Source organism: Accipiter gentilis, chromosome Z (genome assembly GCF_929443795.1).
Source record: "Accipiter gentilis chromosome Z, bAccGen1.1, whole genome shotgun sequence".
In the NCBI taxonomy this organism is placed as follows: Eukaryota; Metazoa; Chordata; class Aves; order Accipitriformes; family Accipitridae; genus Astur; species Astur gentilis.
Genome location: NC_064919.1, coordinates 49131153 through 49203241, shown reverse-complemented (window position 1 = coordinate 49203241; position 72089 = coordinate 49131153).

Sequence of the window (72089 nt, the reverse complement as noted above, 5' to 3'; positions counted from 1 at the left end):
GATTTCTTTTTCCCTTCCAGTCCTTGCTCTTTCCATAGAGAAATCTGTCAAAAAGATGGAGGAGCTTACACATCCCACGATTTTTTCTTGATAGTTTTAATGGCACCCATTAGACTGAGGAAATTTTTCAAAGTGGTGCACAGGGATTGCACTGTGCAACTCCCATTAAAATCACTGGGAACCTGGAGGCTAAACCTCCCCCCAGCATTGAAAATGTATCCTAAACTATGAGTAATTTCCATTTATCTGTCCTTGAATTAGCTGGATGATTCATCACGTTTCATTTCTTAAATACTATGACTACACTTTTAGGTACCAATACAAGTGTGTTTAAATGATATAAGTGCATTGTAAAATCCCAAAGCAAGCTCTTTTTAATTTGTCATGTAATAAGCTAATAAATACACAATATGTACATTTTTCATTAATTATATCAACTAATTATCTTATTACAAAATAAATAACAGAGTAATTGCAGTCATAGAAGGGATCATTGTTCATTTATTTTGCATGAATTGCGAACTTCTAAATGAAATAGTCATCATGAGGTAATGTGAAACCTTGACAAATTAATAAAACTAAAAGATATGGATTGTACTGTATTGTGAGTCATTATTGGTAATTCTGAAAAGTTAGTGCAAATATGGGTGCAAAAATCTCTCTAGAATTAATTGAAAGAAGCATTGTAAGCAATACTAAAATTAAAGAATGAATGTGATAAGCTCAAAATGATAAGCTGTAGAGATGGGCAAGTTGATAGACTGCAACATACCACTTAAATATATTGAGAGTGTGTCAGTCAATGTAGATATAAGTGGTCTTGGAATATGAAGCCTACAAGCACTCCATTTTCTCACTTACAGATGTTTATTTGACTTTTATTACCAGTGTGTGACTGACACTGATGGGTTACTTGAGCACACTGTGAGAAACGATCTTTTCATACGCGTCTGCATTCTGTAAATATATTACTCTCATAAACACAAGCCTAAAAGGTGCTTTGTGAAATCCTTGCATGACTCTGAAATGTAAAGTACAAGAGTATAGTAAATGAGCAGGATTAGATTATATGAATTTCCTTATATGTCCCCTTTTGCTGACTTAGTCTTGAAAGATTCCTTAGTGTATCTTAAAATAAGGTTTTGCTTAGCATTACAGTATATTCAGGAGGAAGATGGATGTCAAAAAGTTAAGTTAAACTGATTTGTCAACTTTAGACCCAAGGATGATTTAAAACCAAAGCCAGAATTTTAACATCCCTATAGTTACAGAAGTCTTGAATCCTAATCTGAGTCCAAAATGTGTGAGCTGGGTTGGTTTGTTTGTTTGTTTTGCTTTCTAAATGCAAGGTTTGCATGGGATAAAGACTACACCCCACTACCTGTCTCCTACTTCCCAAGGACTTGTATGTACAAAATAAAAATATTACTATCAATGCAACTTCAAAGGAATAGATTTACAAATAAGGAAAGTTATTTCTCCAGTAATGCAGGGGTTGATTCTGGATATAATAATCCTTGAAAAGTCTAAAATCCATCAATATGCTGAAAAACTTCAGCAGAATCATAAGAAAGGGAAGCCAGCAGAAAAAAAGAAGCAGCATCCTAATTTGTCACAGCTAGAGGCAAAAATGAAGCTGACAAAAAAAAAGGGCCCAAGGAATCTACTAGAGTTAAATGCCAGAAAGAATAATTTTCAGATTTCATTGACTGAGTTTCTGTGATTAACAACAAAAAGAAAGTGGAAAAATATAGTGGGTGTCAAAACCCATGCTAAATGCCCTAGTGCAGCCATGTTTTAAAAGACCACAGAAACTAAGGGAACAAATCAACATCACATACCTAGGGGAAACATAGCCTTGTTTAACTTAAACAGTAGCACAAAAATTCAGCTGCAAATAGTCATGCAAGTCATGGAAATGATCTGAAGATGAAACTTGTACTCACAGTAGTGAAATTCATTGCTAGCCTAAGACTAAGTCACTTATATTCCCCCTCCTTCAACTTCCTGCTCTCCTCCTACTGCTGCCTCCCCATAGTGCATGCTAAGTACAGTCATTAAAAAGGGAATATAGCCATAGCTCCAGTGTCATTTTGATACCTAATGCATCACTTCATCTATCATTCCCTCCACTAAGTGACAGTTCCTAGTTCATCTTCCTCTACTTCTCATACCTGATCCCAAACATGGAACTTGCACCTTCCCTTTTCTCTGGTGAGCAAGAGCTATTGAAAAATATTTATCCCAAGAGTTTTATTTTAACCTCTCTTTAAATCCTTAAAGAGGTGCTGTTGTTTCCATTCACCTGAAAGAACCCAAGAGAGTGGTAATCAGATTGGGGAACCCAGAACTCTGAAGTCAGAAGCAAGTAACATGGTTACTGGATCTTTCTTCTTTGCAAATATGCTATAGTTCTTACAGGCACAGAAAGGAGGAAGTCATGCCAGCAGAAATCCTTAGAAATGTGCTTTTACAACATTGCTACAACATATCATAAAGCATGAGCTACTAACACTGTCATGTAAATTAAGATCTTCCTTGCTCAATTTTAACAGTAACTTGATATGTGCTCCAGGAATATCAAAAGGTGCTAGTTACTATTCATTTGCAGAGAAGGTGACCTTCTTGAAGGTGTAAAGAACTGATTTAAATAGAAGCTGGGTACCTTTAAAAACCTGTCTTTTCCTCCCCTGTCCTCATCAGCCTACAAAGTCAAAAATAGCAGAGTGCAGTGCAGTGCCGGCTGCAGCCCAGGTGTCCAGATTTGCAGTAGCTGTTACCATAATATGGGTCTCTCAGCAGCCTTAATAGACACCATAACATAGCTACTGTCTGAAGTTAAGGAAAGTTCTTTAAGTGTACTGTAAATAGTAGAGACATCTCTTACACAGATGAGTACTAGAATCATCTGTCAGACCATTTATTTCATGACCCTTGTGTCTTCTTTTAGCCATTGCTCTCACATAGATACTACTTAGGTAAGAGTCCATTACTCAAGTGAAATAATTCTGCTCTGTGTGTTCACTGTACTGCTGATGCAAGTTTATTTTACTCAGGCAAGATGAATCCTGCTCATGTGTAACACTGGTTAGTGTGCCTTATCCTCTGTAATGCATCTCCTATGACATGCAGTTTGCATGCCAAGATGGCAATTGAGCAATGAGGACGATGCAAAAACTCAATTTGCTTCTGTGGATTTCAAGTTTGAGCCTGTAAAGACAGAAAAGCTTGAAATACGCAAGGAGCCAGCTGGTCTTTTAAATTACTTTCCCCAATTTTTCCCTTGGATGCCACTAAAAAAGGAGTATGTTGAGTTAAACCTAGCTGAACACCCTTTTTCTCCAAGACACTTTTTCTTTCTACAAGTCTTTATGTCCCTTCTCCCAAGTTTTACTTACCTGATGATGAAAGGACAAAAACCATTTGTTGGTAGGTAGCAGGTGCCTTACTGTTATCCGAAATGATCATTTTCACACTATGAGATACAAAACTATAACTAAGGTGATTTAGCATATCTACAGCTCAGGTCCAATCACTCTGGAGACAAAAATAAGTAACAATTAATTGTTACTTTTTCTCTTGTCTTTTTCTGCTTTCTACTACATTTCATTTTTCTCCTCCCTTCTGTTCACCAGCATGTCATGCTCCCTATTCTGGTTCTTTGTCACATTTTCCTTTTGTTGGATAGCCAGTCCTAGACTGTGTTGCCAAAATCGTCCTTCCCTTTATATCACGCTTTTTCCATTTCTAGTTCTTCTGACCTCTCTCTTCTATAGACCAAGTGTCTTGTCATTCTCAAAGCATTGCTTGTACCTTCATATCCTCCTATATTCTCAACATTTTTTCTCTGCCAGTTTCTTCCCTTCTGAACAAAGTCCTCGTTGATTGTATCATATGGTCTTCTTCTTGTACTTTCCTTCTGAAAATCTACTTATCTAATAGAACAGTGATGACAGTCAATTATAGAATGAGAATACATTAGGTATCAGAAGTTTGGAAATACTGGTTTTGTCCACAGTTGAACAAGTGGGTGTGTTTGTAACTGAACAATCTGGAAGTCTTAATATATGTTTGAATCTTGTCCATTTATAGTTGCCTATGTTATTCCAAAGGAACACTCCAAATCCCCATCAGGAATTCATGTCACCACTGAGGAAAGGATGGGATGCTGCATAGCTAAAACTGTGCGAGCAGCTGTTCTTCTGACATTAAAGAAAGAAAATCAAACCCAAACACACCACGCCCCACACCCAAACAAAACCAAATCAACAAAAACCAAACTGGCTAAATCTCAAGTTATTTCAATTTATGGCTAGATGTTCCATGTCAACCTGTTAATGTTGAAATTAGAAAAATCTGATCAACACAGGAATAACACAAGGCACACTTCTGGCAGATCTAGAAAAAGAGTTCCAAGTGCTATAAAGCTTCTTAGGAAGTAATGTTGGGTAGTAACACTTTCTCTACTCCACCTTTTTACAACATGGACAACAGCTGTCTTTGCCCCATATGAGACATCCAGACATACTTTGGGTGATAAACGGAAATGTCAAATTTTGTAACAAATTTATTTTTCCAAAGAAGAGGCAAGACAAGAAATATCCAGGGTATTTTGAGGTCCCTATACAGCTAAAATATAAACAAGAAAGAGTGTGGGTTTTAAAATTCGGACCTACACCTGTTGTCAGACATTTTTTATGAGCCTTTAGGCACGACTTGGGAGAGCTGTAATCTCTCAGGCAAGTCATCCATTAAGGCAATGTTATATCCTCATTTTCAGCTGATAAGCAGCATCACAATTTATAGAAGGTTTAACACTTTTGACATATCCGTTATGAACTGTTGTATTTACCTCTTGACTATATTTTAACTTAGATGCTTTAATTCTATATAATACAAAAAAGCAGTATGTAAACCTACTTTTTTCTTACTGACTTCACACTCTGTATTTTCAGAGAGTCTTATCATGTTGGCTTGAAGCTGCAGCTCAGCTGTGATTCTTAGGGAGGTTTCCTCAGAAGAAGGAGTATGTTTATTATTGTGACAAACATTATTGTCAAATGTAGCAAGTGCCCAGACACTTACGCCCCCTTAAATTATTTGATGAAATTTGTTTGTGTCAAAACATGGAGAGGATGGAACAGCTCACCCAGGCCTAGGAACAATGGCCCCATAATGTCAGAACGGCACCCTCAGTTCTTTCCTTGCTTTTATCAGTCAGCTTCTATTACCGAAACTCTATTAAAATAAACCTCTCCTTCCCTATTTTTTTTGCACCAAATAGAATAGTAGTTCTCATACAGAAGTGGATGAATCATTCCCAGACCTTGAGCCATATTTGTGTCTCAGACTGTGCCTTTTGTACACAAAAATTGTGACTGAAAAGACCTGAGAATAGATTTCTGAAATAGGGGATGTTTGTAGCTTATGTACCTTCTTTTGCTATAATTCATTCACATCCCTTTATACATGGCTTCCTTCAAGGAATCATAAGGTATGCAATAGAAAACTTAGCTCTTTCCACAACAGGACATATCTCATTTGCCAAAATTATATGATACTATTGCATTAGTAACATGAAAGGCTTTTATCTTGCTCAGAGACACACATTCTATAGTCACTTCAATAGATGAAATGTCAAACTGCTTGGGAGTATCAGTTGTGACATATAGACAAGTAATTGCCTTGGGAAGCTCTAAGGTAGTGAGTCTGATACAGGAGGATGCAGAGCTGACTAATGCAGATATTGCATTTTACACCTATTAGAGGGGAGAAAATAAGAGGGGGAAAAAAAAGCCATAGTAGTTTCTGTAAGAAATAAAGTAAAACTGTTGCTATTTAAAAACTAAAATCCCTTCACATTTAATCAGGGACCTCCCTCACACTCATCCTCGTGAGATTGCTCCCACTTGTAAATATTTTATCAGTTACTATGGATACATCAGTCCTCATTCTTGCATAGTCCTTTGACTGACCAAGAGAACACAGTTGTGTTACATATGACACGGACTAGCCTATTATGCTTTCATAAAATGGGGTAAAAATAACATACATTTAAAATTCAAATTATCCTAAAATATTACATAAAAAAATAGTTTTGCTGAAATAAAATTTTAAACATGAATACTTAAAATGTAAAAGCTTAGCTGGAAATATAAATATATCAAAGACATTTTCCATAAAGTGTGAAATATGCGAAATCTTTACATTAAAATTTGGACTGATGCACAGCATTAAAAAAAAAAAAAAAGTACTCATTTACCTCCTATAGGTATAGACATAGATGATATCAATACTGATACTTGTGATGCAGCCTTTTGCTCCAAAGTTTGTTATATTTAAGATCTTTCTGTGTAGATTCTGTGCCCTTAGATTGCCTTAATTTCTCCAACTTGGAGGCCTCATGCTAGACAACATGGTAGAAATCAATACAGTTTTTGTAAACTGCCTGATTGATTAACTGTCATTGACCTATGATAGAAATGTTAGGCTTTTTTTTTTTCTTTTCCTTCTTCCCTTATAATCAACAGTCCTTAATAAATGAGCATAAAAACTGCTAGGATGCAAATACAAAAGATCATTTGTTTCAAGATTCTCAGATCAAAAAAGCACTGAACTGGTTTAAATTCTATGAAAAAAAAGGTTAATGACCTTTTTGTAACCTCTGACATGGTGGTAAAAAAAATAAAAAACAAAGCATATGATTTTGGTTTAGCATTTAATTAAATAGGAGTTTTAGCTGTGACTATTAGGCATTGATTCATCCTTTTGTTGATATTTTGTTTGGAGTTGACTTCTCCTTGAGAAACCTACTTAGATAAAATATAATAGTTACACTGATAAGCCTGTAAAATTCAGAACTTCATAATATAAAAGCTCCACATTCAACTTATTTCTACCACTTATGTTATGTAGAACTTTTTAATGCTTATAAAACAGTCCTAGTCATGATCACAGCTAAGTTATAATAATTTTATTACATTCTTCAGCTGACTGCAATGACAACTGTTGAAAATCAACTCTAAAGAGTGCATTCTGAATATTAATCAACATAAATAATACAAGTTTATTATTGAAAGGATTCAAAACAAACAGATCCCTGCAGGGATTTTTTTTTTTAAATTAATCCTTTTAAAATATTCAGACTAGAAGTAGCCAACATCATAAGATAAATTAACTTTATCTACCTTCCCTTTGGAGAAGCTTTGACATCTGCAAAATGTGATTGTATTACATCTTATTATTTAAGTCTGCAACACTTATTAAAGCTGAATGGCACTAGTATGACCATCTTTTTTCATTATCATTAATTGCTATTCAAGAGTTTAAAGAATTTTTGCAAACAAGAGATCTGAATCTTCCTGCACTTTTATTAGTTTAACCACACTGAAATCTAAATCCCATTTATAGACAGCTTGGTAAAATCAGTAGAGTAAATCAAGATTTAGAAATATTTCAAACAATATTCTAAATTCAACTGCTGCAAATCAAATCAACCAGGTCAGCTAAATCAATAATCAACTTTTCTGTCCTTGATAACATTGCCAAATTAATTTCCAGCCAATCACACTAAAGTTATCACAAGTCTACTTCAAGCTGCAATCAAGAGTTGAAGTTTCCTGAGCTGCTAGACTGTATGACCAAGATTTTCTCAACTTACTACTTGAGGGAAAAAACTAATCTTCAAACATGCTCATTTAGAACCCAAATTATCTGTCTGTATGAAGTCATGTGAGGTTACTTTGTTTTCACTGAACAAACAGTAGGTCATTTACATCATACTTCTGTTAACAACATCATTATTCTCCCATTAGTTCGGAGCTAAAACTGGCCCCATACAACTAGACCTAATCCAAAATATTTTACTGAAATAGAGTCCAGCCTCGCAAGTCCTGCTCAAAATATTTTCTATCAGTTTATGCACATCTTGTCGATCAACATTGTAATCCAACAAATTAATATATCACAAGGTTTTATAGCCTATTTTTTGAGCAGCAAAGTCCAAATATCCTTTCTGGTAAAAGATAATAATTTCTAGTATTTCCTCCTCATAAATTTGCAAGCAGCACTCAGAGTCCAAATATTTATATCACAACTGCCAAAGTCTTATGACAGTAAACAATACCTTCAGAGTAAACATTTAAGTACTCTTCTACATCATGGTTATTAATGTAATCTCAACAAAAGCTCAGAAGTTAAAGAAAATATTTTGGAGGGTTTTATTTGTGTGAGAGTCATTGTTTTATTTGCTTGAGAAATGTTCCCTATGTTTGAAGTAGACATTGCACTAGAAGGTAGGATGACTCACATAGTGGGGTGATTTTTTTCCTCTTTTAACTCTGATGACAATTCCACACAACAGGATGGGGAAATTGTTCAGTTACATGATAAAAACCTTGTCTCCAGGTACCTGCAAAGTAACACAGAGAGGCAATGACAGGTGGAGAAGCCTGAAATATACCCGACCCTTGCTCCTCCCAGGCCTATCATAGGAGCCACCAGCCTTTGGACACCACAGTGACTCAGCAGAACAGCTCCCCAGGTCGCCTTTGGGACTGAGGGGATTCACTGCCTGGAGGTTGGGGACACATTACCGGATACTGGATGCAGGGGAAGAGCCTCCTGGCACTGTACAAGACTTATTACAGGATGTTGTGGGGAACTAACTGTAGGGAAAGGGTGGTCTCTGGGGAGGAACAAGCATGGCAAGATACAGACACAACTGGATAAAAGAGGCTGGTCATGCATGAAGATGTCAGTAAACTTACCTGGCTTGCCCTACACCTGATCAGTGCAGCCTGTCTTGTCTTCTTATTTAATTCCATTTCTAACTCTTTCCCAGGTAAGGGCTTTCTATTCCAAGTGCCTGTGTGTGTATGGGGTCTGAGCACAGCAACTATCATCAGGCAATGCGTTGGAGGCCCCATGTGTCTGGGGCACCAGGAAATGGAGCGAGTGTGGGTATGGAAGTGTGATCACTGGCTAAGATCAAGCTGGACCAGCTGGTGAGTAGGTGAAGTAGCCTGGGAGCAAGGGTTTGAGTGGGTCTCTGTGGCAGTACAGTCCCCCCAGCAGGAAACCAAACTTCTCCAGGCAGGGAGAAGAGGAAAAGAACCCAAACTCTAGAAACCCCAGGCTGAAATTTGTACAGACCAATTGAGACGTGCCAGGTACACAGAGGTGGCCTTCTTGGCCAATAGGGATTAAAATTACCATAGGTCAGATTCAACAAGTTTATAAATGAGGTCTCCTGGGAGGACATGTTGGAAGCAGTCCTTCTCGGAGCAGTGGGTCTGCAGTGGGGAATCTCCCTTGGGTCGGGGCACTGCCCGCGGTAACTCCTCGAGGGAGAGAGTCCTCAGCTTTTAGGTGAGTGATATGCACATTTTGAGTCATCACTTTTAAGGATGCCTAAGTCACCTGTGTAGTACTAATTCCCCTTACATCACTGAGCCTGTGGTTTATAAAATGTTACTGGAGTTCTGACTAACTTTTTACTGAAGAATAAATCTCAGCTTTACCACCTGTTAGATTTGGTTGTGTGTGCATCCATAACAGTCTCTAACAGCAAGTTCATGGAGGATTGGCTACAGGGGGACTAGGGGTGTCCCAGCCAGCTTGTGGGCAGCGTGTGTGTAAGTGTATTGTGTGTGTATGAGAGTGCACGTGCATGTGTGTGTGTGTGCATGCGCATATGCATGTAAGTGACATGGTCTGTACCTGCAACAGGAGCAGGGCTGTGGCCTCAGGGACTGATATGTCCAGGTGTCAGCAACAGGGGATACTGGGATTCAGTGGCAGCTACTGGGTGCACCAAATGTTTCAGCCCCACTGCTGACAGGGTCTGCATTGCACCTATGTATATATACATTTTCACCACAGGACCTCTATCCTGCTTGTCCAGAGAGAGGAACAGGATGATGCTGTTGTTGCTGTTTGTGCTGTGTGAGTGCTCTGCACGCCTACCTAATATGTGTGGCCAGCCCCATATGTATGTATACCTCTGGTGTAAACCTGTGCCTCAGCCTTACTGCTGGTTGGACCTGGGGTCATGGAGCTGTGGCATCCTTGCCCCTGTCGGGCTACGAGGCTTGGCAATCTCTAACAAATACAAGGTAGTATTAAAAAATATAAAAAAATGTGGGACACCTTCTTACAAAGAAGCGATTTTACCTTTTAATCTACAGAAATGAAGGAAAAAATCAGGAATAAAGCATAACCATCAAGCATGTAATATTGTGTATCTTTTTAGCATTTTACCCATTCTTTCTAACTCCAGGACTGTCACTCTAGACTATCCTTCTTCCTTACTTTTTCTGTATGATTTTTTTTCCCTTCTTTGCCTTAAAGAATATAAACCATATTGCACATAACTTTTTCCGTCACTAATCCTAGGGACAAATTCAGGTGTCTGTAATACTAGATATTAATGTATATTAAGACATATACAATGTCAATATGGCTAAAACCACACTCCAAAGTGCTCTGTAGCTCATGAGAGTAACAAGTATAAACCTGGCTCCCAGTAACTCTCCCTTTCCTAGACGTCAGTCTTTCTGGATGACTGTTTATCTAAATGTAACTCTTTTAAAGAACCATTGTGCATGTATTTCTTCTTCTCCCTTTTGTGATCTCTCTTTATTGAACCTTTCTTCTTATAATACTGCAGCTTCTCAGAATTTGGCCACTGAGCTACTTACTGTGATACTTTGTGCCACATCATGCTAGTGTCTTACCAGTGTCTCACAGGCTTCCAGAGAATTGTACCTAGCAGAAGGTTTCACACCTTAAGTTCAATGACATTCGAAACTCACTTTGCTAAAGAAAAAGCTCATTATCCTAATTTCCAAATAATCTTCAAGGAGGATATTTTGAATGTATTTAGTTGGTGAATATATCTAATCTCCTTCATATTATAAAATAATAATTAAAACATATTTAGTCAATAAGACTAAAACTAGTCCATAGATAGAGATAAAAGCACTTCAGGTTCAATGGAGGTAATACAGAAGGAAAATCCCAAACCAGAATGTTTAACTTAAAAATCTGCTGCATTTTAATGCTTTAGACGAAAGACGCTTATTTGGCAAACTGCAACTGAACCTCAAAAATGTATTTTGGGAGGAAGCTAAAATCTTTCCAAGGTCATATTTCAAGGGAGAAGGGAGATTGTGGAGACTCAAAGCTAAGGAATTTTGTTGATATATCAGATTAACTCACACTCAGATTTCTCCTGATTAAAGAAAGCAAACATTAAGCAGTTAAAGTTTTATATTAGTTCCATAAAATAATAAAAAAAAATTATATATATGTTTTATTATTTAAATAAAGAGAACTTGACATTATCTATGTAAAAACAAAACCAAAACACTGTTAATAAAATGGGCTTTTTATTTCAAAAAGTTTCAAGCAAGATCAAATACATTGTACCACTTTGAGTAGACTTTCCAGTAAAATACAATATCCAATTTTTTGCCAAGTTATATATGCAGCAATTATTACGTTATCTGTAACTTTTTTTCTGTCAATAATATTCTTGGCACTTGAGAAGGAGGAGATTGGACTAGATGATGTCAGGAGGTCTATTCCAATCTAATTATTCGTGATAAATAAGATAAAGTTCCTAGATCTGCAAATAGACATTAGCTGAGATAGTTAATCTATTTTTACTGGAAAACGTTGTCGTGGTTTAACCCCAGCCAGCAACTAAGCACCACGCAGCCGCTCACTCACTCCCCCGCATCCAGTGGGATAGGGGAGAAAATCGGGAAAAAGAAGTAAAACTCGTGGGTTGAGATAAGAATGGTTTAATAGAACAGAAAAGAAGAAACTAATAATGATAGTGATAACACTAATAAAATGACAACAGTAGTAATAAAAGGATTGGAATGTACAAATGATGCGCAGGGCAATTGCTCACCACCCGCTGACCAACACCCAGTCAGTCCTTGAGCAGTGATCCCCTCACCCCCGCTCCCCCCAGTTCCTAAACTAGATGGGACGTCCCATGGTATGGAATACCCCATTGGCCACTTTGGGTCAGGTGCCCTGGCTGTGTCCTGTGCCAACTTCTTGTGCACCTCCAGCTTTCTCGCTGGCTGGGCATGAAAAGCTGAAAAGCAACAACTGAAAACATCAGTGTGTTATCAACATTTGTCTCATACTGAACTCAAATCATAGCACTGTACCAGCTACTAGGAAGACAGTTAACTCTATCCCAGCTGAAACCAGGACAACCATGAAAGCTGCAGTAGAGCAGGAAAAACTTTTTGGTTACAAACTTGTCACTAGAGGCTGTTGTAGGTAAGGGCAAAGAGAGGTTTGTTCTGCAGGGAAAGAATATCATCTCTAGCATGACTGAGTCAGAGCAGCATCTGCATTCTTTTGCAATTTTATTGTCTTCTATGCATCATATAACGAACCTTGTAATAGTTAAGTTGCTATTTATCTTTTCTTCTGTAGTTTTAAAGGTATGGGCAATCATTTGCTAATGTTCATTATACTACAGTAGAGAAAACATGAATAAAAGTATTCCTGATCTGACTAAAAGGGTTCTTTTTTTTATTCTCTATCTCTTCTTCACCTACTTTGGTTCTAGAATTCACTGTTCTTAGAAATTTTCTCTGGGATCTTCACTTAATGCTAAATGCTGGTTTTTATATGTTTTTATTATGGTTAAGATTCCTCTGACTTTAGTTTACACATGTAATAGTTGCCTTTTCTGTCTTGTCTTCCTTTATAGTACTTTGCACCTTCATTTGACAGTTCATCCTACATTAAAATAGGTATTTGCATTAATTACATAGTCAGCCGAGGGGGTCTATAAAGAGAGTTTAACAAACTTAGATTTAGATAAATAACTTTGTTGTGCTTAAATTTAATGTGAATATGATGCCCTCTGTATCACTGTGAAACTTTGAACTCGGCCTGTTGCTGAAAAGATATAATTATTTGTGTTTGCTCAACACTGCAGCAGCTAAAATATCCCAGCTTTTATTAATTATTATTTTTTTCCCCAGAGACCCTTTAATGTCTTTTTTTTTAAATAACAAGACGACAGAGTACCTTTCCCTAACACTTTTCAGGGTGGAAAGGCCTTCAAACAGGTGGTGCCCTGAAATGTTTATGAAAGTAAGAACAGGAAATATTCCCATTTCCCAGCCACTTTTGCCTCCTTTTGCCTTTAGTGAGAAATAAATGTTGGCACTGTCTCGGTGGAACTCCTGATTATAGTCTCACGTATAAAGGATCCAGAAATATGTCAAAGGCCTCCCATTACTTTTAAATGAGTGGGTTCTGTCTTTGTCCTAGAAGGACTGTAAGAGAAAAGTGGATTCGCTTACTTAGTGGCTACATTCTATTATAACACACTATGGATTAGTAGTCAGGGCAAATGCCATTTTTGAGGATGAAACCCTTCACAATGCAGTTGACATTTAGCTTGAATTCACAGAATTTAAAGATGAAAGTGAGAGAGAGAGGAAGACAAAAGCTCCATTAGCTTAACCAACTCACCTCCTGCCCATGGATTGTGCTTCTTACAAACACATTTTCTGGTATATTGTGCAGCCTGGTTTTAAGTGTGCCAAAGTGCTGGAGCTTCCATCACTCCTCTGGGATCCCTCAGTGCTGCTAATTGGCTTACAAGAGCCAATACTGTGGAACTAAAAAGCTGAAGGGCAAAGTTTAATTTCTGACCTTTAATTTTTATTTCTGTAATTCAAACTGACTTCACTACAGTAAGACTTGGTGAAATTTTTCAGCTTTCATTCAGTCTTGCCTGACTCCCATCAACTTCTACCTAGGTATGCTGTAGCAAAAGTCTGTAGGCCTGCAAATATAAACTTATATTTCTTAAAAATTATTGCAAGTACTTTAAAAAATACAGTCATCTCAAAGACAAATGGATTGCCAATAATATTGAATATTCTGTCACTGGAAAACCAGTCAAAAGAAGAAATAAATGCATGAGGAATAGGAACAGATGAGGAATCTTCTTTACACTTCTCCAAAAATCATCTAAATCTCTCGTTGGATTTAGTTTACTAATACTACATTCATACACAGTGCATTAGTTTGAGCAAGCATTCATTGTCACTGGAGAATTGTCTTGAGCTTTCAGCAATGCAATTTATCTTGCATGAAGTTAAATTTTTTGTAATGTAACTTCATCAGAAAACTTTGGTGCACTAGCACCTTATTTTGTAATGACACGATAACTGCAATCATAAGTTTATCAAGTAAGCAGTGGAAATTTTAGTAAAAAAGAGCAGCCAGCTCTCTTTTTCCCTAGAACAGCTTAAGAGCTGCCTTGGGATCTGTGGGAACATCAGGTCAGTTATCTAATCTACCCAATTAGAGTAAGACTCTGTCTTCCACACCATGGGCAAGTCATCTTCAGTTACCAAATTATTCACCTTTTATGCAAAAGCATACTTTAAAGTAAACATGGAACAACCCTACCAGTAAGTCTACACGGAGCAGTGCATTTCCATGAAAACATACCAGCTTGAGCTGAGCAAGCCCCTGAGCACAATTATGAGATGCTAATAAACCCTGTGCATTCTGATGCATTGCTATGTCTTTTTCTCTATTAAAAAAAAACCAACAAAAAACCAAAAAGCAAAACAAAAAAGAAAACACTGAAAACCCCTTACAGTAGTCTTGTCTTACCTCTAGGGTTAAATGCAAGCATATTTTTGTTGTTCTAGGTTTTATTTTTCCCTCCAAAGCCTGCGTATTTTACAGGATGGGAAAACCATTTCTTGTTCCATCTATAACTTGAAACTTTCTTATCAGCCTTCTTCACTTATTCTTGCTTTGTTTCATGGATCTGTCTGTGGAAATGAGATAAAAAAAAGCCAGAGTCTTGTCGTGGTTTAACTCCAGCCAGCAACTAAGTACCACGCAGCTGCTCACTCACTTCCCCCATCCAGTGGGATGGGGGAGGAAATCGGGAAAAAAGGTAAAACTTCTGGGTTGAGATAAGAACGGTTTAATAAAGCAGAAAAGAAGAAACTATAATGATAATGATAACACTAATAAAATGACAACAGTAGTAATAAAAGGATTGGAATGTACAAATGATGCACAGGGCAATAGCTCACCATGTGCTGACCGACACCCAGCCAGTCCCCTAGCGGCGATTCCCTGCCCCCCCCCCCCCCACTTCCCAGTTCCTAAACTAGATGGGACGTCACATGGTATGGAATACACCGTTGGCCACTTTGGGTCAGGTGCCCTGGCTGTGTCCTGTGCCAACTTCTTGTGCTCTGGCTGGGCATGAGAAGCTGAAAAATCCTTGACTATAGTCTAAACAATACTGAGCAACAACTGAAAACATCAGTGAGTTATCAATGTTCTTCACATGCTGAACTCAAAACACAGCACTGTACCAGCTACTAGGAAGACAGTTAACTCTATCCCAGCTGAAACCAGGACAGTCTACATACAGAAAAATACAGCATTCTTCTGAAGGCAGAAATGTTGACCACTCATTTCTTACCTTGTTGCCTAGGGACCATCAGGATCACTAATGCTGTCTTTGAACCACAAGATTTTTGGGCTGTATCCTTCCAAACAACCTGTATAGTTATTAGAAGTGCGTGAACAGATGGACTTCTTGGACCCAACATGTCTAGGAAATGCCCTTCACGCAAATGTCTGACAGTCTTATTTATTCCTGACTGTAGAGTAGACCACTGTTATATGATCCTCCAGTGGTATCAGTGGTCAAAAGAAGTTCACTTGAGAATGATAAGATGCGAGTATTCTCTCCAAAACCAAATATTTCCACATTCCTATGTCTCAATTCATCAGATATTCTGAAGGCAATCATCTGGGTTTGGATTATACCCACCACTTTAGTTTCCCTCTCCTGAACACCCAGTGCTAGGTAAACCTTGTTCCATCCCAGCTGGAGAAGAGAAAACATGTTGTTCTTCCTAAGAGTGTAAAACATGTTTAAGGAAACCTGCTGAGGAAGGGTCTATATGCACATGTCCTGTGGGAGAAGTTTCACGTTCCCATGAGTCAGTGTGTCTAGCACAGCAAGAAATCTAGAAATCTCTCATCTGTTAAACAGTCAAATCTGGCACATAATGCTCAGATTGCACTTACATTCACACACATACATACATGCCCAAAAGGAATTTGCCTTCTACCCACTAAAAAGAGTTGAATACTTGTTAAGAAGCTGTTTTGAAAGAAATTCTCAGAAAAAAAACCAGCATGCAGGTTTAAAGGAAAATAGCAAAGTGCTCACTGATGCTAGAAAAGGGCCTGTTTTTGCCAATTCAATCTGTGTTTAGAGGATGAAAGTCTCTGAGTGAATAATTACTTTGGGAAAAGTTGTGCATAGTCAGCTTTGGATTTTAGAATGAAAGCAAGAGGGAATTTGCATGATTTGCTGCACAAATAATTTCCCTTTTTTTAATACCCTATTTTTGAGGTCATAGATTGTCATAAAACCTCATTAAAATTTATTAGTGAGCAATATTGAAACATTGCTGGAAAATCACTCAGTATTACCCTAATATCAGCTAATTAATATAAGCTTGGTAATATTTGTTTATAAGGAAAGACAATATAAATATTTTTAATAAGTCATATCCTAAAAAATCACAGAAGAGTTGATGGGAATAGTTACCTATGGCTCAAGAAAAGAGGACAAACCAGAAAGTCAAAAGAAACAAAAATGGGAAAAAAAAAAATTTAAATTATTACAGTGATCTTTTTGTATTAGTACAGTAATGAACCAATTAGTAAAAGATGTCATGGACAGAGATAGTATGCCTGTCTCTCTTTTCTCATCCATCAAAAAGAGCATTTCCCATTGCATATGTGTATGGGTGCACACATGCACATCTTTATCTTCTTGAGCAGCCCTGCAGTCATTTAAAATACCACAGCTGCAATAGAGTGCTAACAGTGCAGCTAATCCCTCAGCCATATTTCACATAGTAAATACATGTTGAAAGCATGACTGTGCATGAGACAAAAACTTGCAATACCATATTAGGAAGCAGACCCACAGAAGGTGGAGAAAAAAATTAGCTGAACTCTGTGTACCCTTAGATCAAGTCAGTGTTAAAAATTGCTATTTGCTAAGAACAGAGAATATTTATACACTATTCCTTCCTGAAATTCAGCATTTATACAGGCACATAGCATCAGGTATGTGCTCACAAGGTCTGTGGAATTATAAAAAACAGAGTCTGTCTATCTGAAAACAGCCCCTACAACTCAGAAAGCACTGGAAAAGCTTTGCGTCTTGTAGCTTGATCTGTTCCTAGAGCTATTCCTAGAATGGACTGGGGACTGACTGCTCTTGCTGTACATGTGGATCCAACCATGATACCATGATTAAAGAAAGCAAAATCTGGTTCTGATTCATGATTGACAGTATGACACTGACATTTATTCACCCAGTTTACTGCTTTCTAGCACTTTGGGGTCACAGCAACAACTCATTATTTTCAGAGAGAAAAGCTGCATCAAAGGAATAAATATGCCAAAACTGTTCCTAACCTTTGTTAATCTCCCTGTTCTTTTAGTCTCCTACAGCATCAACATTACTGAGGAAATTTCTAGGGTTTTTGACAAACAGATGTATACCAACCATGTGTGTCTAATTCACTGGTGCACAAATAATTTCTTAGTGACTTGCTTCCCTTTGAGAATGCTGTTAACGAGCTGCTTCTGCTTTCTTGATCCCTGACCTTGTAGCAGCTTTGGGCTTCTTGCTTTCCGTTCCCCTTGTGTCTGTAATAGTTTAGTTAGTTACAAGGTTAAAAAGGCAGGTGTGGAAGGATATAGGTTTGATAACCTATTACAGGGAATGCCAGCAAACTAGCACGGAGTACTAAGAGAAGGTAATATCTCAGCCCCACAAAGCTAGTAATTGATTTCATTATTAGGTAAGTATTTGGATTTTCCAGAGGTCATAAGCTACATGCTGTTGGATGTTTGCATAAAGGCCTCTTTGTCTCTAGGTGATTGACCAGACATTTAACCCTAAATCAATATTTTGCTACAGCAAATTATTTTCATTGTCCTAAAGATTTTAAAATAAAAAGAATATAATTAAAAAAAAGTCATATAAAGACATTTCTGACGATCATGTACCCATACAAGCTGGAAACAGAGGAAAAAGTGCTTGACTGCATCTTTGGGGTAAACAGACCTCCTGCTGATATCTGGCTCTTGCTTAGATGCCAGTGCATGTATTATCACTCTTATGCGATAATAATTATTAGAATCTGTGAACTCTAACGTAAGTAATGACAGACATTAGTCAAATATACCTCTTATTAAACATGCAAACTAGAGACTTATATTAATATATGCCCTGATAGCAGAAGCTTCATATTTATCCTGGAGTTTAGCAGGTTTTGACCCCACTGATATATTACCATAAATATTCTTTCAGTGGGTGTTTCAGAAATGGTGTGGACGGGTTGCAGGTCAGGTGGGTGGATGTCTGTATTTACAGACATAACTTTTTTTGAGTGTCATACTAAGTAGGAACTCCATGGACACAGAAAAATATGAAGTGTAACCACAGCACACACCTGCCTCCTTCAGTGGATCAACATGTGTACTGCTATTCAGAAAGATGTAGGCTAAAACCGGTTGTATTCTGAGTGAAATACAAATTTAGACTGATTGCACTTACACAGACTAAAGTGCCATCTTTGACATCAATATTTAGCAATTATCACTCTCAAATAGATGCTTAGGTTATTCCCACCAGGGAATTATTACATTGAGTGCCAGTGGTCACCTGGCAGGACTTCAAAGAAAAGTTAAACCCCTTTGCACCTACTTATATTGTGCCTAAATGTTCACCTCTCTTCAAGGCACGATTTGTGTAAGAGTGCAAAAAATTTTAGGAGGTGCTGTACAACCATCAATACTGAGACCTCCATGGTTTTTTTGCAGAAAGAAGTCCCATGGTATTACAGAGAAAAAGGGAGTAAAGTTATTGGCTGTAAGTATCAGTGTGGTTGTGTTTACCCCAGTATGGCGTCAGAACAGGGACAAATAATGAGAAAAGTTAAATGAAACATCACTTTGTTCTCCAGTAGGCCTTGTGGTCACATTGTGGTCACCAAGTAGCTACTGCTGATGTGGGTTACGTAAGCATCAAGTAGGAGTACTAAGGCATCCTTTTTGTGTAAAGAAAACTTGGTGAAGATGGCAGCAGAGTGGAAAAAAACCAAATTACTCGGTATCATTAAGATGAGCTGGCTGAAACATCAGAGAAGACGAAACATCACAGATAGTAATTCAGATCCAAGTTCAACCTCAGATTCCCTACATTCTTCAAATCAGGCTGCTAACTTGAGGCTCTCTTTCAATCCTGTCCGTCCTCAGTGGGAAAAGGAAATGCAATATAAAGTTAGTCATCACCATAAGACTCTCCCTACTTCTCCCTCTCCTTCTCTTATTCAAAGAAATTATTTTTGTGGGATTTCCGACTCATGGGAGCTCTTTCTCTGAGGAGAGAACAAAGATCCCATAAGGGATTTTTCTCTTCAACAGCTATGGTTTTAGGCAATATTCACCAGGACACAGGAGGCAAAACTGCTGCAGTTCTGTTTCTTTCTGAGTTCATTACCAGTGTCTTATTCTACTGTCTCTTTTCATTATTATTACTCCTAAACTTTTTTACTCAAGTTGCTAGTTTGTTATTGCCAACTTAGGATCTGTGCAAAAAGCAGCAGGCAGAGGAGAACTCTCTTCTAATTTTAACTTGATATTCTAGTTGATATTGAGTCTTATTTCCAGGTGCAATGCAACAGCAGACTCCAGTAAATAGGTATGGTGACTCTTCAACAGAATTGCTTTTAAGAATTTTCAGATTTAATAACAATAAAGACATCTTCAGGTAAAATGTGACCCTAAACTTATGGTTTTAGACCAGACAAAATAAGGAAAAAAAAAAAAAAGATAAAGTTAAAAAAACTCCCCAAAAATCTGAGAAAAACCTATTTAAAGTCTTTGCAGTTAACATATTGTTGTATCAAGCTAGTATATAAAAGCAATGCTGAAGTAAGAAAGCTATTGAAAAAAAAGTGATAAGTTTAACAATAAGAACAATGCTAATATACACATCATCATAGGATGGTACTTAAAATATTTTCAAGTTTTTAGAGGTTCTAGTAATTCTAATTCAAATATTTTGTATTAGGGATAAGGATTGCAGAAACACTTTTTTGTTTGTTTGAATTTCTAGAAAGAGAAATTGTCCATTTTACATGAAGTATTACTGCACAAAAGTTAGAAAAAAAGTGAGTTCTAACATGTGTATAAAAATCAAAGCTTTCTGAAGAATAAAACATTAATGGAGTGCAAATTTGTGCTGGTTATTTTTTGTAATCTTTTGTCTATTTCAGGTGCAATATTAATCTATATGAGTGCTAGTAGAAGGGTCCATAATCTTGCACAGTTTTTTATCATTCAAAAAAATCACAACTTGATTTTAGGACAGGTGAGGTAGAGAAATGCACTCCATGAAGCCTTATGGGTTCATGAGGTTCTTTCTGGTTATTTTATTGCCAATTAGGTAGGGCCCTGAACAGTCCGATTTCAGCTGGCCTTGATCTGAGCTGGAGGTTATATAAAATGACCTCCAGAGGTCCCTTCCAACCTAATTTTCTTGATGGCTATCTGCTTCTGGGGAATGATTAGAAGTATCTGAATTTAACTTCATTCTTCTGGGACCACACAAACCCCCTTACTTCCACAGGCCTTTTGCCATCATATTCTTCAAGCCATCACAACTGTTAAGCTCTGTGAGGGTACATGAACTTTAGGGGTCTGGGTTTGGAGTTTCCCAGAGAAACAGCAAATCTCAGAGTCAGATTTGATGTTCCCTTTGGAATTCAATTGCTTTGATAAGTTGCTCAAAGGTCAAAGGCAATTTAAACATTGTGCAGACTGAGGCAAATTGAAACACCAAAATACATGGGGAGGATTCAAGAGCGTAACAAAAAGTCAGAAAACAGTACTATATAAATTGCTTTAATGCTCCAGAGTCAGAACCCATCTTTATAGATTAAACAGATGATTTCAGGTCTTTTATAGCAGTAGATAGAGTTGACCGTGTTTGATGTCAGTACCAGCTCAGTTTGCAAGCCTGAAACCTAAACTGGTTCCCCTTAAGGTTGCACTCAAAATAGAGTGCATTGGGTCTGCAGGTAACCCCCTATATAATAGCTGTATTTAATAGTAATTAAATGCACAAAAGCAGATTCACTGCATGTGTCTATTTCCTAGTAGCCTAGGATAAGTCTGTGCAGCTATTCTAGGCTTGTGGTCAGTTCAACAACTAAGTCCCTTACTTCTTTTGAAAGCTCTAGGTAAATAATTTCAGGTGTGTCTGGAGCTAGTGCTATCCTGTCAGTGAGCTGGCTAGATTAGCTAGAATTAAGAGGCTAAATCATTAACAGGAGAAAAACTTTAAAAAAACTAAAATAATTGTCTATTAACTGGTTTAGCTCTGAAGTGCCCAAGTTCACCACCATTTTGAGAAGCAGGGACCATAACTCTATTTAATAACTCAAGTGGCTTTAGCTTTCAAGAAGAGTCAGCACTCAGGCTAAAGTCAAAATATAATACTAGGGATGGTCCCTTCATAGACACATAGATTGTTTAGGAAGAATATGAGATTTCTTAAGATTAAGAACAAAATGCTAAATAGATTTATATTAATGTTGGTGCTCATCATTCAGCACTTTTAACAATTCAGCCACTTCAGTCATTTGAACATGAATTTAAGAGTCTAGCTTAAGGCATTTGCTTTTGGGAAAGAAAAAAAAAAAAGAAAAAAAAGTCAGAAAGTTTATTCAGGAAGCCATGGAGGAAAAAAGGAAGATCTGGTGAGATTTTTGGGATTCACAAAGGACTTTCCTGTGGGACCTGTTAATTCAGCAGTGTCTAGCAACTAGATTTGAAAATGCATTCTAATTATACCTTGCAATCCAAGAATGATTTCTGCAGGAACATGCAAGAAATTGCAAAATTCTTCTTCACTGAAGGAAAGTGCATTTCCTATATCTACCATTTTCTTTTTATTTGTAGTGCTAGAAGAAAGAAAATGTTACTAAGTCCAGCTAAAGTACCTGTTACAATAATAACTATTTTTAAAGGGTCAATGGTTTAAGAAACGGAAAGATGTAGCCTGAATCTGCATTCAGGCCACAGGAGGCACTTGAAAAAGGGCAGAGATATTTGAAAGGTCAGGCAAAATATTGTAGCTTTACAATGTAGTTCCCTTTTGGCTTGTAAGCATTTGCCTCCTGAGATTTGTGTTTCAGTTTGTATCATTGACAGTCAAGACATTGCTTTATTTTTAAGAAGCTAAACTATGAGAATGAAAGTGAATTTATCTTTTATATACTGAAGATCTTATAGTCTGGAGAATTTTGTGTTGAATGTTCATCTACCTAAGGAAGACTTTCTTTGTCCAACTACATTTAGACTCTGGAAAGCATGACTACAACAGCCTCATTAGAGACACACAATCCTCAATATTTTTGGACGTACAGAAAATGCTTCCACATTTCCTTTTAAATGTACAGCAACTCCAGGTAATTCCTCTGAACATAGCGGGATGAAAATACTGAGCCTAATCGATACTTTTCTGTCCTTACCCAGGAAATATCAGAAGCAACTAGGGGTTTCAGTTTACTTTCTCAAACCAGAATCAACAAGACAAAAAAAGCAACATTCTGTCATCTATCCAGCACTGAAAGTTTAGTTTGAGCAATGGCAAGGCAATACTGACAGGAATATGCAGCATTCTGGCACAGATATCAGTGTTCCTAATATACCATCCTATGAACAATATTCAAGCTCTGCTTATTCTGCCTTAGATATGTATAAATCCAGAAGGGCAGGCAGGAAGGTTGCATAAATACTGAACTTCTCTTCATGTCAGTTAGAAGTCATTTAGCTTCTGTTAATGGAGGCAGACTAAGAAAAGTATCAACAGATTTTTGCTGAAGTCAAAGATAGTCTAAGCTCCCAAATTCTGATTCTGTTTGGTTTTAGGTTTTAGGTTTGTTTGTTTGTTTGTTTTTGTGTTTGTTTGGGGTTTTTTTACCCAAAATTATCTTCTTCTAATATGTCTTAACTACAAGTCCCTTCTGACATATAATTATTTCTTAAAGGCAGTACTGGAAAGTTAGCATTTTCTATGTCTGTCTAAAAATTTCAAATTCTTTCACACCTTTGCTATTTAAATAGAAAAATAAAATAATTCTTACAATGTGTACATTTGTGTATGCTTTTTAAACAGTACAACCTTCCATTTTTTCAGGAGGGGAAAATCTTTATTTTACTAATTCAGATGCTATAGAAGGAGATCTGCCCCTGTGGTGCCAGGTGGGCTGGGAGAGACTGTGTTAGTGCAAAATCATTTTGCATTAACATGTCATCAAAGAGTTCAAGAGAGGAAAGAAGCAATTTATTTTAAGTGTCCATGAACACCTATGGAGAAACATATGACATCTCTGAATACCAAATGAAATCATTATGATCAGTGATACTCTAATGAATATCAAATGAATCCATAGTGAGAGGAACCTAAGCATTATTTTGATCAATTATATCACAATACTGTGGGAGTATACCAACAGTATTTGTAGGCTGTAAGCTCTACTCTGGCTTTTAACTATATAATTAACATGCACATAAATTTTCTGTAATGTAAGAGGTACAGAAATTACTATTTGTTTGATAACTACTCATACCAGAATGCAACCCTTTCATTCTTGTCGATCTTTCACCTGCTTGAGAAATATAATCTTTTAAAACAAAAGAAGAAAAGGTAAAATAGCATGAACATATAAATAGTATACATTTTTTCCATCAGAAGGTACCAGAAGATTTCTGTGGGATACAGACACTAGGAATGAAAAGAAGTTTCTGTCAAGACATAGTGAGCTGTATCTATGAAATAATAAATGCCCTATTAGTACACATCTTTTTCACCTCCCAAACTCAAGATCAGTCGCTGCCTGGAAATGAAACAGATAAGGCTGATCCTTCTTTAGGTCAGATGAGTGCTCTTTGTGTATGCTTTCTTTATCTCCTCCACCAAATTCCTTGACATTTTAGAATGGAAACATTTTCACTACATGTGAAAGCTATACATCTAATTCAGACTCACAAATACATTATCCATAACCCTTTAAGTATTGAGATTACAAAAAAACCACCAGGCTCCCAATAAAATAAGAGAATGTCTGCCCTGTAGTTAAAGAAATCACATATCTTTCCAGTTGTGCCATGAACAGTATTGTTAGTGGAAAGAATATATTTAAGGGGTGTTGCTAGACTTAACAGAGGTGTTTTTCCTTTCTAGTGGAATTTCCTCAAATTATACTTAATTCTTTCTTAAGCTGAAAGGGAAAGTAACCTTTTCTATCATTATCTACACAAAACTGAGCCTTAAATTAATGGAGCTGTATTTCTGCAACACCTACTGACTTGGTTTATGCAACTTCTTAATGCAGTTTAATTGCATGATAGTTTAGGAACATTTGAAAAGGGAGTGAGCTGAGGGAAGAAGGTGAGAACTCTGAGAATGTTCATATTGGTAGGTTTATTATTGCAGCAAAGCCAGACACAATAGATTCAGAATGACTTTAGGGACCATATGGTAGCCTTGTTGCAAAGATTGTGCAAAACAGACTTTCAACAGAATCACATCATGAAGAATAGATTTAGCTTACGCTCTGCTATTCATCTTGAAGTGTATCACAGAGAATTTAACTACCTATTTCTTTGCTTAGTTTGCCAAACCTTATCATAAAATATGTCCATTTGAAACAAATTTTAAGGCAATTATATTAGTCATTTGCTATTTTTCTATCTGTACAATAAAGCAAACTCAGTAAGTTGACTAGTTATAATTTTGCAAGAAATGTTTTCAGCAGTGATGCTCTGATAATTATCATAAAAAATAAGGCCATGGTCACCACCAGACATTAACTTGTTGATGACACAAGCAAGAGGTTTTTCCAGAGAAACCAAGTGTTCAACAGCATATTTAGCAAGATATTGAATACTGAGATGCTCTCTTTCTTAACACCATTCAGCTTTGCCTTTCACTTCTGATTATCTGCTGCTATTTCTTTTTCATTCTTCAGTACAGTATTGTCGTGGTTTAACCCCAGCCAGCAGTTAAGCACCACGCAGCCGCTCACTCACTCCCCCGCATCCAGTGGGATGGGGGAGAAAATTGGGAAAAAAGAAGTAAAACTCGTGGGTTGAGATAAGAATGGTTTAATAGAACAGAAAAGAAGAAACTAATAATGATAATGATAACACTAATAAAATGACAACAGTAGTAATAAAAGGATTGGAATGTACAAATGATGCGCAGGGCAATTGCTCACCACCCACCGACTGACACCCAGTCGGTCCCCGAGGGGTGATTCCCCTCCCCCACTCCCCCCAGTTCCTATACTAGATGGGAAGTCCCATGGTATGGGATACACCGTTGGCCAATTTGAGTCAGGTGCCCTGGCTGTGCCAACTTCTTGTGCCCTGGCTGGGCATGAGAAGCTGAAAAATCCTTGACTATAGTCTAAACACTACTGAGCAACAACTGAAAATGTCAGTGAGTTATCAATGTTCTTCACATGCTGAACTCAAAACATAGCACTGTACCAGCTACTAGGAAGACAGTTAACTCTATCCCAGCTGAAACCAGGACAAGTATCAATTTTCTTCCTTTTTTCAGTTCTTATTTCTCATTCTACTCTATGCTAGTGCCACATCAAAGTTCTAATTCTGAAATTTCTCTTTACAGTAACCCATAATAAATACTTTTTCTATCCTACTGCTGAAAGAGCAAGAGGATATTGAGAAAAACAAATGCATATATGAATGAAATTGCATACATAAAAGTGAATATTTCATGCCCAAATTAGTATTGTCTAGTATCACTATTCATCTTGCCTTAAACTTCTCCTGTTTTTTGTGGTCTGGTCCTCTAAATCCACACACATTGCAGTAGTTTACGAACACCATAATGTAATTCTGCAAGTTATCAAAATCAGTCAATCAAAATCAATTACAATCTGCAATTGTACATCACTTCAGGAACTAACTTTATTCTCTGTAAATTAGACACATATTTCAACCACTGCCTTTAAATAAAGCTTTTGAAGAACATGGCTTGGTTTTTATTCACTATTGGCACTCTTGATCATCCCTAGCCTTTCCTTCCACATGTACATAAACTTCAAGTTTGAGGAAGTAAACTAAGAGCTCATTTCACTTGGGATTTTTTTTCCCCTTTCTTATTGTTATTTCTATATTTTAAAAAGTTCTACAAAAGAAATCCAAAAATATTCTTTGATGTTCACAACAACAAAAATCTCAAAAAAACCCACAAACAAACCCCAAAAGAACCCCAAACATTGAATTCTGTATAATAATATAGTATCTTGAATCATGTAGTTTTTATAATCCATTGCTTATTTTTGAAAACCTTAAAATAAAGGTTTTCCTGAAGTTGCACAGCAGCCAGAATTTTTAAGTTCTTAACCTGTATGAAGGACTTCTCCAAAAACACAAAGAAATAACCTTTAGATACAGCTTCTGCAGGAGGTTCCAGTACTACTCTCTCATATGTTTTTTTTTGCTAAGACAGTGGTATTTATAATTATTCCTTGGGTTTTAATGGGCAATGCCATATGCAGCTCTTCTGGGAGTTTGCTTTTAGAATGGAAGAAGATGGAGGAAAAACAGAAAAAAAAAAAAAGAAGAAACAGGGAAAGGCTGAACTGACAGATTCCTCCATGCCCAGTAGCAATACAACACACTTCTGCAGAAAGACAGCGATCAGCTACTGATTTCCACCAGCTTTGCCATCAGGCAGCCAGTCTCTTTCTGCTTCGTGCAGTCATCACATTCCCATCTATGAGCTCTGCAGGACATGGGTCAGGCCATAAGCAGTCAAATCACATTCCTGTCTTCTCCCCAAGACATAGGCAGCTATGATGAGTTGAAAGCACCTGCTTGCTGCTCACAAAGGCTGTAATGTAGCTGCATTAGCAATTCCCTCCTTTAGTTTACTCAATCACTCTATTCACCAGGTGCATCAAGGAATCACTCCCCCTCTGGGCCAGTGCAAAGTATAGATTAATTATGCTAATCATCCACTCTAGGCTGCAAATGCACCAACACCCACCCCTTCTATTCCTCCAGTCAATTCTTTTCCATCTACACTTCTTACCTCTGGGTCTTCCCTGTGTGCCTGACTTAACACAGGGCTGGGATTTAGAGACAGATTCCAAGCCTTTTCTCTAGTCATTCACTGCTGTCAAACCACATTAAGAAGCTTTGCTTCTTTTAACTACCGTGGTTATTTGTAGACTTGTTATTTTTTCAACTTTAACTCTATAAATACTCCTCATATTTGATTTCTTTTCAAACCAGTTCCTTACTACACTACTATTCTAAACCTTCTATAGTACTAAAGTTCATGATTTGTATGCTTTCTACAGTCTCTTTTTGTTTCTCAGGTAGCTATTATTTCCCTCCTAGTAACCTATAAATAAATTTATTTTTTTCTACAAGGTTCATGTTTAACAAGCTCTGAGTAACTCCACTTCTTTTTTTTCTGAAGCCAATCATGTTTACACATTCAATACCAAAGTAAATGGTACATGCCATGTGCAATTCCCTTCACAAAATATGGTATTTCTTGAAATTTTACATGTCATAGAAAAAAAGTAATATGTGGGTAAGTATGGGTTCTAACAGTTTTTCTTGTATGGTTTTTAATTTGTTTAAAATTTTCAACATAGTTCCACAGCAGAAGATTTTTCCAGAAATCCTGTTTCTTGTCGCAAAATTTTGTGTCAGAATGACATCCTTGGTTAAAACCAATGAGATTTCTCCCTTTCAGTGTTGGAAGGAAATCTATAGTAAATTGAACAAATTTAAGCTGATTCACTGGAATGTGGACAGATTTCCTAACTGTGGCAATTTAAAGGTCACTATTGTTGGCTATTTGCATAATGACTGTTTTAGCAAAAGCATTCAACTTCTCGCTTCTGACTGGTTTGCCCAGTTATTTGAAGTCACACTAACCACCTACACAATGAATAGTGTATTTCTACCTCTTTCTTTAAGTGTTTACATGTGGTCAGTGTAAATATTCTCTGGATACTAAAGTCTGGGAAACATATTGTAACTTGAATTCAAGTACAGCAAAAATAAAACTGGGCCTACTCTACCGATGCTATCTTTCATTTCCATGTTTGACTCAAACCCCACTTGTTTAGATATAAATGAGACTAACAGAGACATGCCAGTCTGTCACACCACAGCACCACAAAAACTAGGCATCTTGCCATCGAAACCATGTCTTCTTTGCCAGGGCATTGTCCAGAATAGATGTTTGAAAAAACATAATGTTAAATTATATAAATGAAAATATACAGAGAATGTGTTTACGTCTGAAAACTGAATCTAATTCTTTTAACAATGGACTATGAATTCACTTAATTCAAGGAATCCACTATTAAACAACACAACAATTAAGGTATTGCAGTCATTTTGTTGGTGTTGTTAGGATGCAATATTGGCAGACTTTGAATTAAGTGACCTTCTTTAACCCTCATACCCTGCTAAGCCAGGGACAAAGTGAAGAATCGAGGTCATTTTTCAGTCTATGTTAACTAGAATGTCAATTACTCTTTTGCTCTGCTACAAAGCAGTCACAGAGAGTTAGTGCACGGGCTCAGATGTGAGCACGTAGAGAGGGACAGCCTAAAGATATATTCAGTCTGCTGATGTCAATGTTTGCCTTTCTAACCCTGTTGGCAGTCAATATGCTATTCAAGGTTTGATTCACTTTTCAGGCTTTCAATTGTTAATTCAAACACACTTATCTGTACTTCCTTTTAAATTGGGTTATATCCCAACCCTTTTTTTCAGGAATTTTGTGTATTAAAATATGGTTCTTTACTTAGAAACACAGAACTACAGGATGGTTGAGGCTAGAAAAGGACCTCTGGAGGTCGTCTTGTCCTGCCCCCTCCTGCTCAAGGAGGGCCGCCTGGAGTAAGTTGTGAAGGACCATGTCCAGATGGCTTTTGCATATGTCCAGGGATGGAGACTCTACAATCTTTCTGGGTAACTTGTGCCAGTGCTTAGTCACTCCACAGGGAAAAAGTGTTCATATGGAATCTCCTGTGTTTCAGTTTTTCCCCTTTGCCTTTTGTCCTGTCCAAACTGAAACCACTGAAAAAAGCCTGGGTTCAACTTTTTTACACCTTCCCTTCAAATATTTCTATACATTCATGAGATTGCCCTGAGCTTTCTCTGCTCCAGGCTGAACGGTTCCTATTCCTTCAGTCTTTCCTCACATGAAAGATATTCCTGACCCTTAAACTTCATAGTGGTCCTTCATTGGGCTCTCTCTAGTAGCTGCATATCTTTCTTGTAATGGGAAGCCCAGAACTGGACCCAGTATTCCAAGTGTGATTTCACTTGCCCATTAAATTAGTATTGTTAAGGGTATTAATTACATAGACATTGACTATACAAGACCCTTCTCCTTCAAGTGCTGTATCCTACTTACTGCGTAACCATGGCTAAATCAACACTGTCAAAATTTCTATTGCAAGGTAGATGTGTCTATAATATGTCCCATTCTAGAAAGGGTATGTAACCAGACTAATATGTGCTCAGTGCAAAGTAGAGTGAAAGTGAGAAAGAGAACAGTTACCAGGATCTAGGCCACAGGGGCACTGCGTAAACAAATGACAACAGGCAGTGGCACTCTTGCATATAGCTGGAGAGAAAATCAGTGGGAACAATCCAGAAGCAGTTACCATGAGCAAGAGCCATAGAGTTTTTGGTCCTATAGTCTAATTCTACTCTGAGATATGAAAAGCTCTGCGTGAATGGTTCATAGGCAAACATCTTCTTCTGGTCTCCCTCTTTGATCCAGGTTGAGAAATGTTGTCATCGATTTCAATTACACTGAAGTTACTTTGATGTATTCCACAACCTCATGCAAGGAGGCCAGGTTGGTAGTATTGTGTAGTCTCTAGCAAGATAAAGTAACAAACACATTGGAGCTCATGGCAGACTCCTCTAATCATTAGCTACCATTTTGAGGCCATGTGTTGTTCACAGTGAAGAGATTTGCATTCTGAAATCCCCTTCTAGAACATTTCAATCAAGTTGCAGCATTAAAAAGCAGAACTCCATTCTCTCTTATCACATTTTATTTGAGGTAGCAGTCACACCAAGATGGAATTATTGTCCCCAGCTAGCAAACTTTGACTTGTGAGGTCAAGTCACCATATATCAAGAAAACTACATAAAAGCTGAGCTATAGACAAATAAAACTATTTTTTTCTAGATTGATACAAACTTTAAAAATTACCAGGACTTGATGAAGGGTGTATTCTAGAGGAATTTGGCTGCTACAAACAAGTTATTTCTGACACTGCCCTGTAAAGCTCTGATCTCTTACCTCCAATCCCAAACACCTTTTGACTTGCTAGACAACCACAGCTACACCTGTCATCTTCAGATGAATCCAGAAGGGTCAAAAAGATTATTTGTGTATGTTACTACCTTGCTCCAAAACATGCCACACAACATTAAACACTGCAGCCTAGTTACAAAGTTCATTACACAGAACTGGAGACTCTTTTATTGCTTTTTGGACCTTCTTACTGTCAGTTGAGCTAATGAAAACATACCTAGTTAGTCATGGTGATGAAAGGTAAAGACATGTACTTGTTGAAGCAACTAACATTTCTGACCAGGAACTCTGGGCTTAGTACTGGAGTTATGTGAAATATGTGGCATAGCACAAGCAGACATAAAAAGTCTATTGTGGGTCACTTCCACCCACATCTGGTCACCAAGAATGGATTATTACAGCTATTTTTATATCTATATGTATTAAGGTAATCAGTTAATGGTTTTCATGGGGCTATTTTCTCTGTCTAAGTATCCACATCATTCTGAAGGAGCAGGTAGTGGCTAAATTAGAATATTTGAAGTGTCTCCCAGGAAATTTAAATTGTTTTTGTTACCCAGACACAATCACCCCATTTTACCCCTCCCTTCAGTGTTCACTGACCTCAATAAAAGGTACATAGCCATTTATGGACTCCCACAGGCTCTGTTTGAACTTTATAGTGTTTCTCAGATACTTGATCCAGGTTTGTGCTCCAGGTTGATCTCACCACCTTGTCAGAATGAAACCTGGGTTTCAAATAGCCTGTCTCTTGAGAGACTTGATTTTCCTGGGGAAAAAAACCTTGGCAGATGAGCTAGAAGAAAGATATTCTGCATTATGGGCTAGTCCCCAGTTTGGACAATCAGGAATACAATCAGTTGAGATCCATCACAAAGTGGGATCTGGGCTCCATCAGGAAGACTATCTTAAGCCATGGTGAAGTCCAGTTTATTCAAAACCAAAATTTTGGAAGGAGAACAGGATATGGTTGAAGAAAGATTTTGAAGTCATCTTTTATCAGTTGCAAAAGTAACTTCAGAGATGTAGCATTACAGTGTATTTTGAAATAGCTGAAATAAAAGAAACAGAAAAAAAGAAACAGAAAAAAGTCATACGTACCCATGAAACCTTCAGGGAACACTCACTAGTTTTCATTATAAATGCTATTTTCAGCTGATGTTTCCTTTGCATGCTTTAAAATTTTACCTTTGCTGCAGTTATGTTGTTTCCCATTACACTATAAATGCAACATGTTCATGTGTATCACCACTACCATTCTGTGAAATGGCATTGAAATAATGTGTACACTCTTTAAAATATAAGATGAAAATAAGATTTACCATTTTTTTGTTAGATTTTTGTATAAACATTATGAATAAGAATTAGCTTTTATTAAATTATTTAATATTAATAAAATGCTACCTATATGAAATTCAGATTAAATGGACAAGGACCATAGGTGAAAAAAAGTCAAGCAGAACTGGATTTAGATGGAATTAAGTATGCTACCTAAAGAAATTACTAGATTAAAAAAATTAAACTAATCTTTGAATAAGTATCTTGTTTTACTCTCTCGATTACATATTTTCTTTTAGTGTTAGCCTCTTACCTAGTATCTCTTTATTTAGTTTCTGTGTACTGGAACAACATAAACAGAAAGTACAAGGATACATTCCTTCCCTCTTCTTTTCACTAATCCTCAGATAAGTATCCCAGGTATAACTCCTCAGTGAGGTCATCTTAAATAATTTGAGACATCTTTATCAGAAGAAAAAAAATTTCTGTCCCATATTCTACATAGATTGCCTAAGATTTTGATGAAAAGGAACAGCCATAGCTAGTGATACTGTAAAAGAAAATAGAAGTTGCTCACTTCTTGAGAGAAAAGAGACTTGAATCTATCTTCAGAGTAGCTTCCTAGCTTGTGGACAGTGCGTACCTGGACATACTTCCTGGAGCCAGGAGTCAGAAGCCTGATGCCCATGGCAAGACGTATGACATTCACCTTCTTGCCTCCCTCAGGAGGCTGCCTGCTTTGCCCTAGCTGAATTTCTGTCAATCATTGGTTTTGAGACTGGTTTGGAGCTCACTTTAAGGCACATCACTTCCCCCATGCAAAATAAAGAAGTTCTGCAAGGATTTTTAGACTGCAATCTAGGAAACGCGGTGCCCCAGTGTAATGTATTTCAACATCTATCATCCTTGTTGCCTTTCTGGATTTTGTCCTGAAGCCTTTTCTTCTCTGGAGGTCTGCCTTTGGTTGCAGATATGTTTGTAAGCTGACTTCTGATTTACCACGCTTTCGAACATTTCATGGGTACAAATCACACCTTTTCTGGGAAATATCAGGAGCTGCTGAAAGTATGGTAGGATGGCTGTCAGGAGGAGCTGGGAACTGAATACTGCATACATTTCCCTGATCTCACTGAGACCTGGAGTAGGCTTTAAACATTGAAATGTCTCGCTGAACATCTTGAAAATTTCCATCATATGTTTACCCCACCAGTGAGCTTGGGTTGTGTCCCAAGACTAATTTTTAAAGCATCTCTTAACAGCAGCATTTTTATTCCTCAATTTAAATAGTAAATAATAATTATAGTGTTGTCAGAAAATTGCTGCTCCCTTAAGTCTTAAAGGAAGTTGGTAGTAAGAATTTTTTCAAATTCAATGCACTTCATTTGTGATTATTGTATGCAATTATTTTTTTTTAACAATTTCTTACCATATCCCATAAGGTAATAATTAAAACTTGAAAGCTTTAAAAGAGAAAATAACTGCTCAAGAAAGATATGGAACAGTTTAGCCAAGTGCTTTGGGCTCTAGCTGCCTCATTCTCCCCCACCTTGTCTTCCCTTGAGTCTTCTTTCTCAAAGTCTGTTCTTCCTCAAGACCAACTATTCCTGTCAGACAGTCTTAAAAGACAAGCCTCATCCAAAGCAAGGCAGTGTTTTAATTCAATAATACAAATAAAATCTGCATGCATATTGCCAGAATTTTTACTCTGTCTTCAATGCACCCTTTTTGTAATGTCACAAAAGCTTTGGGAGAAATTGCTATATCATTGGTAAACTTATGAAGGCAAAACTTTCATTGGTTTCCATGGGTGCAGGTCTTCAGACAATGGGCCTGATTCTACAAACTCTCTGATACTTTAATAGCTCCACTAAATTTGGTACTACTGTGTACATGTGAGAAATCATTCTCACGCATAAATGTTTACTAGAGGGGGGGTCCTGAATTTTAAGTGCTGAAGTTCAAAGAAAATATAATTAACAACAAAGAACACATTCCCATGAGCTGCCCAGCAGTTCCTACAAGGTACTGGGTATCCTCAACTCTCATTAACTTCAATAGAAGTTGAAGACAAGTGACATGAAGCAAGATTAGGGCTCAAAATTCCAGCTAATATACGTTTCTTTTTGCCATCAACAAAAAGGGGGTCTGATACAATCTGTTCAGCTCAGGACTTGTTTAAAACCCAAATCTGTTTTCATCTCTTTACAAGTAATGGTCTCACCGATTCCAAAGACCAGTTACAATATAATTATTTAATAATGATACATGGCTTGTAAGGATAATTCTAAAGTTAGTCGTCACATTCCCAAAGCATTTTTAGAAAACTCATAATTTTCAGATCCTAACCCCGCCTAACCCTTGCATGTGTATTTGAGGGATGAAAAAAAAAGTATGAAAGTATATACATATGTGCATATGTGTGTATGCATATTTAATGTGTGTGTGCATTTAGAGATGTACTTTTTTCCTTTACTTTACCTATACTTCATCTATGATTAAATACATACAAGAGTTCCCATTATAAAGGACTGTGCACTTAAATATTAGTAATAGTTTCATGAATCTAATATCTGTCAATGTCTCAGTTTTCTTCAAATTACTAGTGTTACCTAGGCTGAAATCAGATTCTCAAATCTCTATCTACTTCAGTTTCAGGTCATTTTCAAAATCAGAATGGGCCCATTTTCTATACCTAATTTGCATGCAAACAAAATCCTGTGGGAACAGCTGAACTCAGAAAAATTCACTTCCAAATTGCAGAAATTATCCTTATTATCATTATTATTGCTGTCATTTACACACCCATCAATGTATAATCTGGAAGTATTTTAAATGCTTGAAAATGTGAGAAACTGACATTAAGCAAATAGGATAATCAAATACTTAATGTTACAATCCCCATGCGCATGCCCACACATACAAGTGCACACACATGCGCGCGCACACACACACACACACAGACTTTGAAAGTGAGAAAATGAAAAAAAAAACCCTATCATAATATTAAATTCCAGAAATTGTCGTTAGTGAAAATCTAGGAACAAGAGAGGTACACAGTGCTACTGGCTTTAAAGTGACCAAATTCAATCTTAAATAGGTATCTGGTAGGAAGTAATTCCAAAGTTGAAGGTTGCAATAATGATACCGCTCTGCTTTTGCCAGCATGCAAAGAGAAAGAACATCAGCACTCCTGAGGAATGGAGACAGTACAACCTAAACTAAGCATGGAACTCAACTCTTCCACTCAACTTGTATGAATCTGTGCTTTATAGATTGTAGTGGGAATTACGAATTGTCAAGAACAAAAAGATAGATACTGTAAAATGCTGAAATACTGTCACACCTTCACCTCAGAAGCAGTCATTTGATTACTGGATTAGTCAGAAGTTCCTAATACAATTTGAGTGTAGCTCCATAGCAGAAGCATTTTCGACAAGTCCCGCAGAGATGTAACCAAGGAGTTAAGATGATGCTGTTTCTATTTCTCAGAAAAATGTGGATGATCTTTGGCCATCACATACCTTAACAATATGATATTTGAATGCTTACACAATCTGGGTATCTAAGTGTAATATGAACTAAGTTCAAATTCCCTGCTATTTTTGCTGTCACTCAGTCTCATGTCTGTTATGTTGACTATTTACCCATTACAGACATATGAAGCGACTTGCTTTTTATGTAGTAAAAATATTTTCTAGATTTATAGTGAGCACAAAGACAACATATGAGACATGACAGAAGAGACAGGTGGTGTATGGCACTATGCCAGTAGTGAAGAACTACATGTCATTACTTTGCAGGTAGCTTTAATCAAATCATAAAGACAGGGCAGAATAGTCCAGAGCCCTCTCAAAGAGGGACTGCTCTGAAAAATGATCAGACAGAATCCAGGTCTATTGGGTTTTTTTCCTATCTTTGACCAAATTTTCTTATGCGTTTCTCAACATATTGTAATACTATCCATATTGAGACACACTCTGTTCTCTACCAAAACCGTATCCTTACTTTTAGTAAAATCAAGAATGAAAATGAGTATGCAAACACACAATGCAGGAAGAGTCAGCAGGTGGTAAAACTCTTTTCTAGGGTTGTGGAAGGGACTTCCCCTTAACACAATACTCTTCTGCACACAAAATCTATGCAGAAACCTTCCTCAGGCAAGGGCATCAGACAGGAATCTTTCTGGTAGACTGCTTATCTCACCTTGTAAGTTGCTTGAAATTTTATGTCCACTGCAAAATGAAAAGTACTTGTAGATTTGCTAGGTTCATCTAGCTATAAGAAGTGATAACTCTAGTGAAAAGGCTGTGATACAACATTTAGATATCTTTATCTTTACAATTTAGGTATCTTCACTGCCCTTGCTAACACAATCTAAGGACATATCTTTACCGTGACTGTTGAGAAACAGCCTAGTGGGGAGCCCATATGCTTGTTCATTCATATTTGCTCAGTGATGTGGCAGTGATATCTATATCTAAGTCCCATTCTGACTATTTAGACAGTGGAGCAACTACATGCAGGGAACCTATTTTCTCTGCGTTATGTTTTTGTTTTTAAAGTTAAAATGGCACAGCCCCTAAATGCAGCCTTACAATGGCACACTTTTGACTTTATTTGACTGTAATTTCATAACACAAACTTTTTACTCTTTCTCTTAAATATTAATAGTCTGCAGTCATACATTTCTCAGTAAATTTCAGGGTCCAGAGTATCTTCTGTGTTTAAAATTATTCTTGCAGGACATGTTACATTTTGGTTTAATTGGTGGTTAAGATTTAAGAAACTGAGATTTTAAATAGGAGAGCCTGGAGCCTCTTTCTGGATCCGGAGATTTGAAAGCTGAATCATACTGAAAAATTCCCACTGTGTTTTGCATGTTTTGTGGAGGAGAATGAACTTTATTACAAGGCAGGAAATCATTTATTTTTGGCACAGTTTTGGTAAACGGGAGTTATTGTAATGAAATTCCCAAGCTGTTTTGCGTATTCCCCATCCATGGCTAATGGTGGCTAAGTTGATTGCTTATGAATTTCTTTTTTGGCCCAGAGGGGTTTGTGCCAGCAGGGAATACTTGAAGAACAAGACATTTCTTCTTTTACTTGCAACAGCATCCCTGGAGGCCCTGTGTGTTACAGTACCTTGCTCTAGCAGTGAAAGAGTTGGAGAAATGCTCCTTCAGCTTTGTAGACAGAGACCCCCATGGACATAATTTGGACTATAATTAGTAGATGCAATGTTCAGGCTCCATTACCCAGTACAATTCTGTCCTATAGTTACAGTCTTTTCTGACTTTTAGATTCAGTTCAAGTCAATTGTCTTCTTCTATCTTCCACACATTCTGTTTTAGTAAAAAGGCTTTAATTTTTGCCTGCAATGCACAAATGCCACTGAGCAACATTCTCAGACTTAAAAGTAAATTTAATCCATTTGAAAAAAAGATGCAATTATGACACTGATTCCAGCTCTGACAAAGTGTTAAATGAGATCTTTAGAGATAATGTTGACATTCAGGGGCAAATTCAAACCTTATTACATAGAGGTAATTGAGGGCATAATTTTGTCCTTAGGACTATACCGTCCCTGAGTTTCCCAGTGATTTTAATAGATTATAGGTATAAATTGAGCAAGGATAAGTTCATACAAACCAAATACATTTTAAAGGAAAATTGTGTCATTTTGTCCCATGCTTAATTTTAAAATAAATATCTAAAAATTTTCTTATTGGTTCTTTAGTCTTTTTAAACTTATTTTTGGGGTTTCTTTTGTTGTTTTGGTTGGGGTTTTTTTTAATGCCATAAGTATTGGAATTAAATATACATCTTCATATATTAATTAGGGAAAAAGAGTTAACAAATTTAAAAGTGGAAAGGAAAAGATGGGAAAAATTTCTCAGACACAGCTTTGTTCCACAAAGATTAAATAGAACTGAAGAGAGAACACTTTTCTTTTCTTTAACTGAGGTCAGTATTAAAAGCCACGTTTCAAGCTCTTTTAGAACATTCTACCTTAAGAAATTTTCTATTTTAAGAGAAGAATATTGTGCTGCAAGGTCCATGCTCAATTAAAATGATTTTTTGGCTTTTCTGTGAAATTCTATTTAATCTCTGTGGCACTGTGCTGACCTGTAAAAAGAAAGATGGCAAAGCTACCTCTTAGCTTCAACATCTATTCCTGTAACACAGCCTCAGCAGTCAGTTTCTAAAAGCTCCTCTGACAGGAAGACCTCTTACAGAATATTTTATCATTTAATAGCCAAAATAAGAAAGAAGAAAGGATATTCCCTCAGTCCAAACCTCACCACAGCAGTTGAGTGGTGGCTACACTAGTGTCCTCAGTATTGGAAAGAAGGACTTTAAGAGGAAAATAAATCTGAAACATAATTTTATTATCTAAAGAAAGTTTCTATAGCACTGTCCTGTTCTAGCTGATATTGTTGTTCATGCTTGCATATAAATGTTTTCTGCATCAAATCCAGTTTTACAAATATTTTCAGTAAAGTTACTGTTGCAATAGTTGGAGGAAGCTCAAAGTGGACTGTCTATCTAAATATATAATCTCTACTTGAGGAAATTTAGGCTAGGTAAGTTATATTGAAAAGGGTGGCCACTCTGAAACATTCTATAGGACTCAGCACTGGAAGGATTCTCCTGGGCCATCCAGCTCTGCCTCCTGCTATTGCAAACAGAGTATTCTAAAACTCAGTGGTCTGAGATTTTATAGTACAAACTTTCTTCTACTGTACTGAACAAATTCACAGCCAGCCACCTGTTTGTTCTTGTGGTCCCTATGCTCTGCTGTATTAGTCTCCTCTCAGATGGTATCTTTCCATTCATTTGATCTTCACTAGTTTTCCCAAAGTTCCAGTGAAGCTGTTACTCAATAGTACAAGAATGTGTCCATGATCATTATTAAGAATATTTTAGGTGGGTCTCACTAGATCCTTGTGCTGTGGTGTTAATAGTTTTCATATCTTCACAGAGAATGTTACTGAAATATTCTAAGATCACATTTACGTTCTTCAGAGCAACATAGTAAGGGTTCATAGTAATTCTGCAACTGATCACAGCTGTTGTATTCCGCTGATTGGATCCCAATTTATTGTAGAAATATTGGTAGTTAGAAGCATTACTTTGCACTTGCTGTTATGGATTTTAATGTTGTTTATCCTTTTGGCTCCAATCTTCAAGGTAATCCAAACCTTCCTATATTCTATTCTGGCCGCCTCCTGTAGACATTGCACAATATGCAGATTTTCACTTTTTCTCAACCTCCCCCCCACCCACCCCCACCCCCCCCAGTGTCATTGATGCAAATATTAAAATGGTTGTCTCAAGCTTCAACCGTAAGAAACATCACTAAGAAGCTCCTTTGAGCAAATATCTGCCCTTTCAGCATCATTGCTTAGGTAAGTTCTTTCCAGGTTGTCTACTAAAGCCCATTTTTCCCATTTCATTAACAATTTTGCTTGTGTTGCTATTTTAAATGCTTAGCCAAACCTAAGTAGCTTATATCTACTGGAATCCTATTGTCTACAAGACAAGACATCAAAGGAAAACATCAGGTTAATGTAGCATAATTTAGCTGTATAATTCATATAAAAGTTTACCTCCCCCCTCCCACAAAGTCTTTAATCAACTTTTCCTAAACATTTGCATAAAAGTCCTGAAGACCTTTGAGATCAGGCTAATGGGCTTGTATCTTTCTGGATCTTTTTTTTTCCTAGTCTTAATCACAGGCATTATACTGCCTTTTCCTAGTACATTATTCTGACTGCTTAGCTTAATCAAAACAATTTGCTATTTGACAGTCATATGGTACTTATTCAGGATCCAGAGGTGTAACTTTAAACTTGCTGACACCTGAATGCATTAAATACTTTGAGATTTTCTTCTAATTCAGTCATAATAACTCCCATTTTCAGAACACCATTTTCAGAACACCATTTTCATCTGCCAGCCCTCTTTTATTTGTTCTTTTCCATGCTGTCATGTTTACTGGAAACTAAGGCAATTTTTTACATATTTTATATTAAAACTTTTAAAATTTATATAATTACATTTTATATGAAACCTTTTTCTATTTAACTGAGGCAATTTTTAATATATTTCTTTGACTTTTGAGAATATATATTTAAACTCTACCAAATCCTCAACACATAGCACCATCTGTCTGAAGAACTTTTTTTTTTTTTTGCATGACTATAATTTTCAAAATATGTATCAGTTCCAATTTTTGCAATTCTTTCCAAAAATTCTTGACTTTTAAGGCATAACCTTCTTCCCTGCTCTTTTCCCATGCCTTTTTATTTGGTCTTTTGTTTTTTTAAAAAATTGCAGGTATTACTTCAGTTAAGTGGTTAGTCTTCTGAAGAGATCTAGACTAATTTTCTACCATTTTTTGTCTTGCTTGGGAGACAAATTCTGGATATTTTTTCAACTTCAATTTAAATAAATGTTTACCTAACTTTACATTCAAGTACTTAACGCATTAGACTCATTAGTTCTGATTAGAACTAATGCTAGTCAGTAGAACAGTAGTAATGGTGTGGGGGTTTATTTAACCCTGACTTTCAACTGATCTGAATAGACATGTCTCATGTCAATTTCAAAGATTTCCAACTTCATAAATGTTTACATGTACCATGTATTCCATCTTTCTAGGTAAAAATTTTATTTGCCCTGTTGTCTCAGAGCAGTAGGTCTGACAACAGCAGCTCATCATGCCTTGACCCAAAACTATTGTAATAACCTTTGGCAGAGATTCTTCTTGCGTAGTCAGCTGCTACTGAACGCAGCAAGATTAGCACTGCGCAGCTAAGTCTCTGTCCATCTGACAACACTTGGGACCCAAGTAAACTCAGCAAGCCACAGCCAGTCCATAGACCCACAAAGTTACAAACTACAGCAAACCAAGTCATCAATCAAAAGGCAAAAGCCTAACCCCTCGAACCACTCCCCACTTAATTTGAAAAAACTCCTGACAAATAGAGATGTCTTCTTGATCACTAAGTGCAAACCATCAAGGTAATTAAATTAAAAGAAAAAATAAAAAAAGATAAAATAAATTGAAAAAAGAAATTATATAAATAAATAACTGTTAAAAGACGTTATAATACATCCTCCCCCATTTCAAATAAGTATCCGCAATGGAAAGTTTGGAAAATTAAGAAGTGAAAAAAAATAACAATGCACAATGAGAATAAAAATGTTTTGAATATGAATTTTCTATGAGAACTAATGTTGGGAACTCTTTTTTTCTAGGAAGAAAACCATTTCTTGAACATGATTGGGTTCAGTCACCAGCTCTCCAGCCTACTGTGTTACTGTGTTCATGTTGGAGGATTCCTTCCCTGATCTGAAAAACTGTGATTATAATTTTATAACCAAGAGCATTAACTTTAACCCACTCTATGCAATGGAAACTGTCATAAGTTATAAAGTTGGTTATAAGACTAATTTTTTTAATCTTTCACAATATTTAACTTGATTACCTTCTTCAGCAATGAGTTGCTCTTTAAATTATTCAGATTGTGTATATTAGTTCATTTATTAGTTCTAAGCCTACCAAGCATTGGTTTAAAGTTAACAGCTTTGGTTTTTTCTATGATGAAACTGAAAAGAAATAACTTGTTACAAAAGTCTCAGAGTCGTGTGCCCTTGTCCTTGTGGGGGACTTGAACTTTCCAGACATCTGCTGGAAATACAGCACAGCAGTGAGTAAACAATCTAGGAGGTTCCTGGAGTGTGTGGAAGATAACTTCTTGACATAGCTGGTAGGTGAGCCAACCAGGGGAGGAGCCTTGCTAGATCTGTTGTTTACAAACAGAGAAGGACTGGTGGGTGGTGTGATGGTTGGAGGCCGTCTTGGGCTTAGCAACCAAAGTGACAGAATTTTCAGTTCTTGGTGAGGCAAGGAAGGTGGTCAGCAACACCACCACTATGGAATTCCGGAGGGCTAACTTTGGCCTCTTCAAGGCACTGGTTGAGAGAGTCCCTCGGGAGATGGTCCTGAAGGGCAAAGGGGTCCAGGAGGAATGGACATTCTTTAAGAAGGAAATCTTAATGGCTCAGGACCAGGCTATTCCCATGTGCTGCAAGTTGAACTGCCAAGAAAAAAGACTGGCCTGGCTGAACGGGGAGCTTTTGCTAGGACTCAAAAAAAAAAAAAACAAAAGGAGAGTTTATCATCTCTGGAGGAAAGGGCAGGCAACTTGGGAGGAGTACAGGGATCTTATTAGATCATTCAGAGAGAAAATTAGAAAGGCAAAAGCTCAGCTAGAACTAAATCTGGCCACTATCGTAAGGGACAATAAAAAATGTTTTTACAAATATGTTAACCGTAAAAAGAATACCAAGGAGAATATCTTTCCTTTAATGGATACAAGGGAACATAGCAACCAGTGATGAGGAAAGGCCGAGGTACTTAATGCCTTCTTTGCCTCGGTCTTTAACAGTGAGTCCAGTCATCCTCAGGGTACTCCACCCCTTGAGCTGGAAAGTAAGGATGAAGAGCAGAACATACCACCCTTAATCCAGGAGGAAGTAGATAGGGACCTACTACGCCATCTGGACACTCACAAATCTATGGGACCTGATGGGATCCATCCAAGAGGACTGAGGGAACTGGCAGAAGTCCTTGCCAAGCCACTCTCTACCATCTATCGGCGTTCCTGGTCAACAGGGGAGGTCCCAGAGGACTGGAGGCTTGCCAATGTGACTCCCATTTGTAAGAAGGGTCAGAGGGAGGATCCAGGGAATTACAGGCCTGTCAGCCTGACCTTGGTACCGGGGAAGATTATGGAACGGTTTGTCTTGAGAGCGCTCACATGGCAAGCCCAGGATAAGAAGGGGATCAGGCCCAGTCAGCATAGGTTTATGAAAGGCAGGTCCTGCTTAACCAACCTGATCTCCTTCTATTACCAGGTGACTCACCTAGTGGATGAGGGAAAGGCTGTGGATATTATCTACCTTGACTTCAGTAAGGCCTTTGACACTGTCTCTCATGGCATACTCCTTCAGAAACTGGCGTCTTGTGGCCTGGATAAGTGCACTCTTTACTGGGTGAAAAACTGGCTCAGTGGCCAAGCCCAGAGGGTTGTGGTGAATGGGGTGAAATCCAGCTGGCTGCAGGTCACAAGTGATGTTCCCCAGGGCTCAGTGTTGGGCCCTGTTCTGTTTAATATCTTTATTGATGATTTGGATGAGGGGATTGAGCGCACCCTCAGCAAGTTTGCAGATGACACCAAGTTGGGAGGCAGGGTCGATCTGCTTGAGGGTAGGGAGGCCCTACAAAGAGATCTGGACAGGCTGGATCGATGGGCTGAGGCCAGTCATCTGAAGTTCAACAAGGCCAAGTGCCGGGTCCTGCACTTGGGTCACAGCAACCCCATGAAGTGCTACAGGCTTGGGGAAGAGTGGCTGGAAAGCTGCCCGGCAGAGAAGGACCTGGGAGTGCTGGTTGACAGCTGGCTAAATATGAGCCAGCAGCGTGTCCAGGAGGCCAAGAAGGCCAACGGCATCCTGGCCTGTATCAGAAATAGTGTGGCCAGCAGGAGCAGGGAGGTGGTTGTTCCCCTGTACTCAGCACTGGTGAGGCCACACCTCGAGCACTGTGTTCAGTTTTGGGCCCCTCACTACAGGAAAGACATGGAGGTGCTGGAGCGTGTTCAGAGGAGGGCAACCAAGCTGGTGAGGGAGCACAAGTCTTATGAGGAGTGGCTGAGGGAACTGGGGCTGTTTAGTCTAGAAAAGAGGAGGCTGAGGGGACACTGTATTGCTCTCTACAGCTACCTGAAAGGGGGTTGTAGTGAGGTGTGTGTTGGTCTCTTCTGTCAGGTGGCTGGTGATAGGACGAGAGGAAATGACCTCAAGTTGAGGCAAAGGAGATTTAGGTTAGATATTAGGAAAAAATTTTTTACTGAGAGGATTGTCAAATATTGCAATGGGCTGCCCAGGGAAGGGGTTGAGTCACCATCCCTGGAGATATTAAAAAAGCGAGTGGACAGGGTACTTCAGGACATGGTTTAGTGGGCATGTTTGACGGTTGGACTCGATGATCTTGAAGGTCTTTTCCAACCTAAATGATTCTATGATTCTCTGATTCTATGAAAAAAGGATACTGTATAGGTACTGAATATGAGAAGACCTTTACATCACATCGGTATGTCTGTTTTGTATTATGCTGGGATGTATGCTTTTATACATTCTCAAATAAAGAAATAGATACTAATGGAAGTGTTTCTGAAAGTAACCCAGGAGTTCCCCAGACCAGAACCTGTTAACTTCTCCTGCTTCCAAATATAATCTCACCTAAAACTGGTAGCAAACCCAAATATTCAAAGTACATCTGAGAACTTAAACTAGTATTGAATTTATGACCATTTATCACACTCCTCAGTTGTGGTTTAACCCCAGCCAGCAACTAAGCACCACGCAGCCGCTCACTCACTCCCCCACATCCAGTGGGATGGGGGAGAAAATAGGGAAAAAGAAGTAAAACTTGTGGGTTGAGATAAGAACGGTTTAATAGAACAGAAAAGAAGAAACTAATAATGATAATGATAACACTGATAACAATGACAACAGCGGTAATGAAAGGATTGGAATGTACAAATGATGCACAGGGCAATTGCTCACCGCCCACCGACTGACACCCAGCTAGTCCCCGAGCAGCGATTCCCTGCCCCCCCACTTCCCAGTTCCTAAACTAGATGGGACGTCCCATGGTATGGAATACACCGTTGGCCACTTTGGGTCAGGTGCCCTGGCTGTGTCCTGTGCCAACTTCTTGTGCTCTGGCTGGGCATGAGAAGCTGAAAAATCCTTGACTATAGTCTAAACATTACTGAGCAACAACTGAAAACATCAGTGTTATCAACATTCTTTGCATACTGAACTCAAAACATAGCACTGTACCAGCTACTAGGAAGACAGTTAACTCTATCCCAGCTGAAACCAGGACATCCTCTTAACTGGCAGCACTGTAATTAAAAATACTTTTTGGCTTGTGTTATCTTTGCTGATTAAAAAATCTTATGTGAGGATGGTATTTCTGGAATAAAACAGACTGTTTGTACATCGACAACAAATAAGCAGTGAACAGATTGATAAATAAAGCACTCAACTTTCACTGATAGAGTAAAAATCGTCAATACTAAACAAAGAACAGACCATAAGTGAGATGGATGATGGTCTCTGATCAGCCAGCAGTCAATAATTCTTTTGAAAACAATAAACAATCTCTTTAACAAATCAGTCTAATAGGAAATAACTTTTTCAGTACAAGAGCATCAAATTCACAAGGCACACAAACAAGAATCTTGAATTTACATCACATATGCCAGGATGAGCTACAAGAGGAAGCACAACACACATTACAGACCCACACAATGAGACATTAACATCTTACAGTACACTACAGATTTAAATTAAAATAAATGTATATGTTCTGCATAAGTGATTTATAAAAGATAAAGACCTGTGTTATCCCTGGGTTTTCACAGTAGTGCCATCCCTGTACAGGAGGGAACCAACCTACACCTGCAGGCAGATGAACTAAATAAATTAATAGTTCTTTTTAAATGTTAATCTCCTGGTCGGATTCAGTCCTGGTGTGAAGAGTAGTAAGCCATTCATTGAACATAATGCAACCGTGAAGAACTGTAAGGGGAAAAACAGTGCTGAGAAGCTCACAATCTTTTGGCATTTAGCGGATGCTACAAACCCATCACAAAGTAACATGAATCGGAGAAAGGACATGAACTGCTAGCAAGGAAAGCAATTAACAGGATTAGAGAAAATAAGCACTTTGTCTCCCCAGGTTGAGTTTATCCCCAAACCATTCATAAATTTTAGGGTGTCTCATATTGGCAAAACTCTAAGGGAATTTAATAGTTGAATAGCTACAAGGCTAAATTTTGTGTTTTCAAAATACAAAATCAAGCCGGTTTTTGGTTTTGCATGGCCACTGAATACAGAGCTGGTGTATATTTGACCGAAGTCACATAAAAAGCACCAAGAAACAAAGAAAAAGGGCAAATTTGGTTTGTTACCTTTGACAACCTTGTTGGTTTTCCCATGCCCAGTATGATCTTTATAGATTCCCAAAACTCCCACTGCTGTTTGGCTGCTCAAAGGGAAGGTGGTGTGGTAGGTATCCAGAAAAAAAATATCTCTTCATAGATACACAGTAATTATAACTGACAAAAATGAAAATCTTTTAGAGCAAGTTACATCTGGCATGCTTCTGCTAACACATAACTCTAGACTACAGTATCCTGTATCCCACCAGAGATATGACAGATGAAATTTACACCTTACAATGAGAAAGAAGCAGTAGCCATTCCATTGAATGGAAACAGCCCAATTAATATGTGGAAGAACTCACTATGTTTTAAAGCTGAATGAAAATTCTATTTCAAGTATTTTTATCTGATTGAATGAGGGATTTAACTTTTCAGCAGTATTTGTCTAAAACTGATTTTTGTTTACATTTATGGAAAAAAACACTTCATACATGAAATATATTTCACCTACTGACACCCAGATACCAAAATGATTAGTATCTCTCCCCTGTCCTAACCTCCAACCACCTAGGAAAAGATTTAATGACAATTGAAATGGAAAACTATTCCCATTGAACTTTCCTCTTAAAGAAACAGTGTTACCCAGGCCTTTTTTTGCAACGCATGTAAATGTACTTGAGCATAGTTTTTATAATGAATCCAAGTGAGACTGTTTTCCTGGTCCCCATAACCATGCTTGATGGCAATTCACTATGTCCCACAAGAGCCAAAGAGCAGCACAGGTAAAATCCTTAGAAAGCAGGAGAACTTTACTGACCAGGGAAGAATAGTTTTTCAGGGCCAAATCAGCTTAATTTTGGAATTTTCTCAGGCATGATTATGGGCACATTCATGACATCAATGCCTGGAGATAAGTCTTATGTCAGAACATCTTGGGAGAATTGGAAAGATAAGCCACTGCAATTTCTAAGAGGAACAAACCAGTAAATTTTCCTGTTACTTCACATTCAGAAAAATCTAACCACTATTTACAAAGGAAAAAGGAAGAATAAATGTGCCCGACCTCAACACTAGTATATGAAATCTAAATGTAAATACTTAAATTTTGCAACATTATAAATATTGAAAATAATGTATTACAACAGGAAAATATTGAGCACCTTGCTAAGCCAGTTTACTTGCTTAGCACAGATGTGTAGCTAATAGAAATAAGTTAGGACAGCAGCATTTGTACATTTTAGGTGTCAACAACAAACCTAAAGAAGTAAATTATTACTAGTGGGCATGTACTTTTCACATTGTTTTTTCTTTAATACTCAGAGATATGGTAAGTAAATGTCTATCAGAAACCAGCAAATTAATTAACTTAGCCCATAGCCAGCTACATCGGTATCCATAAACATGAACTCTACCAAGTACCAACAATATACACAACCAAAAATATACACAATCCTGAAACTTTCTTAACATGCTTTTAGCATTATTTATCTCCCCATCTTTGCTATCTAAACTGTAAAAGGGTCCTGTAAAAGTAAGTTTGTTCATGCCTCCTGAGCTTCAAGTAGTTCCATTAATTGATGCATTAACATTTCAGACCTAAGGTTTAATATGTCATTCCCGGGACAGTCTTCTGTCAGCATATCCCAGCTGAATATCCATTCACAGAAATGGAAGAAGTAAAGGAGGAAAAAAAGGCAAATTAAAAGTTCACTCATTTCATGTTAGCCTGTCTCTGCAATTGTTGACCTTAATGGAGAATCATGCCTCCAATTATTTTGATAAATCTACTTTACCTTTATAGAATTATAACCATAGCAACATTATCTCTCCATAAAAGGGAAAAATTTCCATTTTCATGCCTGTAAGGGTAAAGGACAGTGACAAAATAGTAAGAAGGGCTAGTTTTGCTCAGCTTTGATCTTGCACAGTCTAGCAGACATATGGGAATGTAAATAGTGTTGCATTGTCACCAGAGCTGTGTTCAGAATTAAAATCACTGAACTTTTTAAAGCTGTGGACTATACCCAGGATAATTACAATAACAATTGAACTGCACAATAAAGTATGTGGGAATGGTAGCTGTTTTGCTAGCTCCTTTTTCATTGGATTGTTTGTTTGTTGGGTTTTTTTCCTAGACCAATGATATTAGTCCCAGAATTTTGTGAAGAACTGTGTCTGTTTCCCTTTTTAAATAGTACTCATTCCATGAAAAACAACAGTTGAGATCTGGGTATCACTGAAGCCAATAACTTTGGCTGTTTACTTAATGTGATTCAAGCATGACCCAGTATCACTAACAGACCTTCTAACATTAGATTTTTTCTACTCTGAAAAATGTTGACTTAGTGGCATTGGTATGGATGGCATCTATTTTTTGCTGTTACAAACAGTGATTTTTTTCCTTCTACAAACAGACATTGAACATAACTTCCTGGGGAGAACAAGGAAAGAAGGAAAGCAGGAAAGCAGGGAGGAAGGAAGGAAGAAAATTAGTATGATATCATAGAGTTAGTATTGGCAGTCCAAACACAGCTGAGTGACTGCCATGTTCTATTCCATTCCAGCATTGGTTTTAAAGTGATCATATATTTCATGTCAGGTAGACAGACCTGGAAGGGACATGCAATATAGTAAGCTTCATCTACTGTTATCGTCTATTCCACTAGTCCTCAAGGCTGTGCAGTATTCTGATCTCCAGTGCATCTATAAAGCTTCCCTAATACACACTATCCAGGCAGTTTACTAGTGTCCTACAATATTTCATGCCTTAGCCTTTACTGCGTATATTAAATAACATGAGTCCCAAGACTAACACCTAACAAATCTGCCTTCAAGTCCTAACTCCTGTTATCTACCCATTCTGCATCCTCTTCAGACTGTTCCTTATGTCCTCTAGTTTTGCTGCAGACCCTTTCCTTAATTTTAATTCATATTTTCCCATAGTTCCCCATATTAAATATTTCACAAAAATCTACTTGAATGGTATTATTTAGAAATCAAGCTAACCTTATCAAAGAAGATAGCAGACTAATCTGTCACTTTTCTTTTTTGAAAATTTATGATATAATTTATCACACTGTCCCTATTTTTATCAACACAAAACCACAGACAGAAACACATTTCAAGAAAAATATGTAGGCAAGACTCTATTCTACACATCACAGAGGTGGGGTTTCCTGATGAGAAGAATAATGTTCATCAGGTTCAGGGATGTAATGTGCATCATGTGACCAGCCACAGCTAAACAGACACTTAAAAGCTGTGAAGTAATGAGAAGCAGGCAATCAATGCTGATAGGAAAAAAAAAAAAAATTCTCAGAAAAGTTTTCATTTAGTCCATCATGCAGAGGAAACACTGATTTGCACATTGCTATTATGTGGATTGGGAAAAGTAAGTGTTCATTCCATAAAATAATTCTAAATTATTATCTCAAATTCTAGCTGATGTAATTTCCTATTCAAGTTTCCCCAAGCTGAGAAATTTTACCTTCTGTATAGACCAGACTTCAATTTTTAAATGAACGTTCTAAATGTTGGATTTCCCTTGTTGTTGTTTAGCATGTTTATTACTTTATTAGCTTGGGTTGTTATGTTATTGTGTTAAGGGTGTTTGGTGAAAAACAGTTCTTTCCCATAGTTTCAATCTAGTGGTGACAAAGGACAGCATAAGGCTGTAAGAAACAGTCAGAAAAGAAAGGGAGATGGAACATTAAGGAACCAATGAGAGGTGTGCGGGTTCAAAGAGACCACGTACACAGCAACACAGCCCCTAAGAAACCATTATCAATTTGCAATCGTAAACATAGCTACACAATATGCTAAGCCTACATTTGATGTTGCAGATTCCAAACTGAGTTTCTTGACTTTAATCACTATTCATATAGGTACCCTGTAAGAGTGTTAGGTAAATAAAAGTATACTTCTATAAAGACAAAGAGATTTTGGGTAGAAAAGGAGTTTTAAGTTTTTCCAGGTACCTATTCCTACAGTATGCTACTTCAGAAGTTTAAATCAGAAACCTCTAGCAGGGCTCACAGTCCTTTTTATACTTTGTAATTTAATAAAAATGAGGCTCATGGGGGGAAAAATGATTAAAATCAGTATCAAATAAAACAACACAGTGATTAAAATCTCATTTTTGCAGGGTCTTGTCTTTCCTTGTCTTTAGATAACTAGAGTAATAGCTGCCTTTAGCAAAGTGGTAATAACCATTTCAGTACTAGAATTCCCAACAGCAGGAGCTGTGCCTTAACAAACGAATATGGAGATCTGAGCACAACCTTATTCAGACCTTAAAAAGCACATTGTAGGATGGCGAGAACATGGCTGCCAGGCTTCGCCCCTCCCCCCCTCCCCATGCTATTTTCACCTCCCTGCTTCCCCCTCCCCCAAAAACTGAAGGCAAATGAATGTAATTGGCACTAGAAATGAAATGTTCATTTCTGAGCCAGGACAGTCTCTGGGCTATATCCAGAGTTCTGTTGCTCAAACAAAGAATCTACCATTTCAGGGTGGAAAGCAGCAATAATTCCTGCCTTTACCATAATTATTTCTTTTTTCACTGGAAAGAAAAGTCATACTTTTGGTTTCTTAAACATTATCTGTGAAGAGAAAACCTGCCTGGTGTTGACAGACTCAAAATAATGATTTCTCTTCTATATTTGTATTTTTTATGTCAAATAGATTTGCCAATTTTATCCATTAAATATTTCTAAAATGGACATGTGTAAAATGCTAAACATATCTAATAATATTTTCATTCTAATTCAACCTGTTTGCTGCCTAAAGTTCAGGACATTAATGCACAGTGTGTAGAAGTTTATATACCCTGAGTAATCAGAGGGGTAAGGTAAAAATAATTGATTGATGCAATACAAACATTGAAAAATAAGTTATGTGTTGAGGTACAATTTCAGACATGGAAAAAAAGACATGAGACCCATACATGTGACGGCCTGTGAAGAACTCAGATACTGTGATAATGGGCATTGCATGAGGATTCCAGAGTATACATACTCTCTGTCTCCAGAGAAAACAAAAATCCCCACTTCTTTTTCTTTTTCATTGTGACCAAATTGCATGAAATCTGAACTCTTGAAAAGATTTCAATTGAGTGAATATTGAGGCAGTTACAGATTTTGACCCTGCTTTTCTCCCTGCTGGTTTGTGTTGGGATAAAAAAAGGGGCAAGGAAAAAAATTGCTGTAGATCAGCTGAAATTGTATGCTTCTATTTCTTTCACAGGGTGGCAATACGCTGCCTGCTTGAGCCTGCTAATTCACTTTGTGTCATAGTGAATTATGCTATCTTGCAGCCTCATCTGTTTATCCAAGTTTAAGTGAAACCCTAATATCACTGAGTACCTATCCTGCAATAGGCAAAAGACAAAACAGTCATAAAAGATTAGGTGTAATTAAAAAGTCAGGATATAGAAACAAACAGTAAATATAAGCAGACTCCACCGGTAGACAGAAATTAAACTCACAAGAAAAAAAGATATAGTCACCATTAGAGACCTGGTATTCTTTAAAAGCTACCAGACAGTGACACTGAAAATGGTCCCCCTTTTCCTTCTATTTAGAATAGGCATTATCTTTAGAATCTCACAAATTGTGCCTATAACTTCTGGACACCGCAAGATTTATTTTTTAAAAGAGCCTCATCCACTCAGGGAAGTAAGGCCAGACTCAACACTTTGCTGATGGCTTTCCACTCCATGCACAGCTGGCTGAGTGCATGCAGATGTGATCCATCAGCATACAGTTTTACTGTTGGAGCTGGGAGAGGCAGACAGACAGTTATAAGCAGCCAGTGACAAAGAATATCCTCTCTCTTTACCCTTTCAAGATAAAGGCAAAAGTTTTCTTCTTTCAGCCAGCCATGGTTTTGATTAGCAATCTTAAATTATAAAAACAGTCAAGAAGACCATCCACTGTAAGCTGCTGTCACTTGACTTGGAGTGCAAGCAAAGAGTTGCCACAGCACTAATATTGAGACTCACAGTAATCTGTGGATGGCTAAATGATCACAAATTTTTTGGGAAAAAAAATAAAATCCTGACAAACAGTATCAGCAGTAGTATTGAGAAGGAAGGAATCAAGAGCATAGGATCTTCATGGCAGCGGGAGCAGAGGGAGGGGGATCAGGGGAATTGGAACATGATGACAGAGAGGAAATGTGTAGTATGGAGTCGCAGGCAGGGAACTTCTGGGAGGGATAGCTCCTGAAGTAGACTTCCCTTCATATTACCCACACTCTAATCTACACAGGAGGAAAGGGGCACAGAGACATGTTGGGTTTGTTTCAATTTTTTCAAAGATAACCCCCAGGTTATACATCTGAAAATGCAGCACTGTAGAAAATGGATTGTCTTTAAAAGATTTATGTTTAATTCTGCTGTGTGCAATGCCTACAATCAAGACAGACTTCAAACAATAGATCCTCTCACCAATCCTCTTTCAGCAGAAACTCTAACATGGCGTTCCAGTTTTGGGAATATCTGTTATGCATGAACAAGTAAACTAGGGCTGTGATTAGTTGCACCTCCTCTTTGAGTATCCTCAAGGAGTGCAGTGCTGCTGCATATTTAAAAATATGTGGCACATTTTTAAAAGTTATATTGACACGCATAGATGAGAATTTATCATCAGAGTATTTTAGCTCTGTGAACTGATTTCTGATGAAAATAAATTATTATTATAATAAAGAGAAGCATTGGAAAATGATACACATTCAGATCTTAATTAAAAAAAAACCCAAAAAACAAGGAAAAAAAATTGCTTTATTTTATTTGAGAACAAATATTTGATCCTACCATCAAAGAGGCAGTCCGTTGCGAAGCACAGAGTACTGCATAGTTACGTAGGATGCCTCAATTGCCCTGGCTGTGAGACCCTGCTCTGCCTGCCCCATGGGGAGTCTCTGCAGCCCCCAGGGAGCCCGCAGCCCAAAGTGAGTTTGGGCAGGTACTGACATCCCCAGGCTGAGTTGAGATGGAACACCAGGGCCACTGAGTAGGGTGAGTCAGGAGCCCTCAGGGGAGGCTGGTCAGGTGCATTGTTTGTGCCATCAAGGCCCTGGCACTATGTGTCTTTGGGCTTCCCACTTCACTTTCCATCAGTGTCTTTCTCCCAATGTTTGATGGTTCTGCCGGAACCAAGGTGGCATCAATAACAGAGATCATCAGCCTGATCCTTGGCATTCACTCAAGTGGCATGAGCTGTGAAGCTTTACATCAGCAGCAGAGTTGGTCTATCCGTGGTTCGTACATTTGAGTGCTTATATGCACAATTTTAATATATTACTAAGACATACTTTGAACTGAGTGCAGGTTTCTGCCAACAAACCAAGCATGAGGAGCATGCCTGTATCCTAGAGTCCAACAGAGTGGGCTGAGACACTGTCCTTGCTTGGACTGTTTTATCATAGAATCATAGAATCATTTAGGTTGGAAACGACCTTTAAGATCATCGAGTCCAACCGTCAATGATGCCCACTAAACCATGTCCTGAAGTGCCTTGTCTACATGTTTTTTGGATACCTCCAGGGATGGTGATGCAAACACTTCCCTGGGCAGCCCGTTCCAATGACTGACAACCCTTTCAGTAAAGAAATTTTTCCTAATATCCAATCTAAACCTTCCCTGGTGCAACTTGAGGCCATTTCTTCTTGTCCTATCACCAGCCACCTGACAGAAGAGACCAGCACCTATCTCAGTACAACCTCCTTTCAGGTAGCTGTCGAGAGCAAAGTGTCCAATTTGGGAGCAACAACAGAGGTGTGGATGGGAACTAAATACTGCATTCCCTACTGCAATCCCTTTCATATCTTACAGCTCAAATGTACGCTCATTTAGCATCCCCCTATCATTTCACTGCCTCTTGTTTATTTCCTATCCTTTCAGTCCCATCTTTCCCATCCCTGCTGTACTCACTGTAAGATGTCATTTTTTTTGTATGCATATGGACAAAACAGGTTTCTAATGTCAGACATCAAATCACATGTCTCTAATGACATAGGTAGGAAAATTGTATTGCTGGTCAGTATTTTACTTCAGCTCTGTGAGGCAGCTCTGTCAGCATGCTGATGGTTATAAAATGCTTTAGTTGTGAGATACCAGTCAGTAATGCAAATACACTCTTGATCTCCTGGTATCCAAGTAGCACCCCTACTGTACACCACTTCATTTTTTGCATATTGTAATGATTCTGCTGTACCCTGGCATACATTTGTGTAAATCATATCTGTTAAGAAGGCTTTTCAATTTTAATTATTAATATTTTAAGTTACTAGCATAAATAAATCACACAGATTTTTACAAGCCACTTCTTTAAAAGCTATGGATAGGCTCTTTCACCATGAGACAGTCACTCTTCTCTTATTATGTTTCAGTAATAGCTTTCCTTGTCATCGCTTTTGGCTTTTATTAACACATTTGATTTGTATGAATTTTGGTGCTGAAATACAGAGTAATATTTTATATTAAAAAAGCTATGACTACTTTAGCATAAAGGTATGCGTCACTGGGATTGAATTCTTCTATTCTGAATAAAAAAACCCTGTATCACAGTAGGTGGATGAAAAACATCAGTCACATGAGGAGACAAAGATTTCTGAAATGCCACCTTAAGAGTATTGGTTTCACAACAATCTTACCCCACAGGACAAGGTATTAATCAGTACTTGGTTGGTAACATCAGTTAGTGCTTCAGCCCTCCTTGGAAAGTAATTGCAGTCCTCAGTGTAATAAACAGGCTATAAGATTTAAGGAGCTGAATTCTGAAAAGCAGTTCATGAAAAATTAATTTCCTTAATTTTTAATTTTTATGTTCTAGGAAACCCGCTGACATGAGAACTTTTTCTGTTTCTTCTTTTCTCTGTCTCTGCCGCTCTCCTCCCCACCCCCTTTTATTTTTCTTTTTTTTTTTTTTTTTAGAAAGTAGTCAGGGCTGCCAGGCCCCAGGAAAAAACTGACAGAACTAACCCTTTCCTGCCTTACCTCACACCCATAGTCACAGTGTAAGAACTGATGTATAAGGGAGTAACATCACTGTGTCAGTGACTTAAGGCCTGAGAATAGATATTATCGAGGAATTCTTTGATACCAGTTGTACTGTTAGATAGGATTATTACATCCAAAAAGAGAGGCATAAAATGCAATTAGATGCTGAGTCCATTGGAAAGCAATGAAAGTCAGTTGTCTGTCTGAATTCTGTTCCTTTGAACATTGGCCTCAAGCTCTCTAAAAGAGGATGCTGTCTTTGATTTGTGTTTGTAAAATGAGTTGCAATACAGCAGATCAGTAAGTGGCCAGGCAGATTGGGCAGAAAGATGTAAAAGCCGGAAATGTACCCCCTTTGCTAGAAGAAAAATGCAGACTGTTCCTATCTAAATGAGGCAAGTTTCAAAAAAGTATTGGTATATTAAGTGTTTCAAAGGAGTGCAAAAAAGCAAATGAAAAAAATCCAGCCTCTGCCTTTCTGTTGGAGGAGACCAGTAACAGAGGAATGTGACAGTCGCTGTGCAGACCCCTGGGTACACCCAGGAGAAGCTGCTGTTTAAACCCGCAACATTTAAAACTGGGAGGGTGTGGTGGGCTGACCCCAGCTGGACGCCAGGTGACCACCAAGCTGCTCTATCACTCCCCCTCCCCAGCAGGATGGAGGGGTGAGGAGGGGAAATGAGATGGAAACAACTCATGGGTCAAGATAAAGGAAGTTTACAAAGCAAAAGGAAAGGCTGTGCATGGAAGCAAAGGAAAACAAAAGATTTACTCTCTACTTCCTATCAGCAGGCAATGCCCAGCCACTTCCTGGGAAGCGGGGCTTCAGTATGCATACTGGTTGCTCCAAAAGACAAATGTAATAACAAATGCCCCTCTCCTTCTCCCTTTACTTATCTTTTATGGCACAGCTGACGTCACATGGTATGGAATATCTCTTTGGTCACTTTGGGTCAGCTGTCCCAGCTGCGTCCCCTCCCAAGATCTCGCCCACCCCCAGCCTACTGGTGAGGGGGGCAAATGTTGGAGAGAGCCTTGATGCTGTGCGAGCACTGCTCAGCGGTGGCCAAAACACTGGTGTGTTATCAACACCTTTCTACCTACCAATACAGAGAACAGCACTAGGAGGGCTGCTCTGGGGAGAGTTAACTCCATCTCAGCCAGACCCAATACAGAAGGAGAGAAGGGCACAGGGACAACAGCACATGCATTTCTGCACACACCATCTGGGATGGAACTGATAGCAGCCACTACACCATGGCACAACCAAATACCTTTGCAGATACTCTCCTTGATTCTTCTTTCCCAGTACAGAATAAGGAACTGAGTGAGCAATAAGTAACAGGAAAGGAAGAGAAGAATAAACAGTCATGTTTCATCTGCCGCATCCTCATAATCAGAAATGCCTGACTTGAGCTGTTTGCACCCAACAGGAATTCAATGAATGGTAAGGAGCCACTGGAACAGGGCAGCTGAACTGCGTTTCCATCTGTGTCTAGGATTTATTCTTTAGCCTTAAATAATCAATATTATTAATGCTAAGCATGGGTATGAGAATATCTAAAACTAATAATACATTTTTGTCATACGCAACACACAGCTGTCACCCCACTTGTGAAGGCTGACGTGATATAGAACACATTCTGGCTGTGTTGCCTCCATGTAAGTGTGACAAAATACTTGCACCACCTGTTTTGCAAACATTTAACTATAGCTAGAAATTGTAATGGCAGGGGACAGGAGAAAGAAGGTAGTGCATATTTAAGAATTACAACACAGTGCTTATCCTACAGAAATTATCGTTGCTTACTAGCCACAGAAAGAAATATACCTGTAAAATGGAACCTGCCAGATAAAAACACCTCATGGGTCCTCTATTACAAAGTGGTCACTGAAATAATTTCCTGACTTCCAGGAGGATGATTGGGATGGAAATCAGCCAAGCTAGGAAAGCCTATCTGAATGACACAAAGGAAATTAGTCCTAATGTTTGTGGTCCGTAAGAAGTTGTTTTTTTATTTTTCATACCTACCCAAAATTACTCATTTGGTAGTACAGCCTCAATAAACTACGTTTCCCATCAATAATTCTTCATGTATTTAATCAAGGGGTTTACATCTGTTCTAGAAAGTGCAGAACATGGAATAAGAAATCTTTTCTTGATTCTTGAATAAGCTTCACAGGACTACATTTTCTAGAAATATGACTTGGCCCTCCCTGTAACACCAACATCCAGTTATACAAGGCTGCTGAGAGATCTAGGTATCAGTCAGCCACTTAAGATCCTACCAAAGAGAGGGAAGACTTCTTCATCACTGGAAACTATTGACAGCACTGTAAATTTCCTGCTGAGGTATATCTGGAAGCTGGGAAAAGAAAAGAAGTCCAGAATCCTTAATGAGGCATTTTGTAGTTTCATGTAAAGTAAAAATCGCTCAGCTTTATACTATCATGATTGATCCCTTCAGTCCTAGCAAAACATATTTTTTTAGTATTCTAGGAGAGATTCTCATAGCTGTTGCATAGAAATATTGGCTTTTGTACAATGACATACATGTTGTTCAATCTACAACTCTTAGATGAAAATTAAATGGGAAAAAATATTTTTCTTGGACCTTCCTCCATTTCCTGGAAAGCAAACAAAGAAACACACAACAAAAAACCAAATGAAATATTATGCCCGAGGTTTCATAATTTCACTTCATATTCCTTTCTTTTATTGACTCATCCAGTATTTTTCTTTCTGCCTTCATAATAAATCCATTTATATTTTGGTGATAATGATCAAGACAAATACAAGTTAAAATTAGAAAGAAATGTGTGATATTACTGCTAAGAAGCAGTAAATGGAAATACAGTGTACACCACCAAAAATAAGACCACAAGTTTCACAATGAAAAGTTCAAGTCAGGGTTCAAGGCCTTCAAGTTTTGAAGAAATGTCCATCAGGTAAGAACTACTTTAGTGTAAAAGGGCAGAGTTTCCTGAAGAATCTTGAATGGCTGTCTGGTTTAATCCTGGCATTTTCTAAAGAGTGCTTTAGAATATAGATATATTTCTATCTTTCTTTTCTCAATAGGTGAACTTTTCTCAATGGAGAACTTTGTGCAGCTATATTTTTATGCATTTTCAAAGCAGTGGACTGTAGTTAAGTACGAATTAAGGGAAAAAAGAGCAACAGGAAAACCTTTGGAGAAGGTTGCTGTTGAATTTCCCTTAAAATCTAAATGACTCCAAAAAAAACCTGCTTACATCACCATAGTAATGACGGAAATGGAAATAAGTTCCATTTGTCTAGTTGGACAGTGAGTCAAAAGTGGCAAAACCCCACAAAATCTGCTTCTAAAAAGCCCTGCGTAGAAACAGATACAACCATAAACACAGCATAGGTGGTATTCTACCAGCCTACACCTTCTTGGAAATTCTGTAAGTCCCAGGTTGTTCATGTTTACCCACTCCCTATTTTCATTGTACTTGCAATAAAGAATAGCTTGTTAATGTGACATACTACTGTTGTGTCATTTAAAACATTTGTATTCCACCACTTGTAAATTTTAAAATATTTTCCTTTTCTGTCGATTTCCACATGTTTGGGAATGCTCCATATATTTTTTCTGTTTTTCTTTTTCTCTTTTTTGAGAGGTCAGAACAAGTGATATTTGGCTGCTCTTGAGCTAAGAGAGAATAACAAGTATATATCCTATTCAAAGAATTAGTTCATCCACACTTCAAGCAAGGGTTTATAAATGGCTGAGGGAGACAATTGTGAATTAGGCACAGTGACTGTGTTTGGTTTGCATACAGGCAAGTAGCCTTGCTTCATGCAACGTGCACAAACCGTTGCGTTAGCCAAATTAAATCCTCTTGGAAATTGCTTGTTTCCTGTGGTCCTCTGACCACTCTTACATCTTGAAATTGTGCTTTCTATTGCCCCCATCAAGCCTATCCTACTCAGAAATCCTACTGTCTTAACCCACCTGTAATGCCAGTAACTATTCTGTTGTCCTACATGCCCACACCTCGCAGCTGTGATGGACTAAAAGGGTGTATTTTGATATAAAGATAGCTTAATGAAAGTGCCAGTCGAGGCTCATGCCAATGCATTTGGAATGATGTTAGATGGAGCATCAGCTAAGGCTATGGCCAGACAATCCCTGCAGAAGTGGCTATGACGATTAGCGATCATTACTGACCCCAGTTCAGTTGTTGGTTGCATCCCTCCTGCAGTTTGTACCTCTGCCTTCAAAGAAATCCTGGAGGAACATGTAAGTGCTCCTCTTTTGAATCTGTAACAACTGAACACATCTTGCTCACGAGAGTTCATATTTCATTGATATTCACTTCAGCCCACATAAAACGAAATGAGGGATTTCCATCTTTCTTTAAAAATCTCACTGCTATTGTTTCCAGCATTTTTCTTTACCTTTTTCTAAGGTTTGCTGACTATGTGGTAATGCAAAAGCAAACACACAGACATGTAGTGCTTCTATCCTCGTAGGACCTGTAGATTCTTCTGTACATAGAAACACATGAACACTGTGTTTAAGTCTCTTAAAGCCTACCCAACTGTCTCTCTGCACCTGGATCACAAGACCTTAACCTTTCTCATAATATTATTATTAATTTTGTGCCTGAAGCTGACAGTGTTGTCAGTAGTGAATAACGTACACTTACTGATAAATCACCATAGTAATGGAGTCTATAATGTAGCTGCAGTTATATGTCACACTGGTTTATTATACATTTACAGTGGGACCTTGAGCATACCTTTGTTTATACGGTAGAAAGTCATATTTACTGTTTGTGTTCATGGTTGAAGCACTCAGCTTCTCTACGTATTGGTCCACTGGACTGCAAACCTGAATTATTCTCAAAGTACTCCATAAAACAGAAATATCCCTCAGGCACCATTGCACTTTATAAGGAACATTTTTACTTTGTTCTTGGCAGTGAACTGTGTAACTCGTGAATAAATGGTGACAGGTGGTTTTATTTATTTATTTATCTGTTTTTGCTGTTGACATGAGACTACCCTGAGACCTTTCTAACTTTAACTTATTTCTGCTTCTGGATAGGAAAACTTACTAAGTTTTGCTCTTGTCTATGGTCATTTTACAGGCCCATGTCTATCAGACAGGCTCATCTGAAAGACAATTTTGGCAAGAAATACTGACACTAAGTTTCTATTCTCAGTCCATAATATTGCAGAGATACCTAAAAGTATTTAGCATTCTTAAGTATTTGTTTTAAGGAACAGATAATTTTCCCTATTCATCACTGGGTGCTGGGAGTATGCACTCAAGTTTTTTTAGTTTTCACTGAATTTGAAAGATGAATGAGTCTTTCATGGAGGAAAGAGAGGAAAGAATTAGTTGAAGATGTTTTTCAGGTCTGCTAATTAAATGCCCATTGGATATTGTTATCTATGGGTGTACATCTGTGAGGAATAAAACCCTCCACATCATTCTTCTATGCAGCTGAACTGTTGTGAACCCGAAGAGCAAGCTTATGACCTCCTCTAAACAGAGTGATGTAAATGCTGTTTGTTAGGCTAGCAAAAATCACATATTCAGGACCAAAAGGTTTTTAAATTAAAATCTATATTAGATTTTAATTAACCATGTCTCCTAACAAGAATATCTCTTTCCTGTTATAGTGCGCTATAAGAATTGCATAAGATGAGATCTGAAAGTAGAGCATAAGCTCGATATTTCCTGTTGTGGAAAAGCACCATGCTGTAGAGCCCTCTGCTGTTCAGCTGTTCAGCCATGCTGATGGCATGCAGTGGCAAACTCTGAGGGATGATTTTTGGTGGCTCAACAGAAGTAGCATGGAAAAGAGGTCTCATCACTTTGTGAGACAGTGATGCTCTAACAGGCGCACTGTGAGACTAATGAAGTTATGTGATTTAAGTCTTCAAAAGCTTAGGAAAAACAAGAGACTATAAGAAAAAAATGGAAAAAGGTATGAAAGAAAAATATTTTATTCTCTACAGTGTATTAATACATAAAAGACACAGTTGACTTTATAACAAGAATTTGGAAATGGAAGAGTCAGCTATGGCAAAATGTTTTTCCCCTAACCTGTATATTTTCCTAACCTGTATATTTTATGTAGTAGAATAATTAATGAGGAAAAGTTTCACAGCCAACTAGCATTTCAAAAAAGGTAAAAGTATATTTGTGTATGTTTATGCACGTTTGTAAAAATACTAACTCTGAAAAAATCCTTTTTTAGGCCATTTCAAAGAGAAAAAATCAGTCCCCAAATAGCATTGCATGTTATCTTAAAATGTTGCAACATTTTAGCTCGTGGCTTAAAAGAAATACAACATTTTAAACCAAAGTATTGATTTGAAATTAAACATAAAATGTCTAAACATTATTTTAGACTTTTCTCACTTCTCAGTTGTTTGACTGATCTCATCTTATTGAAAGTCCCCATAAGTATATAAAAATTCAAACAAAAATAAAAACTACCTTGATCACAATTTGTTGTGAAACATATTATGCTTTCTGACAACTCACAACACAGGGGTCACTTGGGTAAACAATAATGCAGTACAACGTATAATGAAAATAAATGTGATGGAGCCTGTTTCAGACTAAAATGAACACTACATTTCATATTTATTTGAGGTCATCAACACTGAAAAGAATAAGAAAGTAAATCCTGATTTTGCAAATTCATGTTTGTATCCCTTGCAGATCTGAGTGATCACAGTGAACAGATGTGTACGCAGGAGACAAACCTGGTGGCTTTTTGGGCTATGTAGAATGTACATTTTCTCTGAAGTTTTGCAAATGCAGATTTAATTTAAGTATTGTCCTGCTTAATATTCCTTTGCACAGCTTTCATCATTAGAGTCTTTAAAAGTTAGAAAATGCTTACTTGGAGACAGTTGCAAGAATTTCCACTCTTGCTTCACGTTTCTTGTAGCTAACTTAATGGCATTGTATATGACAGATGTTTCACCTCTGCCTCATATAGCCGTGCAAAAAAACCTATCATTTTTTATTTATCAGGTCAGAAAATTATCCTCTCTTAGATTTCAGCTACCAAACACAGTTTTCTTTTGTGTCTAGTTCCCAGTACCTTCAGAATCTCTCAGCAACACCAACCTTCAGATCTTTCAAAGTGGATTCATTTTCCCCAAAAGGATACTTTCCCACAGTGTCTTAACTGATTTCATCAAAGTGTCTCTGATGAGTTACTTCTCCTGAATGAATGTCATGGTGGAGAGGACCTCAATGGACAGCTCAGTCGCTTCATTGAATCCATTTTGATTGCCATATGAAACGTCAACTAATTTCAAGACTTTTGCTTGCAATCACTGATCATCCATGTCAGAAAGCCTTAATTTAGCTTTTAATTCAGCTATTTTACTTAAAACTAGACCAGCCAGGTTCCTTTCATTACCAGGAAGAAACATCTGCACAAGTGCTTCAGTTGCTTTCCTTCAACAGTTTCAGAATGGAAGCACAGAGGTCCAATTAAAGCCTGTCACCACTGTAGCACAAGAGTAACCAGAGTCTGAAGTTCAGGCTACATGTTTCTGAATTCAGTGAACACTGCACACGTATCTGCAGACATCACACCTCTCCAAAAACAATCTTCACAGTACTGAAGGCTTCAGAAAATGTTCTGCTTAAAAGGTTCAGTTCCTTGATCCACATAAGAAAATGACTTTGAGGAAAGTACTGCTTGATCTTTAACAGGACATGCTATTGTAACTACCATCCAGTTCTCTCTTCCTGCCAGAAGCAAAATTATTCTATTCCACTTGAATTTTGGTAGTTCCATAAAGGAGGCACTAAACATGTTTTTGTGCTTTGACTCAGTATGTTAACATTGTACCTGAGAGCCACCATGCTATATTGAGGATCAAGGCACACCGTAAGTACCATTAATGTCTTGCCTTCCAACAGATAGCAAATCTGTTTTCACAAGTGTTCTCTAGATTCATATGATTCAGGGGTACCTGATGCACTAGTTCATTATCCCATTCCTGTTCTTCACTCTGACATAATCTGTATTTGCTAGAACACATAGCTTAAAACACTTCTAATCAGCTGTATTTTAACTTGCAACAAGTGAGGGACGAGCACATGGTTCCATATATTATGTGTGGAGGTATGTGTTCCAAATTACATTATTTTACTGTTATATAAGCATTCTGAATGATGTAGTGATGAAAACGTCTAAAAACCTGAAAGATAACTGAATATGATGGATATTTCCTTCAGGTTTATTTTTTGGTCTTTTATTCACAAATAGAGAAAAGATTGATTATGTTTCTGAGGACCATTCTCTCACCTAGAATAAATCATTAGAGCACTATTGCTTTCAATTTAGGTATGCAGTTTACAGTACATGAAAAGCAGGGTACAGATTAAAAAAAAAGAAAGAAAGAAAGGAAAGAAAAAATAAGCTCAAAAGCAACACAGAAAGCACTCAAGAAAATCAACAAGAAGAAAGAGATATTAATCTGTCAATAAAGCAGTTATAGTATTTTATAAGAACAGCTGCTGTGCTTTTCATTTCATGAAAAATATCAGTGTTGCAAATTTGCCTTATATTCCTCATCACAGCAAATGTGATGTCATGCTTTTCATTAATGTACAAATCCCACCTTTCTCTAAATAAAGAAACAAAAACATGGCAGGAGAAAGACTTGTAGACATTATCCTATAAAAAGGAAGGAGGAATGAGAAGAAAATAATAATAATAAAAAAAATCCATCATTTTGCCAGAAGAGATGTCTTTTGCAAGAAACCAGATTCAGATCTAGTTAATTGGCTGCATAAGAATGCTCAACACTCTCATTTTAGACACATATTATGATCTTAGCTATGATGAAATATGCTGTTGGATTGCCTTCTTAATCTTCCTTATCAAAACCTGGACCAAGGACTCTAATCTCTGTCTCAAACCTCAGACATAAAGCCTAAATAATGAAAACTGCTAGGGCCAAAACAAATACTATTTTGAGGGTCAACAGATTTTCTTCCCAGATGTGGTCCCAATTATTATAAGTCAAACAAGGAGTGGAAACTGGATCCTACAAAGAAAGATTTCCTGCTGTGAGAGTAGACACCACACTGCTGTTCTTTGATAAAGTGAGAGTAATCCATGACCACAAAATACATTCTATGGCAGTCGGCACTCTTAATAATCAAACAACCCTGAATAATAGCAGCTAAAAAGCCAAGGAGACCACGATACTTGACTGCATGCTGTGGGTCATGACATGAGAAGATCAAATACGTATTTAGATAAACTGGGTCCAAATGACTAACTGTTGAGTTGTCTGGGGACCTTCAGCTGTGATGGCCAAGTCACCCAGTGGCTTTGTTACTTTGGCATTGTGAAGTTCTTCATTCATTGTGTCCTCCTGATTTCCATATGAAATACAATTAGTTTAAGTAAAAGGATGTTTCCTCCTTCCCTGTCACTGGTTTACATATTCCTTAGCCTCTGACAATCAGTATTTTGCTTGCCACTGGTAATAATAGGGATTTTGCAGCCCAATTTTGGATTCTGGCTATACCTTTAAAGACCAATGTCTTTAATTATGATAACTCTGGGCTTGAGCAACTGTACTGAGAATCTCTGAAGGCCTACTTTGGCCACCAAATCCTCTCCAACTTAATGCAGAATGAAGATACTCAAAAGAATTTGGGGTCCACAGTGGTAAGAGTGACTGGCATTGAGAACAAAATGAAAACTATGTTTACATTTTCAAATTGTGAAAGTGATGTGGAAATCAATAAGCTATAGGTACCTCATATTTAAATCGTTCTTTCTCTTGATAGAAATGCATATAAATAGACTTTTCCCATTTGCTAGGCTCTAAAACCTATTTGTCTTTGGTAGTTCATAGCAGTTGTGAATTATTACATTCTCAAAAGGCCTCTTTAAAATAAATTCATGGCTGATTTGTCTCCTGTTCCATCTTTACTTCTTTTTCTATGGTTCTATTAATCTTTGTCCATATGTCATTTTAGAATTGAGTAAAATATTGTTGAGTAATTTAGTTCTTTGAAGGCACCTATTTTGTCACATACAGAAATGAATTTAAAAAAAAAAAAAAAAAAGTTCTATGAGAACTCCAGGAAATTTTTAATTATTTCCCTTTAATGGCAGGCATTTTTCATTCCATTAAATCAGAGGTGTTATCTTAATTAATGGCTATTCTGTACTGGATTTTACAAGTCAATTCTCTCCCTGAAAACATGATGCGAATATCTCATGAGAAATCTCAAAAATAGCTAAATTTTTTAATGTGAAGATTGGTAGTGGTAAAGATTGTACAGTTCATTGATTATGGCTCCAAAGATTTCAAGTGTTATTAAAAGGACATTTTGTCTATGAGACCACAGGTATGCCAAAAAGATGGTTCTCATTCACTAGACGGTTGTTTTGTGTTACTTGCATTGATTAGTCCACTGTTAACAGAGACCAAGGGAAAACATTTAAATGAGGCAATAGGAAGCTATATAACTTCTGAGAACATAACAACTTCATGGGTCCACCACTGTGTTATGGTTCCGTGTACTGCTTTAAGTGGGATACACTCAGTGCCTTACTGAAGGGGCATTTTCATAGTAGCAGACATTGGGGATCACGCCTTGGAGTTGGCATTCTCTCATTCCATATGGATATGGATACACACAGACAAACTGTTCAATTATTTAGTTCTGCTTAAGAAGTTAAACTTGTATTTCAAAATTAATTGAATAGTTTTAAATCATCCAGTGACTTACAAACTCAATAGACTGTACGTAAGTAGTAGTAGTATCTAAATACTTTGAGAATGAGAAAATGGCAAGTGATTTTACTTAATTGTTCTTTACTATAACTTTCACCCTATGACATTAAACATATGCTCTTTTTGAAAATAGTCATTAACCTTTCACATGATGTATAACTAGCTTTATCACTCTGGAAAAAAAATTCCACTTTGAGTTCTGAAAAGAAGATCCACTGGGAGACACACAAATGGTAAACCACACCGAAGGACACAAAAAGGCCCATAAAACATCAGTAGGGTTATAAAGGTCTATGGATTTTAATTGCTGTGTGCCATTGGGCCTTTACAAAGCAATCAAGCAGGCAATCTCTGAAGACAGCCCTGCCATAATACATTTAACAATAGAGTTCTCACCCCATCAGCAGACTAGGGTTTATGAAGGTCCCAATAGCAATTAATGACCTTGTACATTGAGAGAAAAAGACAAAATTACTTAAATTAACCACCCTTTTTGGATACATATCTTAAGTGTCAGAAAGTGTAATTTCAAGACAAGGAATGTAAAAGTTTTGATTGATCATAGACGAAAAACATCCTTATCAATCTCATATTCCTGTCTGTAGATTTTTTAAGGTACAAAAAGGTACAGAAATTTCTGAGACTATGTAGGGGATGTTCTGAAAAACACAGTGTAATCCTAGTGCATGGAGGATTTTGGTTTGGTTGGCATGTTATAATATTCTAACTACATAACTTCATTCTTCTCAAGAAGCTAGAAAGTTCTGTATTTCTGATATTGAGGTTGAATTAAAATTGTAAACGTACAATAGTAGCAATAAACTGGGTTACATAGATAATATTGTTAACCTTGAGCAATAATACGAAGAAATTTTTTTTTTTTTAAGTATGTATTTACCTTGTTGTTACAAGTGTTTTTTTGAAACAAAAATGAAATTGTACAAGGCCAAAAATTCAGTGGTGGTGGACAACACGCAAAATAGTAAGCAACGCATGAAGATAGCCACTACAGTCTATACAGTATATAGTATATATGTACATTATATATACACATACAGTATATATAGTAACTTTTACATGGATTTTGATTAAGCAAGTGAACATTTAGGAGTTTTTACACTCTATCAGAGGAAAATGTAATGATATTTTTCTTCTGATGTGAGAGGAGCATTATTTTGTTCTTGAGATATTAGATCACCTCTGTGAACAAGGGGCAACTATTTAATTATTTTTGTAATTACTATTTTTATTATATGGGAAATAATCCAGACATATATAGCTAACTAAATAATCTACTTCATTCCTCTAATTTTCTTCTTCATTTTAAAGAACTTACTGTTCTTTAGAATAAAGCCTCAGGACATAACCCATATAAGGATGGCTATAAAATTAATAATTTTTCTGGGGTTTCCATTTACAATCTGATTTAATCCTTGTCTCTTGAACTCAGTTTTACCAAGCTTGAATACATAAAGAATCATTCTGCTATTATGGAACTACTATAATGTTATTTTTAAAGATAGGTGATCCATTTGGTAAATAATGTGAATTATGCCCCAAAATGCAAGTAAAATGTTTGTTGTCCAGTCAAAGAAAGTACATACACAAATGTCATATCTGTGCTTAGCTGACAAAAAGAACTGCACTTGCAGAGAATTAGGATACATGACGTCACACTGGCAGTATTGCAGGAAGACTTCATTCTGTACATGCTGCCACTTGTACGGTCCACTTTGGAAAGCACCGATCTTTCTGTCCCTATTCCTGTCTGGTTGTAAGCAGATGTAAATATAGCTGAATAGTTAGAACATTAAAAAAAGGTATGAAACAAATCTGAGTCCAAATAGTCTATTTCTTCTCCATGCATTCTTTTCACTAGTATACATAGTTTCACTAGTATACACCTGTTGCGAGCAAATTGGACTCTAATATTTTACTGATTGTATTTTTTTTTAGTTTTTCTTGTGTTACTCTTCCCCTATGAAAGGACAATCTATCTCCATTACTGAATACCTTCTATTTTAAATTGAAAGAGCAAATTATATTGCAGCCTTCAAGACTTATCTTCTAGCTGTAGCTGGTAGGAGAGATGTGTCTCAGAACAGACTGCGTATGGCTAATGATAAACTTGCTCATTTAAAATCTGTTCAAGAATGTGGGGAAAATACATCTGTCCTTTTCTCACACATACACTCAGTTATAATAAAAACAACTAGTATATGTTTGTAGAATAAAATGTGTGTGCTTTGGGAGTTCAAAATAACACAACCTAAAACTGTTTTCTTGAATAAAATCATGTTGGCCTCCAGTTTTTCTAAGACTGTGGTAGCTCAGGACTTCTAAACAAAGTCGGGGGGGTGAATCAAATAAACCCTGATTGGGATACAGTAGAAGAGAAAATGTGGGAAATATGGGGAAGAGCAGATCTTCAGTTAAAAAAGTGCCATGACTTTGTATTTTTCTCTGAAAACTAAGGTTGGGCTAAGTTAAAATTCTAGCATTGGGCTTAACCCATACTTGCAGCTATTTGCCCTGTAGTCACACCACAAGGAATGAAACCTTTGCATAGCTGTTGCCCTGAGCTGGCACTTGGGCTTTCTAAGGGTGAAAATACGTGCTAATGTGGGAACTGCTGTAGACCTGGTTGTCTTTCATGGGCTATCATGGCTATTTTTAGGCAGTGACTTCAGGGCTCTCTCTGCCATTGCACAGAACCAATGCAGTAAAAAATATAGAACAGCCTGGAAAAAAATATCTTTGCAGAAAAAAAACTTATGAAGTGTTATATCTGTCAAATGGTGAACACTCTGGATTGAAGACACTGGCAAGAGAAGAAGAGTGAACACAGATAACTTGAATATATAAAAAACTCATTTCTGACTTTTGGGGAGAACAGATAATACTGTGGTGAAATACTTTTCACCTTGTGGTGAAAAACAAGCTGAACAGGGAGTCTTTTATGTTTGGTTGACAAAGGTCTTTCAACAGAATACTAAGCTGAAGAAAATCAAAGGATGGAAAACATTTTGCAAATGGATTGAAAATATATGCTGGAAAGAAAAAGAAAATATATGAAGAAGAGAGCTGGAAAAAAGAATACAGAAATACTTTAAAGGAAACATTCAAAGGGGAAGGTTGAATTATGGAGATAAAAATTATTTTTAAGGGGCATCTTTTCTTTTGGGCCAAACTGGAAGTAAAACTCTATTACTCTGTTACTTTTTTTGCTGAAAAGTATATAAATTCAAAGCTAAGAAGTCAACTGACACGGAAGATTTTTTTTTTAAACATCTTTTACAGTATTTTTAATGAAACTCCTTCTCTTATGGAAAGAAAAAAGGAACAAACAGTTACAGCATACTGCCTTCATGGCAGACTCTGATAACACAGTTTAATTTAATTGTTAATACAGGATTTAAGGGAGTATTTCCATCCCTCAACTTTAGATACTAATCTATGCTAGTTAAATTAGCTGGCTAGATTCACAAGGCTGCTTGTCGAGTTGAAGAGAGAGGTTTCTCCAGAGAGCCACCCACAGCAGGAGACAGCTCAGGCTCTCTCTCTCTGGCCTCTGTCTGCAGGTGGTTCTATGTTTCCACTGACTATAGAAAGGAGCTTCTCTGGCTATATATTGGGCAATATGAACATCCCTTTTTGTAAACATTCTATTCACTTCCTGTAGTTGAAAGTTTACTTCAGTGTTACAGTCTTGAGTAATTTAGGTTTTTAGTTTAGTCATTGTTTATTTAGACGTCAACTCTGGAAAATGCTTACATGTATTTAATGTTACTAAAGGTTCTTTAAACATCCCCAGTGAACAAATGGCTGGTAACCTGCTGATTACTGAGTTTATGCAGTCCTTATATCTCTAAGCTCTCGGAAAGGGCTGCATATATGTCTGAAATTACAGGGGTCTTTAGGACAGAGCTATGGTTTTCTGAAGAGAATGGGTGTTGATTGCATGTTTATATTATATGTAATAAGTATAGCTCCATTACAATAGATAAAACATTCTCAAACTTGTATAAAAAATTCTTTTGGGGCCTCTTTTCTAGGTGCGGGGCAGTGAGAACTACCATTGATTTTCCTGCTGAGAAAACTCTTGTTTCCTGTATGTATGTGTTTTACAAGAGTAAAGCTGTGGTACCCACTAGACTGTTATGCCTAAGGAATAAAACTATTGGCTGTGCTTTTTTGGATGGAGCTTTAAATGCTTTTTCTGGCCTGGAAACATCAAGCATTTTGAAAATACTGACTGACATCTTTGACTGTTTCACAGTATTCTATAGATTACCAATGAGGAGAGCAGAACAGACACAAGGTTACCAGCATAAGATGCACAAAAGACACTTGTTCACTGTCTCATTGTGCTGAAAAAGGGATTGTATGAGTTTCTTAGCTGTTTCAGGGAAAAGCACATAATATTGCTGTGTCCCCACAGGCATATGATCAGGTTATCATAAGTCTGAGTATTGCAGGGTCTCCTAACCAACTGGCAAGTGTTAGAAATCAGCGATTTCAAGTTTTGTAAGCCAGAAGCAACTGTTCAGCTTTGAAAAACTATTTATTTCTAACCGCCCGTTGTCTGGCTTAAGTAGATTGTAGACTGAATGCTCTCTTGTTCATGATTTTCTATTGAAGTGGTGCAGGGCTGGAGTGTGTTTTTATCACACCACCTTTATTTTTTTGTTTCTTCCCTTCTTCATTTCTGTATGACTTTTTTATTATTTATCTATTCTCTAAATTAAGCAGACGCTTTTCCACCTTGCTGAAACACAGCCTTAGAGTGAAATTTCTTTGAAATAGGAACAGTGTCTTCCTACTTTCTTACAATAATAGAATTTAGAATAGAAACAAGCAGTGACAAGGCATAAACCAAAATATTCCTGCTAATACTTCTGTCACTGCAGCAGCAAACTGGGTGGCCATAACTGAAATGGGAATACTCCTTTGAGAGAGGTAAAGCACAGGGACTACTTGCAATAGAGAACTGAAACATTGACCTGGTATAGTTTTGGCTGTTGTTCAGGATGCATGCATTGTATTTGATGATATATGCTTGATAGAAATTCAGAATAGCTATAGAGGCAGACAGATAAAGAGGAATCATGCAAGTCATCACAACAGAGACACTTTTAACAAATAGGTTGTGGCCCACAGGAGCTCTATTAGCAGAAGCTGAGTTGGAAATAGGCTGAATATTATCTGAGAGAATAAATATTTACCAATGTTCAAAGACCATTTTAAAAATATTCAACATGGTTCAAAAACCCCCAGACACTTTAAAGAAAATCCATAGTCTTAATTGTTTTAATCAACAATTCTTAAAGAACAGAAAAAGATCTATTTAGTAGATAATGTCACTTTAGTCCTAACATTAGGGTGATGTCTGTGAACATACCTTATTTTCTCATCTATCGGGGGAGGCTAATAACAGCAGGAGAAGGTTGCTTTAAAATAGATTTAGGAATATGTTGCCTCTGCTGCTCTGATTTGATGTTTTGTTTTACTTGGTGGAACAATCTTACTATCATATGATTATTTGTTTTTTTGGTTTTTGGTTTTGTGATTTTTGACTTTTAAACAAGCTTCAGGCATCCAAAGTGCTAATGTATAGGTGTTTCTGTAATTTGAAAATGTAATAAATAAATAGGCTCTTTTTAGCACGCTGTGTTCCTGAACACATTTATCTACTTCTCCTCATCACATTGTTGTAAAGAGTCCAGCAAAGACTGGTGTGTTATTACTTGTAAACTTTTATTTTTCTACTTTGTTGACCTTAATTGACCTAGATTTTGTCTGCAACATAACTATATATCTTTTTATTATTCTAATTAAAGTCACAACTATTTTTCCTTTTGAAAAGGCAGTTCACGTAGCATAAATTAAGCTATAACGTTTCAGTTGCAAGACAAGGAAGTTCTGATGAGCAATGTGTGTAGAAAAACTCTTAACATTCCAGCCTATGGCCCACTGAAATACAATAATGTTATATTTGGTAAATTCCTCTAAGCTGCAAGTGCAACTAATGTTGTTTGACATGAGATTGAGCTTGGTGTTGTTACTACTGTTGTAAAACTTCTCTTTTAGAGAAACTAATTCCTTGTAAATATCCATATAAAGTAATTACAATATTTTTCTGCTGGAAGTAGAAGGGAAAATATATTTTTTGGAAGTGCATGTATGTCCTAGGAGGCCAAATTACCATAAAAGTCCATAGGGGATCTCTTCCCTGCTAGCATGTGGAGGGCGCATGGCTCAAATACTATTTTGACTTGAACAGGAATATATTTTGTCCTGGGGAAGCTCATTTGCAAAGAAATTTTGTGCTGCCCAAATGTTCTTGTTTAGATAACAATTTTAGGTGATACAGTTCCAAGCATGGATGCAGTTGTCTCTATGGTAAGGTTTGCTTTTTTTTGTTCATAGTTACTGTAGTACTGTAACTCCATAATGTATGCTACTTGAGCGTCTCTGTTATGGT